The sequence below is a fragment of the Bufo bufo genome, chromosome 9 (assembly GCF_905171765.1).
Source record: "Bufo bufo chromosome 9, aBufBuf1.1, whole genome shotgun sequence".
NCBI classification, from domain to species: domain Eukaryota; kingdom Metazoa; phylum Chordata; class Amphibia; order Anura; family Bufonidae; genus Bufo; species Bufo bufo.
The window spans coordinates 228,903,680-228,975,768 of NC_053397.1; the positions used below are offsets into that span (position 1 = coordinate 228,903,680).

General features: G+C 52.4%; 1 protein-coding gene across 3 annotated transcripts; it reads right to left on the bottom strand.

The window, feature by feature from the left end:
- Positions 1-8,779: 8,779 nt before the first annotated feature.
- Positions 8,780-57,842, bottom strand: POMGNT1 (protein O-linked mannose N-acetylglucosaminyltransferase 1 (beta 1,2-)). Of its 3 annotated transcripts, XM_040407018.1 has the most exons (21): positions 57,545-57,842; positions 44,109-44,211; positions 43,917-44,032; positions 43,633-43,698; positions 42,548-42,661; positions 42,242-42,359; positions 39,575-39,673; positions 39,234-39,361; positions 38,720-38,790; positions 38,000-38,075; positions 37,156-37,239; positions 36,601-36,642; positions 20,251-20,309; positions 12,306-12,378; positions 12,097-12,225; positions 11,898-12,023; positions 10,227-10,291; positions 9,995-10,039; positions 9,793-9,928; positions 9,451-9,560; positions 8,780-9,133 (listed from the first exon to the last, which is right to left on the bottom strand). In XM_040407018.1, exons 1-21 carry the CDS (start codon positions 57,704-57,706, stop codon positions 9,052-9,054), a joined length of 2,004 nt encoding a protein of 667 aa, XP_040262952.1. In that variant the 5' UTR covers positions 57,707-57,842; the 3' UTR covers positions 8,780-9,051. The 3 variants fall into 3 exon arrangements, with proteins under 3 accessions (XP_040262952.1, XP_040262953.1, XP_040262954.1); XM_040407019.1 differs by lacking the exons at positions 43,633-43,698; positions 43,917-44,032; positions 44,109-44,211; positions 57,545-57,842 and adding exons at positions 42,923-42,955; positions 43,082-43,195; XM_040407020.1 differs by lacking the exons at positions 43,633-43,698; positions 43,917-44,032; positions 44,109-44,211; positions 57,545-57,842 and adding exons at positions 42,923-42,955; positions 43,119-43,163.
- Positions 57,843-72,089: the final 14,247 nt, after the last annotated feature.

Below are 72,089 nucleotides of genomic sequence, written 5' to 3' on the forward strand. Positions count from 1 at the left end.
AGAGGAGCAGCGAGCAGCCACACGGCATGAGGCACTTCTCAGCAGGCGGAGGAGGGAGCCGGAGCGAAGCGCTAGGCTCCGCCCCAGGACGCGTCATAGAAGCGCGAAAAGAGCTTGCGCTCCACTCCCTGTGCTATATGTAAAAATGTCCCCCAGCGCCGAACGCGGCGTAGTGGGGGTAAATGAATGGTACGGCACCCCCCTGCAGTGGTGTCGGAGGCCCCCGAAAGAAGCGGGGACCCGCCGCTGGTGTGTGCTGCGGGATGGTAGAAAGCGGCGAACAGACATGCCGCATAGAAGAAAACTTCAATGGGAGCCGAGAAGGCGGAGAGTCCCAGCAGGGAAGAGGTCCTTAGTAAAGTGTCTCCGGATGCCCCAGCACCCCAGACAGAAAAACACCCAATTCCCTAGGCGGCCCATAGGTATCAGGCAGGGGGAGAGGGGATTGCAGTATACTTATCTGCTCCTGCAGTCTTCTCCCTCTGTCCGTACCAGCAGGGCTCCCCTCTTCAGACATCGGACTCACCGGAGTTCAGTGCTCTGGATGGAGGGCAGCGGCAGGTGACCCGGGGGCTGGTGGGATGCTGGAGCTGACAGGTCGAGCCCGGATCCGCTTGTCTTCTTGGGGGAAAATGGAGGTGGCCAGGCAGCGTCCAAAAGACGGCGGTGGGCACTCCACGGGGGACCAGGAAGGCGCCATGCCGACCTGTATCCCCCTCTAGAAAGAAAATAACAAACCGGAGTAGAAAAAATAAGTGTCAACCTCCTTCACCAGACACTAAGCAAAGACTGAGCTCCTCCTGGTGGAGTCGGGGGGTATAGCCCGAGGAGGAGGAGCTCTCTTGTATTTGCATAGTGTCCCTCCTACTAATACCTCTAAGCTATACCCATGGTCTGTGTCCCCCAATGGAAAAAAGTACGAGAAAGGGGTCCGCCAGCACAGCTCGGTTGTAGAAGGGGGACCATGGAGTCGCTTGCATCGAGGGCAGAAGCTCCAGAACTGCCCCAGAAGAAGGAGCTGGAATATTCACCTCCATCGTGTCCCCCCTGCGCCCATGACACACACATCGAACATTTCTTCTAGGGGACAGAACACAGCACATCCTCTTCAACGCACCCACGGTTACGAAGATCGGTCGCTTTCAGTCCGTGATTTCCAGGAGTAAATCTCTCCACCGCACCGGATCTTTGTGGAGGCTCCAATCACAAATCAGACACTGAGGCCTCGTGCGCAGAACACGGACGCTGGCTGTACGTCCTACCATCTGTAAGAACTGGGGCCAAAACCACCGTCGTGTGTCCTGTGGGAGGCCCAATATAGTATTAGGAACGGGCTCTGTTATTACACATTTGGCGGTTTTATTGCTTCTATTTGTTTTATGACGCAGCAATTGTACAAGGAAATCCCACAGCAGAGAAGCAGACACGTGACGGGCCGTGACCTGGACACGAGACCCGTGTACCTTACAGGAGGCAAGGCTTTCAGGTCACACTGTGTGCAGCTGATTTCTTCCACCTCTGCCCCGCCACTCCTCATACAACAGGCGCCACCTGGTGGGGGATTGAGGTGAGTGCACAATACATCAGTCAGCTCCTCCACAGTCGGCGGATGAGCCCTAGCATATGCTGAACACTTTACAACCCTCCACTGTGCGCCAGGCTGCTGTATATGGGGCAACATCATGTGCCATGCAGACACCCACCGATCCCATCCTCCACGGGGTCAGTAAGAACCCAGGTCATGAGCTCACTACAGCGGGAAGTCATGTACCAGGGGAGCACAGTACAACCAGACCCCTCCAGTATAAGGAGCACCGCCTGCACAGGACCCTCAGCCTCTGGCCCCAGGGTTACAACTCCCCTCATGCTCAGAAGTAGATGTAAGTGCGCAGGAGGACTACGGGAGGCACGGAAACAGCAATAAGGCACCACAAGAGGTCATCAGCAAAGGGGAGCAGATGACACCAGTTTTCTGGACAGGACAGAGCTGCCCTCACCCCGTCATCACACACGAGAACGGACCACAGCCGCCCTCACACACAAGGACAGACCACAGCCGCCCTCACCTCGTCATCACACACACACACACACACACACGAGGACAGACCACAGCCGCCCTCACCTCGTCATCACACACACACACGAGGACAGACCACAGCCGCCCTCACCTCGTCATCACACACACGAGGACAGACCACAGCCGCCCTCACCTCATCATCACACACAAGGACAGACCACAGCCGCCCTCACCTCGTCATCATCACACGAGAACGGACCACAGCCGCCCTCACCTCGTCATCATCACACGAGAACGGACCACAGCCGCCCTCACCCCGTCATCACACACAAGGACGGACCACAGCCGCCCTCACCTCGTCATCACACACACACGAGGGCAGACCACAGCCGCCCTCACCTCGTCATCACACACAAGGACGGACCACAGCCGCCCTCACCTCGTCATCACACACACACAAGGACAGACCACAGCCGCCCTCACCTCGTCATCACACACGAGGACAGACCACAGCCGCCCTCACCTCGTCATCACACACAAGGACAGACCACAGCCGCCCTCACCTCGTCATCACACACAAGGACGGACCACAGCCGCCCTCACCTCGTCATCACACACGAGGACGGACCACAGCCGCCCTCACCTCGTCATCACACACAAGGACAGACCACAGCCGCCCTCACCTCGTCATCACACACAAGGACAGACCACAGCCGCCCTCACCTCGTCATCACACACAAGGACAGACCACAGCCGCCCTCACCTCGTCATCACACACAAGGACGGACCACAGCCGCCCTCACCTCGTCATCACACACACACACACGAGGGCAGACCACAGCCGCCCTCACCTCGTCATCATCACACGAGAACGGACCACAGCCGCCCTCACCTCGTCATCACACACGAGGACAGACCACAGCCGCCCTCACCTCGTCATCACACACACACACGAGGGCAGACCACAGCTGCCCTCACCTCGTCATCACACACAAGGACGGACCACAGCCGCCCTCACCTCGTCATCACACACACACACACGAGGACAGACCACAGCCGCCCTCACCTCGTCATCACACACGAGGACAAACCACAGCCGCCCTCACCTCGTCATCATCACACACACACACGAGGACAGACCACAGCCGCCCTCACCTCGTCATCACACACAAGGGCAGACCACAGCCGCCCTCACCTCGTCATCATCACACACACACACGAGGACAGACCACAGCCGCCCTCACCTCGTCATCACACACGAGGACAGACCACAGCCGCCCTCACCTCATCATCACACACGAGGACAGACCACAGCCGCCCTCACCTCGTCATCACACACGAGGACAGACCACAGCCGCCCTCACCTCGTCATCATCACACACAAGGACGGACCACAGCCGCCCTCACCTCGTCATCACACACAAGGACAGACCACAGCCGCCCTCACCTCGTCATCACACACACACAAGGACAGACCACAGCCGCCCTCACCTCGTCATCACACACGAGGACGGACCACAGCCGCCCTCACCTCGTCATCACACACAAGGACAGACCACAGCCGCCCTCACCTCGTCATCACACACAAGGACAGACCACAGCCGCCCTCACCTCGTCATCACACACAAGGACAGACCACAGCCGCCCTCACCTCGTCATCACACACAAGGACGGACCACAGCCGCCCTCACCTCGTCATCACACACACACACACGAGGGCAGACCACAGCCGCCCTCACCTCGTCATCATCACACGAGAACGGACCACAGCCGCCCTCACCTCGTCATCACACACGAGGACAGACCACAGCCGCCCTCACCTCGTCATCACACACACACACGAGGACGGACCACAGCTGCCCTCACCTCGTCATCACACACGAGGACAGACCACAGCCGCCCTCACCTCGTCATCACACACAAGGACGGACCACAGCCGCCCTCACCTCGTCATCATCACACACACACACGAGGACAGACCACAGCCGCCCTCACCTCGTCATCACACACGAGGACAGACCACAGCCGCCCTCACCTCATCATCACACACAAGGGCAGACCACAGCCGCCCTCACCTCGTCATCATCACACACACACACGAGGACAGACCACAGCCGCCCTCACCTCGTCATCACACACGAGGACAGACCACAGCCGCCCTCACCTCGTCATCACACACGAGGACAGACCACAGCCGCCCTCACCTCGTCATCATCACACACAAGGACAGACCACAGCCGCCCTCACCTCGTCATCACACACGAGGACAGACCACAGCCGCCCTCACCTCATCATCACACACGAGGACAGACCACAGCCGCCCTCACCTCGTCATCACACACAAGGACGGACCACAGCCGCCCTCACCTCGTCATCATCACACGAGAACGGACCACAGCCGCCCTCACACACAAGGACAGACCACAGCCGCCCTCACCTCGTCATCACACACGAGGACAGACCACAGCCGCCCTCACCTCGTCATCACACACGAGGACAGACCACAGCCGCCCTCACCTCGTCATCACACACAAGGACAGACCACAGCCGCCCTCACCTCGTCATCACACACGAGGACGGACCACAGCCGCCCTCACCTCGTCATCACACACAAGGACAGACCACAGCTGCCCTCACCTCGTCATCACACACACACACACACGAGGGCAGACCACAGCCGCCCTCACCTCGTCATCACACACAAGGACGGACCACAGCCGCCCTCACCTCGTCATCACACACACACACACACACGAGGACAGACCACAGCCGCCCTCACCTCATCATCACACACGAGGACAGACCACAGCCGCCCTCACCTCGTCATCATCACACGAGAACGGACCACAGCCGCCCTCACACACAAGGACGGACCACAGCCGCCCTCACCTCGTCATCACACACGAGGACAGACCACAGCCGCCCTCACCTCGTCATCACACACAAGGACAGACCACAGCCGCCCTCACCTCATCATCACACACGAGGACGGACCACAGCCGCCCTCACCTCGTCATCACACACGAGAACGGACCACAGCCGCCCTCACACACAAGGACGGACCACAGCCGCCCTCACCTCGTCATCACACACGAGGACAGACCACAGCCGCCCTCACCTCGTCATCACACACAAGGACAGACCACAGCCGCCCTCACCTCATCATCACACACGAGGACGGACCACAGCCGCCCTCACCTCGTCATCACACACAAGGACGGACCACAGCCGCCCTCACCTCGTCATCACACACAAGGACAGACCACAGCCGCCCTCACCTCATCATCACACACGAGGACAGACCACAGCCGCCCTCACCTCGTCATCATCACACGAGAACGGACCACAGCCGCCCTCACACACAAGGACAGACCACAGCCGCCCTCACCTCGTCATCACACACAAGGACAGACCACAGCCGCCCTCACCTCGTCATCACACACAAGGACGGACCACAGCCGCCCTCACCTCGTCATCACACACGAGGACAGACCACAGCCGCCCTCACCTCGTCATCACACACAAGGACGGACCACAGCCGCCCTCACCTCGTCATCACACACAAGGACGGACCACAGCCGCCCTCACCTCGTCATCACACACGAAGACAGACCACAGCCGCCCTCACCTCGTCATCACACACAAGGACGGACCACAGCCGCCCTCACCTCGTCATCACACACGAGGACAGACCACAGCCGCCCTCACCTCGTCATCACACACGAGGACAGACCACAGCCGCCCTCACCTCGTCATCACACACAAGGACGGACCACAGCCGCCCTCACCTCGTCATCACACACGAGGACAGACCACAGCCGCCCTCACCTCGTCATCACACACAAGGACAGACCACAGCCGCCCTCACCTCATCATCACACACGAGGACGGACCACAGCCGCCCTCACCTCGTCATCACACACGAGAACGGACCACAGCCGCCCTCACACACAAGGACGGACCACAGCCGCCCTCACCTCGTCATCACACACGAGGACAGACCACAGCCGCCCTCACCTCGTCATCACACACAAGGACAGACCACAGCCGCCCTCACCTCATCATCACACACGAGGACGGACCACAGCCGCCCTCACCTCGTCATCACACACAAGGACGGACCACAGCCGCCCTCACCTCGTCATCACACACGAGGACAGACCACAGCCGCCCTCACCTCATCATCACACACGAGGACAGACCACAGCCGCCCTCACCTCGTCATCATCACACGAGAACGGACCACAGCCGCCCTCACACACAAGGACAGACCACAGCCGCCCTCACCTCGTCATCACACACAAGGACAGACCACAGCCGCCCTCACCTCGTCATCACACACAAGGACGGACCACAGCCGCCCTCACCTCGTCATCACACACGAGGACAGACCACAGCCGCCCTCACCTCGTCATCACACACAAGGACGGACCACAGCCGCCCTCACCTCGTCATCACACACAAGGACGGACCACAGCCGCCCTCACCTCGTCATCACACACGAGGACAGACCACAGCCGCCCTCACCTCGTCATCACACACGAGGACAGACCACAGCCGCCCTCACCTCGTCATCACACACAAGGACAGACCACAGCCGCCCTCACCTCGTCATCACACACGAGGACAGACCACAGCCGCCCTCACCTCGTCATCACACACAAGGACGGACCACAGCCGCCCTCACCTCGTCATCACACACGAGGACAGACCACAGCCGCCCTCACCTCGTCATCACACACAAGGACGGACCACAGCCGCCCTCACCTCGTCATCACACACAAGGACAGACCACAGCCGCCCTCACCTTGTCATCACACACGAGGATGGTCTGCAGCCGCCCTCACCTCGTCATCACACACGAGGACGGACCACAGCCCTCACCTCGTCATCACACACGAGGACGGACCACAGCCCTCACCTCGTCATCACACACGAGGATGGTCTGCAGCCGCCCTCACCTCGTCATCACACACGAGGACAGACCACAGCCGCCCTCACCTCGTCATCACACACAAGGACAGACCACAGCCGCCCTCACCTCGTCATCACACACAAGGACGGACCACAGCCGCCCTCACCTCGTCATCACACACGAGGACGGACCACAGCCGCCCTCACCTCATCATCACACACGAGGACAGACCACAGCCGCCCTCACCTCGTCATCACACACGAGGACGGACCACAGCCCTCACCTCGTCATCACACACGAGGACGGACCACAGCCCTCACCTCGTCATCACACACGAGGACGGACCACAGCCGCCCTCACCTCGTCATCACACACGAGGACGGACCACAGCCGCCCTCACCTCGTCATCACACACAAGGACGGACCACAGCCGCCCTCACCTCGTCATCACACACAAGGGCAGACCACAGCCACCCTCACCTCGTCATCACACACAAGGACAGACCACAGCCGCCCTCACCTCGTCATCACACACAAGGACGGACCACAGCCGCCCTCACCTCGTCATCACACACGAGGACAGACCACAGCCGCCCTCACCTCGTCATCACACACAAGGACGGACCACAGCCGCCCTCACCTCGTCATCACACACGAGGACAGAACACAGCCGCCCTCACCTCGTCATCACACACAAGGACGGACCACAGCCGCCCTCACCTCGTCATCACACACGAGGACGGACCACAGCCGCCCTCACCTCGTCATCACACACGAGGACGGACCACAGCCGCCCTCACCTCGTCATCACACACGAGGACGGACCACAGCCGCCCTCACCTCGTCATCACACACGAGGATGGTCTGCAGCCGCCCTCACCTCGTCATCACACACGAGGACAGACCACAGCCGCCCTCACCTCGTCATCACACACGAGGACGGACCACAGCCGCCCTCACCTCGTCATCACACACAAGGACGGACCACAGCCGCCCTCACCTCGTCATCACACACAAGGACGGACCACAGCCGCCCTCACCCCGTCATCACACACGAGGACGGACCACAGCCGCCCTCACCTCGTCATCACACACAAGGACGGACCACAGCCGCCCTCACCTCATCATCACACACGAGGACAGACCACAGCCGCCCTCACCTTGTCATCACACACAAGGACGGACCACAGCCGCCCTCACCTCGTCATCACACACGAGGACGGACCACAGCCGCCCTCACCTCGTCATCACACACGAGGACAGACCACAGCCGCCCTCACCTCGTCATCACACACAAGGACGGACCACAGCCGCCCTCACCTCATCATCACACACAAAGACAGACCACAGCCGCCCTCACCTCGTCATCACACACGAGGACAGACCACAGCCGCCCTCACCTCGTCATCACACACGAGGACGGACCACAGCCGCCCTCACCTCGTCATCATCACACACACACACGAGGACAGACCACAGCCGCCCTCACCTCGTCATCACACACGAGGACGGACCACAGCCGCCCTCACCTCGTCATCACACACGAGGACAGACCACAGCCGCCCTCACCTCGTCATCACACACAAGGACGGACCACAGCCGCCCTCACCTCGTCATCACACACGAGGACGGACCACAGCCGCCCTCACCTCGACATCACACACGAGGACGGACCACAGCCGCCCTCACCTCGTCATCACACACGAGGACAGACCACAGCCGCCCTCACCTCGTCATCACACACGAGGACAGACCACAGCCGCCCTCAGGTCTCATCTTACTCACAATCACACAAGGACGGGATGTTCAGGCTGATCATCAATAAATAATTTCACAAATTAAAATTCAAAATAGCAAAAAAAATAAAAAGAACTTTAAACAGGAGGTTAGAAATTTCCTCTGATTCAGTCCAAACCAGTCACCCTTGATGACAGGGATCGCGGCGCGGTCATTCTCCGCTGAGGCTTCCAGTGGATAAACCCAAGTAGTCAATGTAGAAAATGCTACAAGCAGAACCGCTCGCTGGGGCGCCACGTGCAAATGTCACAGGACTTTCCTCAAGACCGGCGTCAGATATAGGCAACAGGACGGCTTGTTGGAAGACGGTGATGGCCGAGCGTCAGGACTGGTCAACCCCAGCAGCATCTTCTTTGGGTGGAGGCTCCAGGTAAATCGGGGTCACGGATGGGGGCTTCTTACTCCTACAACACAGGGGAGAGGATTGAGCTGCTGCCCCCCTGGCACCGGCGGACTGTGACGCAGAAGTCCTGACTGGAGGCCAACGTATGGAGTGAAGGAGCAACCTGACATTGAGCTCTCCACTATGAAGATGGCTGCCGCTGCCCTGGACGCCCACTGCTCGCATTCAAGCACTCGGCCAGGACAGGGGCACCAAAACACGGAGGCTGCAGCGGCCACTTACCTTAGGGGAACACTGTAGACTGACCTAATGGAAGGAAAAGGACCCACCCTGGACTTTGTAGACTGCGAAGGGGGGGGGGGGGGGAGCAATACTCACGAGTAAGGAGAAGATGGGAATCCAACCACCAAAAAATGGTTCCTCTTTCGGAAAAGGCGCCAGAGTCCCTTGTGGTTCCCTCTTACATCAAGGTCCCAAATGTGAAGACACTGAGAAGAGAAAAGAAACCAGGTGCTAGCAGTGCACCGGACACGCGCCATGAGGCCCACCTCTCCTGGAAGCGGCCATCACTCGTCCTGCACACGGATGAGGACCATGATGTGATGTCAGTACACTAGATGTTACAGAGTGGCCCTCAGAGGGCGTCTATCCCTGTGCAGCGGGCCCCACATCTCATGAGAAGTGGGATGGGGGTCAGTAAGTACACGGTGGATCGGGCACCTTTGCCAGCTGAGACCAGGTGGTGAAATCTGCTTTCTGCTCCATACGGATGTACATGACGTAGGTCTTCCCTTCTGTGTCTGGGATGAAGGAGTCCTCACAAGGGTCCTTGGAGTGATCCAGCACCTCGGCCTGACTGGAAGAAGCAGAGCCCAATGAGCACAGAGACAAACCAACCAGCGAGGCCACAGAAGCCACCAACCTGAGGAGCCGCTGCACCTCTGCCTCGTAGGCGTCCTTCCTCAGGCTGCAAACAAAGACAAAGCGTTACACGGCAGTCGCTACACGCACCCACCATGAGCCAGGACTCCGGGGGGCCCTGGAGGCACTCAACGTAGTGCAGCCCCGCGTTACGGTGCTTGGTGCACAAGAAGAGGCGATCCAAAACCCACCCGCCATCACATGTCCGAGGTACCGCAGAGCGCACAACCCACCTTTCCACATTCGTCAGCTGCACGTTCGGAACAGTGTTGAACTTGTGTTTTTTAAAATAAGCTTCCTGTAAAAGAAAAATCCAGGGGTCATCACAGGAGCGGCGCCCATCATCCAAACAGACCGAAGATGATAGGAATCACAGTCCAAGAAGTACAATAGAAAGTCAGGAGAGGAAGTGGGGTCAGCCTGAGGGGGAGGGGCAGAGCCTGAGGGGAGGAACCCTGGGGGGAGGGGCACAGCCTGAGGGGAGGAATCCTGGGGGGAGGGGCACAGCCTGAGGGGAGGAACCCTGGGGGGGAAGAGGGGCACAGCCTGAGGGGAGGAACCCTGGGGGGGAGGGGCAGAGCCGGAGGGGAGGAATCCTGGGGGGAGGGGCACAGCCTGAGGGGAGGAACCCTGGGGGGGAGGGGCACAGCCTGAGGGGGATAAACCCTGGGGGGAGGGGCACAGCCTGAGGGGAGGAACCCTGGGGGGGAGGGGCAGAGCCTGAGGGGAGGAATCCTGGGGGGAGGGGCACAGCCTGAGGGGAGGAACCCTGGGGGGGAGGGGCACAGCCTGAGGGGGATAAACCCTGGGGGGAGGGGCACAGCCTGAGGGGAGGAGCACAGCCTGAGGGGGGGAGGGGCACAGCCTGAGGGGAGGAACTCCACACCTGTAATGAGTCTGGGGGGAGGGGCACAGCCTGAGGGGAGGAACCCTGGGGGAGGGGCACAGCCTGAGGGGGATAAACCCTGGGGGGGAGGGGCAGAGCCTGAGGGGAGGAATCCTGGGGGGGAGGGGCAGAGCCTGAGGGGAGGAATCCTGGGGGGAGGGGCACAGCCTGAGGGGGATAAACCCTGGGGGGAGGGGCACAGCCTGAGGGGAGGAGCACAGCCTGAGGGGGGGAGGGGCACAGCCTGAGGGGAGGAACCCTGGGGGGAGGGGCACAGCCTGAGGGGAGGAACCCTGGGGGGGAGGGGCACAGCCTGAGGGGAGGAACCCTGGGGGGGAAGAGGGGCACAGCCTGAGGGGAGGAACCCTGCACCTGTAATAAGGGGTCTGAGGAGGGAGGGGCACAGCCTGAGGGGGAGGAACTCTGGGGGGGAGGGGCAGAGCCTGAGGGGGGGGAACCCTGGGGGGGAGGGGCACAGCCTGAGGGGAGGAACCCTGGGGGGGAGGGGCACAGCCTGAGGGGAGGAACTCCGCACCTGTAATGAGTCTGGGGGGAGGGGCACAGCCTGAGGGAAGGAACCCTGGGGGAGGGGCACAGCCTGGGGGGAGGAACCCCGCACCTGTAATAAGGGGTCTGAGGAGGGAGGGGCACAGCCTGAGGGGAGGAACCCTGGGGGGGAGGGGCACAGCCTGAGGGGAGGAACCCCGCACCTGTAATAAGGGGTCTGAGGAGGGAGGGGCACAGCCTGAGGGGGAGGAACTCTGGGGGGGAGGGGCAGAGCCTGAGGGGGGGGGGAACCCTGGGGGGGAGGGGCACAGCCTGAGGGGAGGAACCCTGGGGGGGAGGGGCACAGCCTGAGGGGAGGAACTCCGCACCTGTAATAAGGGGTCTGAGGAGGGAGGGGCACAGCCTGAGGGGAGGAACCCTGGGGGGGAGGGGCACAGCCTGAGGGGAGGAACCGTGGGGGGAGGGGCACAGCCGGAGGGGGGTGACCTTTACCCCGCACCCTGACACTCACATGGAAATACCCGTTCATGTTGAGCCCTACGATCCCGAAGTGATAGGACCTGGAGACATCGGGGATCAGGCACTCGCGCCCCTTCCTCTGCTCCGGCATCCGCATCCACATATCCCAGTCCCACAGCTGCGGGGGAGAAGACTCGGGTCACACTGTGCCGTCCCCCACACCGGTACCACAGGCCATTACTGCCCCCTACCTTCTCTGGAGTCGGCCATTTTGGCTCCAGTTCATCCTTGTATAGGCTCTTCCGCAGCACCCAGCCCAGACCCGGCATGGTTTCCACCCTATAAATGAGGGACGGGTCCTCTGCCGTATGCTCGTACCCCTGAAACACGGAGAGAAGCAGCGGGGGTCACCATCTGCAGCATAGCGCCTCCTGGAGTCTGCAGACGGAGCGGCACACACCTGATCGTTCCAGGCAGAGATGCAATACAGGGAGTCGTCCTCCTCCAGGAGGTGGATGGTCTGACTGAGGAAGCTGCGGAGCGACAAGACCCCCGAACAGTCAGCGCTGAATGACAGCATCACTACAGCAGGGAGGCTCCACCTGCGGCCCTCCAGCTGTTGCAGAACTACAACTCCCAGCATGCCTGGATAGCTTACAGCTATCAGCCTACAGCAGGGCATGGGGGGAGTTGTAGTTCTACAACAGCTGGAGGGCCGCAGGTTGTGCATCCCTGCACTACAGCATCACCGCGTACTACCGCATCACCGCGCAGAGCCGCTGCACACTACAGCATCACCGCGTACTACCGCATCACCGCGCAGAGCCGCTGCACACTACAGCATCACCGCGTACTACCGCATCACCGCGCAGAGCCGCTGCACACTACAGCATCACCGCGTACTACCGCATCACCGCGCACAGAGCCACCACACTACAGCATCATCACACACTACCGCATCACCGCGCACAGAGCCACCACACTACAGCATCATCACACACTACCGCATCACCGCGCACAGAGCCACCACACTACAGCATCAGCGCGTACTACCGCATCACCGCGCACAGAGCCACCACACTACAGCATCACCGCGCACAGAGCCACCACACTACAGCATCAGCGCGTACTACCGCATCACCGCGCACAGAGCCACCACACTACAGCATCAGCGCGCACAGAGCCACCACACTACAGCATCACCGCGTACAGAGCCACAGCACACTACAGCATCACCGCGCACAGAGCCACAGCACACTACAGCATCACCACACACTACCGCATCACCGCGCACAGAGCCACAGCACACTACAGCATCACCACACACTACCGCATCACCGCGCACAGAGCCACAGCACACTACCGCATCACCGCGCAGAGCCGCTGCACACTACAGCATCACCGCGCACAGAGCCACCACACTACAGCATCACCGCGCACAGAGCCACCACACTACAGCATCACCGCGCACAGAGCCACCACACTACAGCATCACCGCGTACAGAGCCACAGCACACTACCGCATCACCACACACTACCGCATCAGCGCGCAGAGCCGCTGCACACTACAGCATCACCGCATACTACCGCATCACCGCGCAGAGCCGCTGCACACTACAGCATCACCGCATACTACCGCATCACCGCGCAGAGCCGCTGCACACTACAGCATCACCGCGCACAGAGCCACCACACTACAGCATCACCGCGCACAGAGCCACCACACTACAGCATCACCGCGCACAGAGCCACCACACTACAGCATCACCGCGCACAGAGCCACCACACTACAGCATCACCGTGTACTACCGCATCAGCGCGCAGAGCCGCTGCACACTACAGCATCATCGCGCACAGAGCCACCACACTACAGCATCACCGCGCACAGAGCCACAGCACACTACAGCATCACCGCGCACAGAGCCACCACACTACAGCATCACCGCGCACAGAGCCACAGCACACTACAGCATCACCGCGCACAGAGCCACAGCACACTACAGCATCACCGCGCACAGAGCCACAGCACACTACAGCATCACCGCGCACAGAGCCACAGCACACTACAGCATCACCGCGTACTACCGCATCAGCGCGCAGAGCCGCTGCACACTACAGCATCATCGCGTACTACCGCATCACCGCGCACAGAGCCACCACACTACAGCATCACCGCGCACAGAGCCACAGCACACTACAGCATCACCGCGCACAGAGCCACAGCACACTACAGCATCACCGCGCACAGAGCCACCACACTACAGCATCACCGCGCACAGAGCCACAGCACACTACAGCATCACCGCGCACAGAGCCACAGCACACTACAGCATCACCGCGCACAGAGCCACCACACTACAGCATCACCGCGCACAGAGCCACCACACTACAGCATCACCGCGCACAGAGCCACCACACTACAGCATCATCGCGCACAGAGCCACCACACTACAGCATCACCGCGCACAGAGCCACCACACTACAGCATCACCGCGCACAGAGCCACCACACTACAGCATCACCGCGCACAGAGCCACCACACTACAGCATCACCGCGCACAGAGCCACCGCACTACAGCATCACCGCGCACAGAGCCACCACACTACAGCATCACCGCGCACAGAGCCACCACACTACAGCATCACCGTGCACAGAGCCACAGCACACTACAGCATCACCGCGTACAGAGCCACAGCACACTACCGCATCACCACACACTACCGCATCAGCGCGCAGAGCCGCTGCACACTACCGCATCACCACACACTACCGCATCACCGCGCACAGAGCCACAGCACACTACCGCATCACCACACACTACCGCATCACCGCGCAGAGCCGCTGCACACTACAGCATCACCGCGTACTACCGCATCACCGCGCACAGAGCCACAGCACACTACAGCATCACCGCATACTACCGCATCACCGCGCAGAGCCGCTGCACACTACAGCATCACCGCATACTACCGCATCACCGCGCACAGAGCCACCACACTACAGCATCATCACACACTACCGCATCACCGCGCACAGAGCCACCACACTACAGCATCATCACACACTACCGCATCACCGCGCACAGAGCCACCACACTACAGCATCAGCGCGTACTACCGCATCACCGCGCACAGAGCCACCACACTACAGCATCACCGCGCACAGAGCCACCACACTACAGCATCAGCGCGTACTACCGCATCACCGCTCACAGAGCCACCACACTACAGCATCACCGCGTACAGAGCCACAGCACACTACAGCATCACCGCGCACAGAGCCACAGCACACTACCGCATCACCACACACTACCGCATCACCGCGCACAGAGCCACAGCACACTACCGCATCACCGCGCAGAGCCGCTGCACACTACAGCATCACCGCGCACAGAGCCACCACACTACAGCATCACCGCGCACAGAGCCACCACACTACAGCATCACCGCGTACAGAGCCACAGCACACTACAGCATCACCGCGCACAGAGCCACAGCACACTACAGCATCACCGCGCACAGAGCCACAGCACACTACCGCATCACCACACACTACCGCATCAGCGCGCAGAGCCGCTGCACACTACCGCATCACCACACACTACCGCATCACCGCGCACAGAGCCACCACACTACAGCATCACCGCGCACAGAGCCACAGCACACTACAGCATCACCGCGCACAGAGCCACAGCACACTACAGCATCACCGCGCACAGAGCCACCACACTACAGCATCACCGCGTACTACCGCATCAGCGCGCAGAGCCGCTGCACACTACAGCATCATCGCGTACTACCGCATCACCGCGCACAGAGCCACCACACTACAGCATCATCGCGCACAGAGCCACCACACTACAGCATCATCGCGCACAGAGCCACCACACTACAGCATCACCGCGCACAGAGCCACCACACTACAGCATCACCGCGCACAGAGCCACCACACTACAGCATCACCGCGTACAGAGCCACAGCACACTACAGCATCACCGTGCACAGAGCCACAGCACACTACAGCATCACCGCGTACAGAGCCACAGCACACTACCGCATCACCACACACTACCGCATCAGCGCGCAGAGCCGCTGCACACTACCGCATCACCACACACTACCGCATCACCGCGCACAGAGCCACAGCACACTACCGCATCACCACACACTACCGCATCACCGCGCAGAGCCGCTGCACACTACAGCATCACCGCGTACTACCGCATCACCGCGCACAGAGCCACAGCACACTACAGCATCACCGCATACTACCGCATCACCGCGCAGAGCCGCTGCACACTACAGCATCACCGCATACTACCGCATCACCGCGCACAGAGCCACCACACTACAGCATCATCACACACTACCGCATCACCGCGCACAGAGCCACCACACTACAGCATCAGCGCGTACTACCGCATCACCGCGCACAGAGCCACCACACTACAGCATCACCGCGCACAGAGCCACCACACTACAGCATCAGCGCGTACTACCGCATCACCGCTCACAGAGCCACCACACTACAGCATCAGCGCGCACAGAGCCACCACACTACAGCATCACCGCGTACAGAGCCACAGCACACTACAGCATCACCGCGCACAGAGCCACAGCACACTACCGCATCACCACACACTACCGCATCACCGCGCACAGAGCCACAGCACACTACCGCATCACCGCGCAGAGCCGCTGCACACTACAGCATCACCGCGCACAGAGCCACCACACTACAGCATCACCGCGCACAGAGCCACCACACTACAGCATCACCGCGTACAGAGCCACAGCACACTACAGCATCACCGTGCACAGAGCCACAGCACACTACAGCATCACCGCGTACAGAGCCACAGCACACTACCGCATCACCACACACTACCGCATCAGCGCGCAGAGCCGCTGCACACTACCGCATCACCACACACTACCGCATCACCGCGCACAGAGCCACAGCACACTACCGCATCACCACACACTACCGCATCACCGCGCAGAGCCGCTGCACACTACAGCATCACCGCATACTACCGCATCACCGCGCAGAGCCGCTGCACACTACAGCATCACCGCATACTACCGCATCACCGCGCAGAGCCGCTGCACACTACAGCATCACCGCGCACAGAGCCACCACACTACAGCATCACCGCGCACAGAGCCACCACACTACAGCATCACCGCGCACAGAGACACCACACTACAGCATCACCGCGCACAGAGCCACCACACTACAGCATCACCGTGTACTACCGCATCAGCGCGCAGAGCCGCTGCACACTACAGCATCATCGCGTACTACCGCATCACCGCGCACAGAGCCACCACACTACAGCATCATCGCGCAGAGCCACCACACTACAGCATCACCGCGCACAGAGCCACAGCACACTACAGCATCACCGCGCACAGAGCCACAGCACACTACAGCATCACCGCGCACAGAGCCACAGCACACTACAGCATCACCGCGCACAGAGCCACCACACTACAGCATCACCGCGTACTACCGCATCAGCGCGCAGAGCCGCTGCACACTACAGCATCATCGCGTACTACCGCATCACCGCGCACAGAGCCACCACACTACAGCATCACCGCGCACAGAGCCACAGCACACTACAGCATCACCGCGCACAGAGCCACCACACTACAGCATCACCGCGCACAGAGCCACAGCACACTACAGCATCACCGCGCACAGAGCCACAGCACACTACAGCATCACCGCGCACAGAGCCACCACACTACAGCATCACCGCGTACTACCGCATCAGCGCGCAGAGCCGCTGCACACTACAGCATCATCGCGTACTACCGCATCACCGCGCACAGAGCCACCACACTACAGCATCATCGCGCACAGAGCCACCACACTACAGCATCATCGCGCACAGAGCCACCACACTACAGCATCACCGCGCACAGAGCCACCACACTACAGCATCACCGCGTACAGAGCCACAGCACACTACAGCATCACCGCGTACAGAGCCACCACACTACAGCATCATCGCGCACAGAGCCACCACACTACAGCATCATCGCGCACAGAGCCACCACACTACAGCATCACCGCGCACAGAGCCACAGCACACTACAGCATCACCGTGCACAGAGCCACAGCACACTACAGCATCACCGCGTACAGAGCCACAGCACACTACCGCATCACCACACACTACCGCATCAGCGCGCAGAGCCGCTGCACACTACCGCATCACCACACACTACCGCATCACCGCGCACAGAGCCACAGCACACTACCGCATCACCACACACTACCGCATCACCGCGCAGAGCCGCTGCACACTACAGCATCACCGCGTACTACCGCATCACCGCGCACAGAGCCACAGCACACTACAGCATCACCGCATACTACCGCATCACCGCGCAGAGCCGCTGCACACTACAGCATCACCGCATACTACCGCATCACCGCGCAGAGCCGCTGCACACTACAGCATCACCGCGCACAGAGCCACCACACTACAGCATCACCGCGCACAGAGCCACCACACTACAGCATCACCGCGCACAGAGCCACCACACTACAGCATCACCGCGCACAGAGCCACCACACTACAGCATCACCGTGTACTACCGCATCAGCGCGCAGAGCCGCTGCACACTACAGCATCATCGCGTACTACCGCATCACCGCGCACAGAGCCACCACACTACAGCATCATCGCGCACAGAGCCACCACACTACAGCATCACCGCGCACAGAGCCACAGCACACTACAGCATCACCGCGCACAGAGCCACCACACTACAGCATCACCGCGCACAGAGCCACAGCACACTACAGCATCACCGCGCACAGAGCCACAGCACACTACAGCATCATCGCGCACAGAGCCACCACACTACAGCATCATCGCGCACAGAGCCACCACACTACAGCATCACCGCGCACAGAGCCACCACACTACAGCATCACCGCGCACAGAGCCACAGCACACTACAGCATCACAGAGCCACAGCACACTACAGCATCACCGCGCACAGAGCCACCGCACTACAGCATCACCGCGTACTACCGCATCAGCGCGCAGAGCCGCTGCACACTACAGCATCATCGCGCACAGAGCCACCACACTACAGCATCACCGCATACTACCGCATCACCGCGCACAGAGCCACCACACTACAGCATCATCGCGCACAGAGCCACCACACTACAGCATCACCGCGCACAGAGCCACAGCACACTACAGCATCACAGAGCCACAGCACACTACAGCATCACCGCGCACAGAGCCACCGCACTACAGCATCACCGCGTACTACCGCATCAGCGCGCAGAGCCGCTGCACACTACAGCATCATCGCGCACAGAGCCACCACACTACAGCATCACCGCGCAGAGCCACCGCACTACAGCATCACCGCGCACAGAGCCACCGCACTACAGCATCACCGCGTACTACCGCATCAGCGCGCAGAGCCGCTGCACACTACAGCATCACCGCGCGCAGAGCCGCTGCACACTACAGCATCACCGCGTACTACCGCATCAGCGCGCAGAGCCGCTGCACACTACAGCATCACCGCGCGCAGAGCCGCTGCACACTACAGCATCACCGCGTACTACCGCATCACTGCGCACAGAGCCACAGCACACTACCGCATCACCGCGCACAGAGCCACAGCACACTACAGCATCACCGCGCACAGAGCCACCACACTACAGCATCACCACACACTACAGCATCACCGCGCACAGAGCCACCACACTACAGCATCACCGCGTACTACCGCATCAGCGCGCAGAGCCGCTGCACACTACAGCATCATCGCGTACTACCGCATCACCGCGCACAGACCCACCACACTACAGCATCATCGCGCACAGAGCCACCACACTACAGCATCACCGCGCACAGAGCCACCACACTACAGCACCACCACACTACCGCATCAACGCGCACAGAGCCACCACACTACCGCATCACCGCGCACAGAGCCACCACACTACAGCATCACCGCGCACAGAACCACCACACTACCGCATCACCGCGTACTACAGCATCACCGCGTACTACAGCATCACCGCGTACTACAGCATCACCGCGTACTACAGCATCACCGCGTACTACAGCATCACCGCGTACTACAGCATTACCGCATACTACAGCATCACCGCACACTACAGCATCACCGCGCAGAGCCGCAGCATCACCGCGCACAGAGCCACCACACTACAGCATCATCGCGCACAGAGCCACCACACTACAGCATCACCGCGCAGAGCCGCAGCATCACCGCGCAGAGCCACCGCACACTACAGCATCACCGCACACTACAGCATCACCGCGCACTACAGCATCACCGCGCACTACAGCATCACCGCGCACTACAGCATCACCGCGCAAAGCCGTTACATTTACCTGAAGAAATCCACAGAAACGTCCAAGTCTTCTTCAAGGACAACGACAAACTTGGCCTCCTAAGAAAAAGAAAGTGAACCCTGTGAGCTGCGCCGTGGCTCCACCTCGAGATTAGATGTTCACACATGGATTTCTCTGCATTTTTCACACCAAGATCCAACTCTCAGATCCGTGGCAATGTTTATGTGAAACAAAATTTTTCCAAACCGGGAAGGGCTCCACCTCCCAGGAGAGCTGCAGAGAAGAGCGCGGTCACCTCCACGTTCCATCCACCTTCTCCGTGAACCGTTCCTTCCGTCTCACTTCTAGGATGATTAACCTTTATTCTACCAACAGCATCATAACAGGGCGGGAATTAGAAGGGGTGTCATGGACTCCGGCGAGTGGAATTATCATTTTTCCCATCGTCCTATGACCGCACCAGGAGCAATCCCAGAGGGACGACCGCTTGTAATACTTTACACTGAAGGAAAGGTCAGAAGCAGCAGAGATCCAGTGCAGATCTCCAAGCAGCTGCTTCTACCTTCTCCACCAAGAAGTGGACGCTGCCCTGGTCAAACGAGCCGTCCATCCAGTGGGTGGACGGGACATAGTCACTGGTCAGACCAGACATGGAGGACCGTGTACTGGGCTCCTGTGAACAAGGCAGACATAGCAGAGCTGGAGAGGGTCCAGAGGAGGGCAACTAAAGTAATAACTGGAATGGGGCAACTACAGTACCCTGAAAGATTATCAACATTAGGGTAAAAAAGACGACTGAGGGGAGATCTAATTACTATGTATAAATATATCAGGGGTCAGTACAGAGATCTATCCCATCATCTATTTATCCCCAGGACTGTGACAAGGGGACATCCTCTGCGTCTGGAGGAAAGAAGGTTTGTACACAAACATAGAAGAGGATTCTTTACTGTAAGAGCAGTGAGACTATGGACTCCATACTGTAAGAGCAGTGAGACTATGGACTCTTTACTGTAAGAGCAGTGAGACTATGGACTCTATACTGTAAGAGCAGTGAGACTATGGACTCTTTACTGTAAGAGCAGTGAGACTATGGACTCTTTACTGTAAGAGCGGTGAGACTATGGACTCTTTACTGTAAGAGCAGTGAGACTATGGACTCTTTACTGAAAGAGCAGTGAGACTATGGACTCTTTACTGAAAGAGCAGTGAGACTATGGACTCTTTACTGAAAGAGCAGTGAGACTATGGACTCTTTACTGAAAGAGCAGTGAGACTATGGACTCTTTACTGAAAGAGCAGTGAGACTATGGACTCTTTACTGAAAGAGCAGTGAGACTATGGACTCTTTACTGAAAGAGCAGTGAGACTATGGACTCTTTACTGAAAGAGCAGTGAGACTATGGACTCTTTACTGAAAGAGCAGTGAGACTATGGACTCTTTACTGTAAGAGCAGTGAGACTATGGACTCTATACTGTAAGAGCAGTGAGACTATGGACTCTTTACTGTAAGAGCAGTGAGACTGTGGACTCTTTACTGTAAGAGCAGTGAGACTATGGACTCTTTACTGTAAGAGCAGTGAGACTATGGACTCTATACTGTAAGAGCAGTGAGACTATGGACTCTATACTGTAAGAGCAGTGAGACTATGGACTCTATACTGTAAGAGCAGTGAGACTATGGACTCTTTACTGTAAGAGCAGTGAGACTATGGACTCTTTACTGTAAGAGCAGTGAGACTATGGACTCTTTACTGTAAGAGCAGTGAGACTATGGACTCTTTACTGTAAGAGCACTGAGACTATGGACTCTACTGTAAGAGCAGTGAGACTATGGACTCTATACTGTAAGAGCGGTGAGACTATGGACTCTATACTGTAAGAGCAGTGAGACTATGGACTCTTTACGGTAAGAGCAGTGAGACTATGGACTCTTTACTGTAAGAACAGTGAGACTATGGACTCTATACTGTAAGAGCAGTGAGACTATGGACTCTTTACTGTAAGAGCAGTGAGACTATGGACTCTATACTGTAAGAGCGGTGAGACTATGGACTCTATACTGTAAGAGCAGTGAGACTATGGACTCTTTACGGTAAGAGCAGTGAGACTATGGACTCTTTACTGTAAGAACAGTGAGACTATGGACTCTATACTGTAAGAGCAGTGAGACTATGGACTCTTTACTGTAAGAGCAGTGAGACTATGGACTCTTTACTGTAAGAGCGGTGAGACTATGGACTCTTTACTGTAAGAGCAGTGAGACTATGGGCTCTTTACTGTAAGAGCAGTGAGACTATGGACTCTACTGTAAGAGCAGTGAGACTATGGACTCTTTACTGTAAGAGCAGTGAGACTATGGACTCTTTACTGTAAGAGCGGTGAGACTATGGACTCTTTACTGTAAGAGCAGTGAGACTACGGACTCTTTACTGTAAGAGCAGTGAGACTATAGACTCTTTACGGTAAGAGCAGTGAGACTATGGACTCTTTACTGAAAGAGCAGTGAGACTATGGACTCTTTACTGAAAGAGCAGTGAGACTATGGACTCTTTACTGTAAGAGCAGTGAGACTATGGACTCTTTACTGTAAGAGCAGTGAGACTATGGACTCTTTACTGTAAGAGCAGTGAGACTATGGACTCTTTACTGTAAGAGCAGTGAGACTATGGACTCTTTACTGTAAGAGCAGTGAGACTATGGACTCTTTACTGTAAGAGCAGTGAGACTATGGACTCTTTACTGTAAGAGCAGTGAGACTATGGACTCTTTACTGTAAGAGCAGTGAGACTATGGACTCTTTACTGTAAGAGCAGTGAGACTATGGACTCTTTACTGTAAGAGCAGTGAGACTATGGACTCTTTACTGTAAGAGCAGTGAGACTATGGACTCTACTGTAAGAGCAGTGAGACTATGGACTCTATACTGTAAGAGCAGTGAGACTGTGGACTCTTTACTGTAAGAGCAGTGAGACTATGGACTCTTTACTGTAAGAGCAGTGAGACTGTAGACTCTTTACTGTAAGAGCAGTGAGACTATGGACTCTATACTGTAAGAGCACTGAGACTATGGACTCTTTACTGTAAGAGCAGTGAGACTATGGACTCTTTACTGTAAGAGCGGTGAGTCTATGGACTCTTTACTGTAAGAGCGGTGAGACTATGGACTCTTTACTGTAAGAGCGGTGAGACTATGGACTCTTTACTGTAAGAGCAGTGAGACTATGGACTCTTTACTGTAAGAGCAGTGAGACTATGGACTCTTTACTGTAAGAGCAGTGAGACTATGGACTCTTTACGGTAAGAGCAGTGAGACTATGGACTCTTTACTGTAAGAGCAGTGAGACTATGGACTCTTTACTGTAAGAGCAGTGAGACTATGGACTCTATACTGTAAGAGCGGTGAGACTATGGACTCTATACTGTAAGAGCAGTGAGACTATGGACTCTTTACGGTAAGAGCAGTGAGACTATGGACTCTTTACTGTAAGAACAGTGAGACTATGGACTCTATACTGTAAGAGCAGTGAGACTATGGACTCTTTACTGTAAGAGCAGTGAGACTATGGACTCTATACTGTAAGAGCGGTGAGACTATGGACTCTATACTGTAAGAGCAGTGAGACTATGGACTCTTTACGGTAAGAGCAGTGAGACTATGGACTCTTTACTGTAAGAACAGTGAGACTATGGACTCTATACTGTAAGAGCAGTGAGACTATGGACTCTTTACTGTAAGAGCAGTGAGACTATGGACTCTTTACTGTAAGAGCGGTGAGACTATGGACTCTTTACTGTAAGAGCAGTGAGACTATGGGCTCTTTACTGTAAGAGCAGTGAGACTATGGACTCTACTGTAAGAGCAGTGAGACTATGGACTCTTTACTGTAAGAGCAGTGAGACTATGGACTCTTTACTGTAAGAGCGGTGAGACTATGGACTCTTTACTGTAAGAGCAGTGAGACTACGGACTCTTTACTGTAAGAGCAGTGAGACTATAGACTCTTTACGGTAAGAGCAGTGAGACTATGGTGGTGATGGTGAGTTCACTATAAGAGTTCAGGAGGGGCCTGGATGTATTTCTGGAGTGTAATAATATTACAGGCTATAGCTACTAGAGAGGGGTCGTTGATCCAGGGAGTTATTCTGATGCCTGATTGGAGTCGGGAAGGAATTTTTTCCCTAAAGTGAGGACCATTGGCTTCTACCTCACAGGGGTATTTTTTTCCTTCCTCTGGATCAACTTGCCGGATGATAGGCCGAACTGGACGGACGGAGGGATTTTCGGCCTTATAAACTGTGTTACTAGGAAACATCAGCTGAACCAATATCTACCTATTCCATCTAGCGAAGCATTTTCCTCCGTCTGGAAACTGTACAGAAAGAGGGGAAGACTTTCTCCACCGTCCTCCAAGACGGACGGACGGACGGACTACTTCCTGAGCTTTCTGAAAACTCACTTTGGGAAGAAAAGCCGGGCCTGGTCCAAGCGTAATTCTGTCTTCCTGCTTAGACGGACAAGGAGGACTGATGGACAATGCTTGAAGTCCTCCTAGCTGAAGAGACACTGGAACGTTACCATCTCAATGGAGAGATTATTCAATGGTTCAAAAGGACCTTTTACTCTGCAACATTGAGTCAAGGTCCAGGGAGGGACCCGCGAGATCTTTGCAGGAATCTCCCTAGATATGGCCCTGCAAAACCTAACAACCCAAGGACGCGAGGCCAGTCTAGTGTCCAAGAAAACATTCAAAGTGGAAATCTGCACGTTCAACCCTTTATCTGATCCTATCTGAAAGCTGACAAGAGTGTGACTGACTAATACCTAAAAACTAAAGAAAGCAGAGCAAACCCGAGCAGAAGAGTCAGTAGTTACTGGTTTTCTCCTCCGAGAGGGCAGAAATATCCGGCTCAGGCAGTCCCTTCTGTACTAATATAACACAGACAGGTGCCCTCTGCGGACTCACTAAACCCTCAAACTGATGATAAAATTGAGAGATCAGCCAACATATCCTGCTTGGAGGACATGTCTGAGCCCCAGCACCGCACCAAGGTTTCTCAAGTAGCCCGGTACCTAACACTCACCTACCTGCGCCATGTGGGCAATACCAGGGGCCAGTGGGCAAATTACAGGAGCGTGAGGCCGACTCACAGACAACTCACCAGTTACCTCCAGCATGTGACCATGCCAGCAATGGGAGGAGGGAGGAGTCTGCGAGTCCCACTCAGGACTGGCTGGTAGGGCCCAGGCCTCACAGGTGCACCTAGATGTGGCCGGGGGATGGAGAGCAGGCAGATTTACATCAGAGTTTATACACCTCCAGGCATCTCTATATATACAAAGGCGTGGTATTAACCAAGCAGGACGTGCTCAAACCCACATGCAGTATATATATATATATATATATATATATATATATATATATATATATAGGGGAGCAAATCCTGCACTTGTGGCCCGTTGCTAATGACGATCCCCAGCAAAAATGCATACGGTGGAGGATGCCTGCAGCGAACCACAAGTACCACAATAGACATCCTACACAAGATAGCAATTTTGTGGATGTGATAATCAATATAACAATATAACTAAATATCGGCAAAGACAGGTGCCCTTCTGTACTAGTAGCAACCATTCATAAGCCACGCCGTCTGGAGAAAGCCTCTCACAGGAGGGTGAACAATCGGACCCTGACTCAAGAGGGTCGGTACTTCTGGAAGACTCCAGGGATCTCTGGCCAAAAGGAGCTTCAGCCAAGTGAGCCATTACTCTTGCCCTGTCCTCCCTTATTTTCTTCCACACCCTGGAGATCAACTGAAGCGGAAGAAAAGCCTAGAGAAGGTCCCGGTCCCAAGGCATCTACTGCTGTAGGAGCTTCCCCCGGGTCAAGTGAAAAAAAACACGTCACTTTCCTGTTGGGTCTCGTAGCAAAGATCTATACGCGGCCCCCCAAACCTGTACTACATGGGAAAAAATGTTCTGGTTGAGGGACCACCCCCTCTGACGACTCAAAAAATAGTCTAAGCCCCTGATATGCCGGGCCGACCGGGATAACACTCCCCCTCTATCAGTGAAAGAATCTGAGCCGCCATCTCCAATTCTCTGGTTGGGTACCACCGTGATGGTCCAGACCACGGTCTGACAATATGTTTGAAGGTGGGTTCCTGGGCAGGGGTAGCTTCACATTTGAAGAACTGTCCCAAATCGATTATTCCCAAGAACCCTGAAGAATTGTGTCCCGCACATGAGCTCCCTAACCCGTCGGGCTGGCGTCGGTCCTAATCGCTTAAGGGTTTACAATTTTCCAAGGCAGTCCCTGAATCAAGTTTCTTGAGCATAGCCCCCATTCCAGCGCCCGACACGTCTCACTGGATATTAGAATCCTCTTGTCTAAATCCTTCACCTCTCCTACATACAGGGTGTTCCTGAGACAGACATCCCCTTCTTATCGAAACACAAGGTCTCTCCACCAGCCCCTGCACTACTGGCCTTACCTTCTGGACCTTGTCTGGGGTCAACGGATCTCCGAGATCGGGAGACAATGCCCAGGAACGGTTGTATCTTCTGAGGAGCGGGAGACCATGCCCAGGAACGGTTGTATCTTCTGAGGAGCGGGAGACAATGCCCAGGAACCGTTGTATCTTCTGAGGAGCGGGAGACAATGCCCAGGAACCGTTGTATCTTCTGAGGAGCGGGAGACAATGCCCAGGAACCTTTGTATCTTCTGAGGAGCGGGAGACAATGCCCAGGAACCGTTGTATCTTCTGAGGAGCGGGAGACAATGCCCAGGAACCTTTGTATCTTCTGAGGAGCGGGAGACAATGCCCAGGAACGGTTGTATCTTCTGAGAAGCGGGAGACAATGCCCAGGAACGGTTGTATCTTCTGAGAAGCGGGAGACAATGTCCAGGAACCGTTGTATCTTCTGAGGAGCGGGAGACAATGCCCAGGAACGGTTGTATCTTCTGAGGAGCTATTCTGGACCTGCACCACCTGTTCCACATGAGAGACAACTCTGCATGGACAGGGCTACAATTAGACGTCGTCAAGTACGGTACGATCAGAATATCCGCTCTCTTATGTGCGACACCAATCCCACTATCCGTTTTGTAAAGATGAGGGTTGCCATGGACACCCTGAAAAGTACCTGGAATGGAAAGCACCCAAGTTGTCCCTTGATCTGTAAAGCCGATGATAATGTGCACCCTTTATATGCAGACCTTTGTACAGGAGATCCACCGCTGACTTCATGGTCTCCACCTTGTGTGGACCTCTCAGCTTGAGAACGGTTCTGTATCCCCCACGTGGTTTTCTCACTAGAAAGAGTGTGGAATAGAATCCCATTCCTCTGACACCAGGCAGGGTAAGGGCTCCTGTATGAAGAAGCAAACTTACCTCCTTCTCTAGGGCCCCTTGACCTCCTTTTGGACTCTTTCTGGAGGAGATGTGAATTCTGGCCTGAAACCCTCCAGGTTTGTCACCAATTTGTGACGGGGGAGGGGGAAGGATTGGGTGCGGTTCGGGGCCATGGACTCTTCCTCCCACCCTGACGTCACTGGGAGCCATCTTTTTTGGTTGAAGCTGAGGTCCGATTATTGACAAGGAAGTGGAGAACTTCCATTTATTATCTTCACTCGGGCTTCTTTCCCACCAAACCTTCTGCCCTGATGAACAGAATTCTATTGCCTCCTACGGCTCGGGGGAGCGCTTCTTTCTATCCTCCGCCTGCTCTGAAATGTCCTTTAGCGCCGACACAAACATTTCCCTTCACACGGGATATTAAAGACGATTCTTTGACGCCACCTCCCCTGACCAATAAATCCCTATGGAAAATATCACAGACAATAACGCACTAACACAATAGATGCAGACATTATATACGGACTCCGCCCGCACTCGGATCGGATAAAATCTGAGACTCTCAGCCAATATATTCTGATCAAAACACACCTGAGCCCACCTACCCGCGCCAAGGTGGTCTCAGTCAGGCAGCTCCTACTCTATACCTACCTATGCCGTTGGGCATCTACATTCAGGAGAGCAAACCCTGCACATGTAGTGCTCCGCTCCTAGTCACCTCTATGTGCACCAAGCAACCAATCAGAGGAGCCGTGCGGCTATATGTACCACCTAATAAAGGGCGTCTATAGGAGCCCGCACAGCTATATGTACCACCTAATCAAGGGCGTCTATAGGAGCCCGCACAGCTATATGTACCACCTAATCAAGGGCGTCTATAGGAGCCCACACAGCTATATGCACCACCTAATCAAGGTCACCTGTGGAGCCGGCACAGCTATATGTACCACCTAATCAAGGTCACCTGTGGAGCCGGCACAGCTATATGTACCACCTAATCAAGGTCACCTGTGGAGCCGGCACAGCTATATGTACCACCTAATCATGGTCACCTGTGGAGCCGGCACAGCTATATGTACCACCTAATCAAGGTCACCTGTGGAGCCCGCACAGCTATATGTACCACCTAATCAAGGTCACCTGTGGAGCCGGCACAGCTATATGTACCACCTAATCGAGGTCACCTGTGGAGCCCGCACAGCTATATGTACCACCTAATCAAGGTCACCTGTGGAGCCGCACAGCTATATGTACCACCTAATCATGGTCACCTGTGGAGCCGGCACAGCTATATGTACCACCTCATCATGGTCACCTGTGGAGCCCGCACAGCTATATGTACCACCTAATCAAGGTCACCTGTGGAGCCGGCACAGCTATATGTACCCCCTAATCAAGGTCACCTGTGGAGCCCGCACAGCTATATGTACCACCTAATCATGGTCACCTGTGGAGCCGGCACAGCTATATGTACCACCTCATCATGGTCACCTGTGGAGCCCGCACAGCTATATGTACCACCTAATCAAGGTCACCTGTGGAGCCCGCACAGCTATATGTACCACCTAATCATGGTCACCTGTGGAGCCGGCACAGCTATATGTACCACCTAATAAAGGTCACCTGTGGAGCCCGCACAGCTATATGTACCACCTAATCAAGGTCACCTGTGGAGCCCGCACAGCTATATGTACCACCTAATCATGGTCACCTGTGGAAGCCGCACAGCTATATGTACCACCTAATCATGGTCACCTGTGGAGCCCGCACAGCTATATGTACCACCTAATCAAGGTCACCTGTGGAGCCGGCACAGCTATATGTACCACCTAATCAAGGTCACCTGTGGAGCCCGCACAGCTATATGTACCACCTAATCAAGGTCACCTGTGGAGCCCGCACAGCTATATGTACCACCTAATCAAGGTCACCTGTGGAGCCCGCACAGCTATATGTACCACCTAATCAAGGGCACCTGTGGAGCCGGCACAGCTATATGTACCACCTAATAAAGGTCACCTGTGGAGCCCACACAGCTATATGTACCACCTAATCAAGGTCACCTGTGGAGCCCGCACAGCTATATGTACCACCTAATAAAGGGCGTCTATAGGAGCCCGCACAGCTATATGTACCCCCTAATCAAGGTCACCTGTGGAGCCCGCACAGCTATATGTACCACCTAATCATGGTCACCTGTGGAGCCGGCACAGCTATATGTACCACCTAATCAATGTCACCTGTGGAGCCGGCACAGCTATATGTACCACCTAATCAAGGTCACCTGTGGAGCCGGCACAGCTATATGTACCACCTAATCAAGGTCACCTGTGGAGCCCGCACAGCTATATGTACCACCTAATCAAGGTCACCTGTGGAGCCCGCACAGCTATATGTACCACCTAATCAAGGTCACCTGTGGAGCCGGCACAGCTATATGTACCACCTAATCAAGGTCACCTGTGGAGCCCGCACAGCTATATGTACCACCTAATCAAGGTCACCTGTGGAGCCGGCACAGCTATATGTACCACCTAATCAAGGTCACCTGTGGAGCCCGCACAGCTATATGTACCCCCTAATCAAGGTCACCTGTGGAGCCCGCACAGCTATATGTACCCCCTAATCAAGGTCACCTGTGGAGCCGGCACAGCTATATGTACCACCTAATCAAGGTCACCTGTGGAGCCGGCACAGCTATATGTACCACCTAATCAAGGTCACCTGTGGAGCCGGCACAGCTATATGTACCACCTAATCAAGGTCACCTGTGGAGCCGGCACAGCTATATGTACCCCCTAATCAAGGTCACCTGTGGAGCCCGCACAGCTATATGTACCACCTAATCAAGGTCACCTGTGGAGCCGGCACAGCTATATGTACCACCTAATCAAGGTCACCTGTGGAGCCGGCACAGCTATATGTACCCCCTAATCAAGGTCACCTGTGGAGCCGGCACAGCTATATGTACCCCCTAATCAAGGTCACCTGTGGAGCCGGCACAGCTATATGTACCACCTAATCAAGGTCACCTGTGGAGCCGGCACAGCTATATGTACCACCTAATCATGGTCACCTGTGGATGCCGCACAGCTATATGTACCACCTAATCAAGGTCACCTGTGGAGCCCGCACAGCTATATGTACCACCTAATCATGGTCACCTGTGGAGCCCACACAGCTATATGTACCACCTAATCAAGGTCACCTGTGGAGCCGGCACAGCTATATGTACCACCTAATCAAGGTCACCTGTGGAGCCGGCACAGCTATATGTACCCCCTAATCAAGGTCACCTGTGGAGCCCGCACAGCTATATGTACCACCTAATCAAGGTCACCTGTGGAGCCGGCACAGCTATATGTACCACCTAATCAAGGTCACCTGTGGAGCCGGCACAGCTATATGTACCACCTAATCATGGTCACCTGTGGAGCCCGCACAGCTATATGTACCACCTAATCATGGTCACCTGTGGAGCCCACACAGCTATATGTACCACCTAATCAAGGTCACCTGTGGAGCCGGCACAGCTATATGTACCACCTAATCAAGGTCACCTGTGGAGCCGGCACAGCTATATGTACCACCTAATCATGGTCACCTGTGGAGCCCGCACAGCTATATGTACCACCTAATCATGGTCACCTGTGGAGCCCACACAGCTATATGTACCACCTAATCAAGGTCACCTGTGGAGCCCGCACAGCTATATGTACCACCTAATCAAGGTCACCTGTGGAGCCGGCACAGCTATATGTACCACCTAATCAAGGTCACCTGTGGAGCCCGCACAGCTATATGTACCCCCTAATCAAGGTCACCTGTGGAGCCCGCACAGCTATATGTACCATCTAATCAAGGTCACCTGTGGAGCCGGCACAGCTATATGTACCACCTAATCAAGGTCACCTGTGGAGCCGGCACAGCTATATGTACCACCTAATCAAGGTCACCTGTGGAGCCGCACAGCTATATGTACCATCTAATCATGGTCACCTGTGGAGCCCGCACAGCTATATGTACCACCTAATCATGGTCGCCTGTGGAGCCCGCACAGCTATATGTACCATCTAATCAAGGTCACCTGTGGAGCCGGCCCAGCTATATGTACCACCTTATCATGGTCACCTGCGGCAGTCTTCATAGCTATATGTACCACCTAATCATGGTCACCTGTGGAGCCGGCACAGCTATATGTACCACCTAATCAAGGTCACCTGTGGAGCCCGCACAGCTATATGTACCCCCTAATCAAGGTCACCTGTGGAGCCGGCACAGCTATATGTACCACCTAATCATGGTCACCTGCGGCAGTCTTCATAGCTATATGTACCACCTAATCATGGTCACCTGTGGAGCCCGCACAGCTATATGTACCTCCTAATCATGGTCACCTGTGGAGCCGGCACAGCTATACAGTGGCGGAAATAATTATTTGACCCCTCACTGATTTTGTAAGTTTGTCCAATGACAAAGAAATGAAAAGTCTCAGAACAGTATCATTTCAATGGTAGGTTTATTGTAACAGTGGCAGATAGCACATCAAAAGGAAAATCGAAAAAATAACTTTAAATAAAAGATAGCAACTGATTTGCATTTCATTGAGTGAAATAAGTATTTGAACCCTCTAACAAAAAAAGACTTAATACTTGGTGGAAAAACCCTTGTTTGCAAGCACAGAGGTCAAACGTTTCTTGTAATTGATGACCAAGTTTGCGCACATTTTAGGAGGAATGTTGGTCCACTCCTCTTTGCAGATCATCTCTAAATCCCTAAGGTTTCGAGGCTGTCTCTGTGCAACTCTGAGCTTGAGCTCCCTCCATAGGTTTTCGATTGGATTAAGGTCCGGAGACTGACTAGGCCACTCCATGACCTTAATGTGCTTCTTCTTGAGCCACTCCTTTGTTGCCTTTGCTGTATGTTTTGGGTCATTGTCGTGCTGGAACACCCATCCACGACCCATTTTCAGTTTCCTGGCAGAGGGAAGGAGGTTGTCGCTCAGGATTTCACGATACATGGCTCCGTCCATTTTCCCGTTTATGCGAATAAGTTGTCCTGTGCCCTTAGCAGAAAAACACCCCCAAAGCAAAATGTTTCCACCCCCATGCTTGACGGTGGGGACGGTGTTTTGGGGGTCATAGGCAGCATTTTTCTTCCTCCAAACACAGCGAGTTGAGTTAATGCCAAAGAGCTCTATTTTGGTCTCATCAGACCACAGCACCTTCTCCCAGTCACTCTCTGAATCATTCAGGTGTTCATTGGCAAACTTCAGACGGGCCTGCACATGTGCCTTCCTGAGCAGGGGGACCTTGCGAGCCCTGCAGGATTTTAATCCATTGCGGTGTAATGTGTTTCCAATGGTTTTCTTGGTGACTGTGGTCCCTGCTAATTTGAGGTCATTAACTAACTCCTCCCGTGTAGTTCTAGGATGCTTTTTCACCTTTCTCAGAACCATTGACACCCCACGAGGTGAGATCTTGCGTGGAGCCCCAGAGCGAGGTCGATTGATGGTCATTTTGTGCTCCTTCCATTTTCGAACAATCGCACCAACAGTTGTCACCTTCTCTCCCAGCTTCTTGCTAATGGTTTTGTAGCCCATTCCAGCCTTGTGCAGGTCTACAATTTTGTCTCTGACATCCTTGGACAGCTCTTTGGTCTTTCCCATGTTGGAGAGTTTGGAGTCTGCTTGATTGATTGATTCTGTGGACAGGTGTCTTTTATACAGGTGACTAGTTAAGACAGGTGTCCTTAATGAGGGTGACTAATTGAGTAGAAGTGTCTAACCACTCTGTGGGAGCCAGAACTCTTAATGGTTGGTAGGGGTTCAAATACTTATTTCACTCAATGAAATGCAAATCAGTTGCTATCTTTTATTTAAAGTTATTTTTTCGATTTTCCTTTTGATGTGCTATCTGCCACTGTTACAATAAACCTACCATTGAAATGATACTGTTCGGAGACTTTTCATTTCTTTGTCATTGGACAAACTTACAAAATCAGCGAGGGGTCAAATAATTATTTCCGCCACTGTATGTACCACCTAATCAAGGTCACCTGTTGGAGCCGGCACAGCTATATGTACCCCCTAATCATGGTCACCTGTGGAGCCCGCACAGCTATATGTACCACCTAATCAAGGTCACCTGTTGGAGCCGGCACAGCTATATGTACCCCCTAATCATGGTCACCTGTGGAGCCGGCACAGCTATATGTACCACCTAATCAAGGTCACCTGTGGAGCCGGCACAGCTATATGTACCACCTAATCGAGGTCACCTGTGGAGCCCGCACAGCTATATGTACCACCTAATCGAGGTCACCTGTGGAGCCCGCACAGCTATATGTACCCCCTAATCGAGGTCACCTGTGGAGCCCGCACAGCTATATGTACCACCTAATCAAGGCCGTCTGTGGAGCCGGCACAGCTATATGTACCACCTAATCAAGGTCACCTGTGGAGCCGGCACAGCTATATGTACCACCTAATCATGGTCACCTGTGGAGCCGGCACAGCTATATGTACCACCTAATCATGGTCACCTGTGGAGCCCGCACAGCTATATGTACCACCTAATCATGGTCACCTGTGGAGCCGGCACAGCTATATGTACCACCTAATCAAGGTCACCTGTGGAGCCCGCACAGCTATATGTACCACCTAATCAAGGTCGTCTGTGGAGCCCGCACAGCTATATGTACCACCTAATCAATGTCACCTGTGGAGCCCGCACAGCTATATGTACCCCCTAATCAAGGTCACCTGTGGAGCCCGCACAGCTATATGTACCCCCTAATCAAGGTCACCTGTGGAGCCCGCACAGCTATATGTACCACCTAATCATGGTCACCTGTGGAGCCGGCACAGCTATATGTACCACCTAATCAAGGTCACCTGTGGAGCCGGCACAGCTATATGTACCCCCTAATCAAGGTCACCTGTGGAGCCGGCACAGCTATATGTACCCCCTAATCAAGGTCACCTGTGGAGCCCGCACAGCTATATGTACCCCCTAATCAAGGTCACCTGTGGAGCCCGCACAGCTATATGTACCACCTAATCAAGGCCGTCTGTGGATCCGGCACAGCTATATGTACCACCTAATCAAGGTCACCTGTGGAGCCCGCACAGCTATATGTACCACCTAATCATGGTCACCTGTGGAGCCCGCACAGCTATATGTACCACCTAATCAAGGTCACCTGTGGAGCCGGCACAGCTATATGTACCCCCTAATCAAGGTCACCTGTGGAGCCGGCACAGCTATATGTACCCCCTAATCAAGGTCACCTGTGGAGCCCGCACAGCTATATGTACCCCCTAATCAAGGTCACCTGTGGAGCCCGCACAGCTATATGTACCACCTAATCAAGGCCGTCTGTGGATCCGGCACAGCTATATGTACCACCTAATCAAGGTCACCTGTGGAGCCCGCACAGCTATATGTACCACCTAATCAAGGTCACCTGTGGAGCCCGCACAGCTATATGTACCACCTAATCAAGGTCGTCTGTGGAGCCCGCACAGCTATATGTACCACCTAATCAATGTCACCTGTGGAGCCCGCACAGCTATATGTACCCCCTAATCAAGGTCACCTGTGGAGCCCGCACAGCTATATGTACCCCCTAATCAAGGTCACCTGTGGAGCCCGCACAGCTATATGTACCACCTAATCTCTCTCTCGCTTCTAGGAGGTGGACCTCCCCTCTCTCTTACTCCTAGGAGGTGGACCCCTCTCTCTCGCTCCTAGGAGGTGGACCCCCCTTCCCCTCTCTCTCGCTCCTAGGAGGTGGACCCCCCTTCCCCTCTCTCTCGCTCCTAGGAGGTGGACCCCCCTTCCCCTCTCTCTCGCTCCTAGGAGGTGGACCCCCCCCCCCCTCTCTCTCGCTCCTAGGAGGTGGACCCCCACCTCCCCTCTCTCTCGCTCCTGGGAGGTGGACCCCTCTCCCCTCTCTCTTGCTCCTGGGAGGTGGACCCCTCTCCCCTCTCTCTCGCTCCTAGGGAGGTGGACCCCCACCCCCCCCTAGGAGGTGGACCCCCACCCCCCCCCTAGGAGGTGGACCCCCACCCCCCCCCTAGGAGGTGGACCCCCACCTCCCCCTAGGAGGTGGACCCCCACCTCCCCCTAGGAGGTGGACCCCCACCTCCCCCTAGGAGGTGGACCCCCACCTCCCCCTAGGAGGTGGACCCCCACCTCCCCCCTCTCTCTCACTCCTAGGAGGTGGATTCCCCCCCCTCTCTCTTGCTCCTAGGAGGTGGATCCCCCCCCCCTCTCTCTTGCTCCTAGGAGGTGGATCCCCCCCCTCTCTCTTGCTCCTAGGAGGTGGATCCCCCCCCCCCTCCCCTCTCTCTCACTCCTAGGAGGTGGACCCCCACCCCCCCTCTTACTCCTAGGAGGTGGATCCCCCCCTCTCTCTTGCTCCTAGGAGGTGGATCCCCCCCCTCCTCTCTCTTGCTCCTAGGAGGTGGACCCCCCACCTCCCCTCTCTCTCACTCCTAGGAGGTGGACCCCCACCCCCCCTCTTACTCCTAGGAGGTGGATCCCCCCCTCTCTCTTGCTCCTAGGAGGTGGATCCCCCCCTCTCTCTTGCTCCTAGGAGGTGGATCCCCCCCTCTCTCTCGCTCCTAGGAGGTGGACCCCCACCCCTTTTTCCTGATGCTGTCATAGGACGATGGGTAAAGATGAAACGCACGCCCTTCCATTGCTCTGCGCAGTAACGGGACAGGCGCCTGCACTGAATGGAGCCAATCCGCAGTCAGATCCACGGCACAAGCTACAGGTTGGCAGCAGATTCTCTGATGTGTATCTTGCAGTGTGAACAATGGCCGACAGGTCTGGACATCGGCTGCTCACGTGAGGACTTTGGGGTAATTCTCAATCAGATAACGTGACGGTTAAGGCCAGGGGTCTGCGGTGCCCCCAGTGCCGGGACCCCACTAGACTGGACACATGTCGCCACATTCATAAACCAACCCAAGACAAGGACATCCCAGAAACGATAAGCGGCTTCTTCGGGTCACTCACCGGGTGCAGGTTGAAGGTGGCCGTCAGACTTGCTTTGTAATGCTAGAAGAGAGAGACAAGTAGATATCAATGGCGCGGTCACATGACCCGATACCAGTAGAGTTAGGGCCGATTCACACGGCTCCCCTGACCCAAACTGAGCACAGGCCTAATGGAGTCAGTGGAGCAGCGGCCGACACGTGGATGGTTCCCTGGACCGCGCCCTTGGGTCTCATTCACACATCCGCGTCACACAGATCCATCCGTGTCCACAACGAACCAGAGTCTATAGATGGACGCCAGACGGATCAACCATGAAAAAACCCACAAAAAGGCGTCCTAAATTCTTAATGGTTCCGGGTGTTGTGCCCACAAAATGGACACGAATGTGTGAATAAGGCCTAAGAGCAGGAGAGTGAAGGGGCAGCGCAGGCGCCACCCCTCTATGCGCTGTACACCGCCAGCACACACTGCCAGGCACTGGGCGGGGAGGTCTGGAACACTGGGCAGGATTCTGAGACCGTCCGCCGGCGTGCCGCAGTCACTGGAAGTGTGACCATCATCATGGGGCGTTACCTGTGCCACGCGGGCGTTCTTAATGCTGATCGGGGTGTGCTGGATTCCCTTCAGTCCAAACAAGTCCACCACGTCCATCGGCTCCTGAGCGACAAGACACAGAAAGTGAGGGTCCAGGACCAAGGTGGTCAAGACACGCCCCCGCAGAACCAAGGTGTCAAGACATGCCCCCGCAGGACCAAGTTACACCCCTACAGGACCAAGGTACACAAAACACGCCCCCGCAGGACCAAGGTGTCAAGACACGCCCCCGCAGGACCAAGTTACACCCCTACAGGACCAAGGTACACAAAACACGCCCCCACAGGACCAAGGTGTCAAGACACGCCCCCGCAGGACCAAGTTACACCCCTACAGGACCAAGGTACACAAAACACGCCCCCACAGGACCAAGGTGTCAAGACACGCCCCCGCAGGACCAAGTTACACCCCTACAGGACCAAGGTACACAAAACACGCCCCCACAGGACCAAGGTACACAAGACGCGCCCCACCCCCACAGGACCAAGGTACACAAGACGCGCCCCACCCCCACAGGACCAAGGTACACAAGACGCGCCCCACCCCCACAGGACCAAGGTACACAAGACGCGCCCCACCCCGACAGGACCAAGGTACACAAGACGCACCGCACCCCCACAGGACCAAGGTACACAAGACGCGCCCCACCCCCACAGGACTACCACTGAAACAGGGTACACTGTACACGTGCCCCACCCCCACAGGAACAAGGTACACACGAAGGAATACCTCCACCAACAAACAGCGCAGGTAATATGAAGGTAATGGTGGCGCACACGACTTATGAGGGGCAGAGACGCACAGGGTAAACAGCGACTCTTACCTCATAGTAACCATCGATGAAGACTGTGATCATCTGCGGATTGACACCTTGTGCTGAGAGAAGAGACCGCAGCATCCTGGAGGAAAGACGCGTCAGGTTATCATGGAGCCTCCCCCAACTCGTCCCCTCCCGTCAGTCATCGGGCAACGCAGCGACCCCCCCCCCCCCGCCCCGGTCACCGCAGCGCCCCCCGCCAGTCATCGGGCACCGCAGCGCCCCCCCCCCGCCAGTCATCGGGCACCGCAGCGCCCCCCCCCCCCGTCAGTCATCGGGCACCGCAGCGCCCCCCCCCCGTCAGTCATCGGGCACCGCAGCGCCCCCCCCCCCCCCCCCCCCCGCCAGTCATCGGGCACCGCAGCGCCCCCCCCGCCAGTCATCGGGCACCGCAGCCCCCCCCCCCCCCCCGCCAGTCATCGGGCACCGCAGCGCCCCTCCCCACCCCCCCCCCGTCAGTCATCGGGCACCGCAGCGCCCCCCCCCCCCCCCCGCCAGTCATCGGGCACCGCAGCGCCCCTCCCGCCAGTCATCGGGCACCGCAGCCCCCCCCCCCCCCCCGCCAGTCATCGGGCACCGCAGCGCCCCTCCCCACCCCCCCCCCCCCCCGTCAGTCATCGGGCACCGCAGCGCCCCTCCCCCCTCCCCACCCCCGTCAGTCATCGGGCACCGCAGCGCCCCCCCCGCGCCATCGGGCACCGCAGCGCCCCCAGTGATGGTGCTCACCTGTACAGGTAATTGGGGCGGTTCCCGGCGATCACCGCCACGGGCACACTGAAGACCTTGTTTTCTCGGAGCTGGAGGGAAGTAAGGCCACACAATGAGTGCGCAGGAACACATCTCTTTCCACGTCTGTTCTGTTTTTTTGCGGCCCCGTATGTGGAGCCATTCTGGGGCCAGAAATCAAAACTCAAATGGCTCTGTGTGCGTTCCGTGTCCGCATTAAGGACTGTTCTATTTGGGACCAGCTCTTCCGTTATACAAAACACGGAATATACAATATACCGATATCAGTGTTCTGCGGACCACAAAACATCCAGCGGTCATGTGCATGAGCCCTAGATTAGACTCTCCGTAACGGAGGCCGCAGTGGGGGGGGGGGTGGAAATACAGGAGACAATAAGGGTCTGTTCACACAAAGCAGATTTACAACTGTTCCTGCGGCGGATTCATCAGTCACAGCAGTGTGAACGTGGTCCAAGGTGGAAGACGGCAGTGACGTGTGGACAGACATACTCACAGCCATGGGGTTAAACTCAATCGGAGTGGGGTCCTTGCAGCTGCACACGCTGCCGTACCCCTCCACCTTGCTGCAGAAGCGTCTCCGCCGGCGGTTGTGCTCCGTGTCCGGCCAGTGACATTCTGCATCTGTGGACAGCAGAAACCCAGATCGGTCACTGCCCAGGACCCCGGCGCCCCCTTCATACTGCACCCCATTACTTAAAGGGGCTCCCCAGACAGATACACCGGGCCCCCTCCGCCCCCGATACACTCTGGCCCCCTCTATTCTAGCAGCCTGAAGTGGGACATAAAGGAAGGAGAGTCCAGAGGTGGGGGGGGGGGAATTTGATGAGATCTCACCTTCAGGAGGAACCAGCTGCACGTCCGTCTTCAGCAGGACCGGATCTCCCCATGTGGACAGCGCTGGAGACTTGGAGTGTTTTTCTCCAAAGATCTGACCTACAGCGGAGAAGAAAAAAGTCTGGTGCATCAGGGGCCCGGAGCCGCAGACATCCGGGGGGCGGGGGAGGGTGCATTACCTCCTTTCTTCACCACGAACATCCACAACGAACGTGTCACTCCCTCCTGAGTTACATCTTGTATTATACTCCAGAGCTGCACTCACTATTCTGCTTGTGTACATGCATTACGTCCTGTATTATACTCCAGAGCTGCACTCACTATTCTGCTGGTGCAGTCACTGTGTACATACATTACTTATCCTGTACTGATCCTCAGTTACATCCTGTATTATACTCCAGAGCTGCACTCACTATTCTGCTGGTGCAGTCACTGTGTACATACATTACTTATCCTGTACTGATCCTGAGTCAAATCCTGTATTGTACTCCAGAGCTGCACTCACTATTCTGCTGGTGCAGTCACTGTGTACATACATTACTTATCCTGTACTGATCCTGAGTTACATCCTGTATTATACTCCAGAGCTGCACTCACTATTCTGCTGGTGCAGTCACTGTGTACATACATTACTTATCCTGTACTGATCCTGAGTTACATCCTGTATTGTACTCCAGAGCTGCACTCACTATTCTGCTGGTGCAGTCACTGTGTACATACATTACTTATCCTGCATTACATCCTGTATTATACTCCAGAGCTGCACTCACTATTCTGTTGGTGCAGTCACTGTGTACATACATTACTTATCCTGTACTGATCCTGAGTTACATCCTGTATTATACTCCAGAGCTGCACTCACTATTCTGCTGGTGCAGTCACTGTGTACATACATTACTTATCCTGTACTGATCCTGAGTTACATCCTGTATTATACTCCAGAGCTGCACTCACTATTCTGCTGGTGCAGTCACTGTGTACATACATTACTTATCCTGTACTGATCCTGAGTTACATCCTGTATTATACTCCAGAGCTGCACTCACTATTCTGCTGGTGCAGTCACTGTGTACATACATTACTTATCCTGTACTGATCCTGAGTTACATCCTGTATTATACTCCAGAGCTGCACTCACTATTCTGCTGGTGCAGTCACTGTGTACATACATTACTTATCCTGTACTGATCCTGAGTTACATCCTGTATTATACCCCAGAGCTGCACTCACTATTCTGCTGGTGCAGTCACTGTGTACATACATTACTTATCCTGTGCTGATCCTGAGTTACATCCTGTATTATACTCCAGAGCTGCACTCACTATTCTGCTGGTGCAGTCACTGTGTACATACATTACTTATCCTGTACTGATCCTGAGTTACATCCTGTATTATACCCCAGAGCTGCACTCACTATTCTGCTGGTGCAGTCACTGTGTACATACATTACTTATCCTGTGCTGATCCTGAGTTACATCCTGTATTATACTCCAGAGCTGCACTCACTATTCTGCTTGTGCAGTCACTGTGTACATACATTACTGTACTGATCCTGAGTTACATCCTGTATTATACTCCAGAGCTGCACTCACTATTCTGCTGGTGCAGTCACTGTGTACATACATTACTTATCCTGTACTGATCCTGAGTTACATCCTGCATTATACTCCAGAGCTGCACTCACTATTCTGCTGGTGCAGTCACTGTGTACATACATTACTTATCCTGTACTGATCCTGAGTTACATCCTGTATTATACTCCAGAGCTGCACTCACTATTCTGCTTGTGCAGTCACTGTGTACATACATTACTGTACTGATCCTGAGTTACATCCTGTATTATACTCCAGAGCTGCACTCACTATTCTGCTGGTGCAGTCACTGTGTACATACATTACTTATCCTGTACTGATCCTGAGTTACATCCTGCATTATACTCCAGAGCTGCACTCACTATTCTGCTGGTGCAGTCACTGTATACATACATTACTTATCCTGTACTGATAATGAGTTACATCCTGTATTATACTCCAGAGCTGCACTCACTATTCTGCTGGTGGAGTCACTGTGTACATACAGTACTTATCCTGTACTGATCCTGAGTTACATCCTGTATTATACTCCAGAGCTGCACTCACTATTCTGCTTGTGTACATGCATTACGTCCTGTATTATACTCCAGAGCTGCACTCACTATTCTGCTGGTGCAGTCACTGTGTACATACAGTACTTATCCTGTACTGATCCTGAGTTACATCCTGTATTATACTCCAGAGCTGCACTCACTATTCTGCTGGTGCAGTCACTGTGTACATACATTACTTATCCTGTACTGATCCTGAGTTACATCCTGTATTATACTCCAGAGCTGCACTCACTATTCTGCTGGTGCAGTCACTGTGTACATACATTACTTATCCTGTACTGATCCTGAGTTACATCCTGTATTATACTCCAGAGCTGCACTCACTATTCTGCTGGTGCAGTCACTGTGTACATACATTACTTATCCTGTACTGATCCTGTATTACACTCCAGAGCTGCACTCACTATTCTGCTGGTGGAGTCACTGTGTACATACATTACTGTACTGATCCTGAGTTACACCCTGTATTATACTCCAGAGCTGCACTCACTATTCTGCTGGGGGTGGTGGGGGTGAGTTACCTCCTTTCTTCACCACGAAGGTCCACATGTCCCTCCAACCAAGGTTTGGCGCTATCTGGCTGCCCAGACTCTTCAGCAAGTTCTTGGCCGTGTCCTTGAGATGGAAGGAGCCTTCATCCTGCAGGAAAGACACACCGTCCTTCACTAACACATGGCATCTTAATGAGGCTGCACTACTGAGACATTCTATCCATGTCCACACACAGCTGTCCGTCAGTAGTGCAGCCTCAGGCATTGTGCTACAAATTCAAGGAATATATTGGCCCAAAAAATCATCATCAGGAGATGAGAAGCTCCCGGAGTCACCTTGACTGTGAAGATGAGAACACGACCTCGGGCGACCATGTTGAGGAACAGAACCATGGCCTCGTCCTCGTGCGGGGAGTACGTGTCGAACACCCTCTTCGCCATGACGTGGCCCTGCGGACAGAACGGTGCACAAATCACATGACCACGTCACAAGAACCGGGTCACTGAGGCCCAAACCGATCCTATCAGAGCGGATGAAAGCTGCTGGCGGCACCTGCACAGAACGGCGCACCTACCCCGGCTCCTGCCCCCGCTATGGCGTCTGCCACCTGCCCCGGCTCCTGCCCCCGCTATGGCGTCTGCCACCTGCCCCAGCTCTTACCACCGCTATGGCGTCTGCCACCTGCCACCGCTATGGCGTACGCCACCTGCCCCGGCTCCTGCCCCCGCTATGGCGTCCGCCACCTGCCACCGCTATGGCGTACGCCACCTGCCACCGCTATGGCGTACGCCACCTGCCACCGCTATGGCGTACGCCACCTGCCACGGCGCCCGCCACCTGCCACCGCTATGGCGCCCGCCACCTGCCACCGCTATGGCGTACGCCACCTGCCCCGGCTCCTACCACCGCTATGGCGTCCGCCACCTGCCCCGGCTCCTGCCACCGCTATGGCGTCCACCACCTGCCCCGGCTCTTGCCCCCACTATGGCGTCCGCCTCCTGCCACCGCTATGTCATGCGCCTCCTGCCACCGCTATGGCGTCCGCCACCTGCCCCGGCTCTTGCCCCCACTATGGCGTCCGCCTCCTGCCACCGCTATGTCATGCGCCTCCTGCCACCGCTATGGCGTCCGCCACCTGCCCTGGCTCCTACCACCGCTATGGCGTCCACCACCTGCCCCGGCTCTTGCCCCCACTATGGCGTCCACCACCTGCCCCGGCTCTTGCCCCCACTATGGCGTCCAACACCTGCCCCGGCTCTTGCAACCGCTACGGCGTCCGCCACCTGCCCGCTCCCTACATATGCATCCCATATACTGGAACGTGGATGGACACAAGCGTTCTCGATGGATCCAGTAACCAGGAAGCGACTGCAGCGACTAGGAGCCCCCGCCTCATGGTGCACAACCCCCTCCGGCCTACCGTTGCCTGGTTGAGGACGATGACATGGATGCCTCTTCCCTGCTCCCGGGCTTCATCCTCCAGGACCTGAGGTAATAAAGACGACAGGTTACACAGAGTCCACGGCGGCAGGTGGATCCCCGGAACACGTCATCACCCGCCGCATCCTGTGGACACCGACCCTGGGAGAAGTTCCTACAGAATTCAGGTCACAACCCTAATGGTGGCCAAGAGATCTAAAGAGCGAGACAACAGGCGAAGGACACGCCCTATGGAAATAACGGATCACCGGCGGCAGAACTCACCGCCGTCCCATCCACCGCAATGTAAACCTTCGAGCGGCTGGAGAAAACTTCTATGTCCAGAACTCTTTTCCCACCAGCGGCTCGATGAGGGAAGTCCACATTCTGCACGCCGTCATCTGCGGGACACAGGAATAAAACCGTCAACTGTAAGCGACGCAGGACAGAAAGAGCGCAGATCAGCGCTGCACTCACCATAATCCCGCTCCACCTCCTCCGCATTCACCGCTCGCCGAGTGTCCAGGATCAGCTTGATATTGACAATGACGGTGATAAGAAGGAAGAGAACAGCGGCCGCCTACAGAAGAGGAGACGTCACATTACATCCTGCATCATACTCCAGAGCTGCACTCACTATTCTGCTGGTGGAGTCACTGTGTACATACATTACTTATCCTGTACTGATCCTGAGTTACATCCTGTATTATACTCCAGAGCTGCACTCACTATTCTGCTGGTGCAGTCACTGTGTACATACATTACTTATCCTGTACTGATCCTGAGTCACATCCTGTATTATACTGCAGAGCTGCACTCACTATTCTGCTGGTGCAGTCACTGTGTACATACATTACTGATCCTGTACTGATCCTGAGTTACATCCTGTATTATACTCCAGAGCTGCACTCACTATTCAGCTGGTGCAGTCACTGTGTACATACATTACTGATCCTGTACTGATCCTGAGTTACATCCTGTATTATACTCCAGAGCTGCACTCACTATTCTGCTGGTGCAGTCACTGTGTACATACATTACTTATCCTGTACTGATCCTGAGTTACATCCTGTATTATACTCCAGAGCTGCACTCACTATTCTGCTGGTGCAGTCACTGTGTACATACATTACTTATCCTGTACTGATCCTGAGTTACATCCTGCATCATACTCCAGAGCTGCACTCACTATTCTGCTGGTGCAGTCACTGTGTACATACATTACTTATCCTGTATTATACTCCAGAGCTGCACTCACTATTCTGCTGGTGCAGTCACTGTGTACATACATTACTGATCCTGTACTGATCCTGAGTTACATCCTGTATTATACTCCAGAGCTGCACTCACTATTCTGCTGGTACAGTCACTGTGTACATACATTACTGATCCTGTACTGATCCTGAGTTACATCCTGCATCATACTCCAGAGCTGCACTCACTATTCTGCTGGTGCAGTCACTGTGTACATATATTACGTATCCTGTATTATACTCCAGAGCTGCACTCACTATTCTGCTGGTGCAGACACTGTGTACATACATTACTTATCCTGTACTGATCCTGAGTTACATCCTGTATTATACTCCAGAGCTGCACTCACTATTCTGCTAGTGCAGTCACTGTGTAGATACATTACTTATCCTGTACTGATCCTGAGTTACATCCTGTATTATACTCCAGAGCTGCACTCACTATTCTGCTGGTGCAGTCACTGTGTACATACATTACTTATCCTGTACTGATCCTGAGTTACATCCTGTATTATGCTCCAGAGCTGCACTCACTATTCTGCTGGTGCAGTCACTGTGTACATACATTACTTATCCTGTATTATACTCCAGAGCTGCACTCACTATTCTGCTGGTGCAGTCACTATGTACATACATTACTTATCCTGTACTTATCTTGAGTTACATCCTGTATTATACTCCAGAGCTGCACTCACTGTTCTGCTGGTGCAGTCACTGTGTACATACATTACTTATCCTGTACTGATCCTGAGTTACATCTTGTATTATACCCCAGAGCTGCACTCACTATTCTGCTGGTGCAGTCACTGTGTACATACATTACTTATCCTGTACTGATCCTGAGTTACATCCTGTATTATACTCCAGAGCTGCACTCACTATTCTGCTGGTGCAGTCACTGGGTACATACATTACTTATCCTGTACTGATCCTGAGTTACATCCTGTATTATACTCCAGAGCTGCACTCACTATTCTGCTGGTGCAGTCACTGGGTACATACATTACTTATCCTGTACTGATCCTGAGTTACATCCTGTATTATACTCCAGAGCTGCACTCACTATTCTGCTGGTGCAGTCACTGTGTACATACATTACTTATCCTGTACTGATCCTGAGTTACATCCTGTATTATACTCCAGAGCTGCACTTACTATTCTGCTGGTGCAGTCACTGTGTACATACATTACTTATCCTGTACTGATCCTGAGTTACATCCTGTATTATACTCCAGAGCTGCACTCACTATTCTGCTGGTGGAGTCACTGTGTACATACATTACTTATCCTGTACTGATCCTGAGTTACATCCTGTATTATACTCCAGAGCTGCACTCACTATTCTGCTGGTGCAGTCACTGGGTACATACATTACTTATCCTGTACTGATCCTGAGTTACATCCTGTATTATACTCCAGAGCTGCACTCACTATTCTGCTGGTGCAGTCACTGTGTACATACATTACTTATCCTGTACTGATCCTGAGTTACATCCTGTATTATACTCCAGAGCTGCACTTACTATTCTGCTGGTGCAGTCACTGTGTACATACATTACTTATCCTGTACTGATCCTGAGTTACATCCTGTATTATACCCCAGAGCTGCACTCACTATTCTGCTGGTGGAGTCACTGTGTACATACATTACTTATCCTGTACTGATCCTGAGTTACATCCTGTATTATACCCCAGAGCTGCACTCACTATTCTGCTGGGGCAGTCACTGTGTACATACATTACTTATCCTGTACTGATCCTGAGTTACATCCTGTATTATACTCCAGAGCTGCACTCACTATTCTGCTGGTGCAGTCACTGTGTACATACATTACTTATCATGTACTGATCCTCAGTTACATCCTGTATTATACTCCAGAGCTGCACTTACTATTCTGCTGGTGCAGTCACTGTGTACATACATTACTTATCCTGTACTGATCCTGAGTTACATCCTGTATTATACCCCAGAGCTGCACTCACTATTCTGCTGGTGCAGTCACTGTGTACATACATTACTTATCCTGTACTGATCCTGAGTTACATCCTGTATTATACTCCAGAGCTGCACTCACTATTCTGCTGGTGCAGTCACTGTGTACATACATTACTTATCCTGTACTGATCCTGAGTTACATCCTGTATTATACTCCAGAGCTGCACTCACTATTCTGCTGGTGCAGTCACTGTGTACATACATTACTTATCCTGTACAGATCCTGAGTTTTACAGCAAGACACGGAGGCTTCATATTGCTTTCTCCTTCTTTACTGAACCACCAATAGCAGCAAAGAGCAAAAATTTACATATAAGGAACCATAGCAACCAAGGTCCCTCCCCACTGGCCCCTATAATAGGCCGCTCTTCCTCTGTGACTTCCTCTTTCTTTGCTGCTGCCACCAAGTTAAGTACATCTTCTTCCTTGCTTATGTCATTGATGTTTGGTGTATATTGTGCGTTGTGTATCCCAGGGTGACTAACCCTGCTTGCCTGCAGCGCTCCTATTTGTTGTTTTTGTATGCCTGCCCCTGTTGGGGGCGACTACACTAGTCCCCTGCGCTTATCTCCGCGCTAATTGCTCCCAGGGACGCTTTCCCTCAGCTGCCCCCCCCTTTTGCTTATTCCTTCCAGGGACAGTTCGCTGCCACAATCAGTTAAGTTCTACCTTATTTGACCTTACAGCATGATAGCGCGGCTCCCGGTGCTCGGTGGGCGGGTCCTCCTTCCCCTTGTACCGCCGCACCATCCCTGACGCTCCCGGAGCGGTAGGGCCGCGAGTTCTCGCGAGATCTCGGCGGCCATCTTGCGTTTGGCTGCCGCGATTCGCTGGCTTTTGGGGGCGGAGCTACGGCACTTCCTGCTTCCTCCAGCATTCGGCCACTATACACGGCTCGGTCGGCGGCTCCTGCTCACCTGCTGCAGCGCTTCTCTCTCAGGTGACCTCTCCCACCCTCTGGGCCTAATATTAGTGCAGTGGTTGTTCCATCTGATCAGTTAGGGATGTCATCTAATACCCCCCCCTCAGACAGCCAATAGGCCCCCCTCCCCCTCTGAGGGACGTCTCTCCACTGAGGTGGATGCACAGGCGCTGGCCCTGCAGCGCTCTGTATCGGATACGATCATGGCAGCCATGGGCTCCATGTCATCCATTCTCTCACAGACCATTTCCCAGGCTCTGTCCGTCCCACCTCCCACTGTACCTTTGCAGGACCCCATTGATACTATGCAGCCTACCTCTAATGACCCTCCTGTGATTCAGGAGATTGTGACTGGTGCGCATCTTGCCACCCCAGAGACCGTGCTTAGCTCACGGAAAAGGGCCTATTCCCGCCAGGCAGAACGGGCGCGGACATGGAAATGCGCGAGAGCGCAATTATCGGAACTGTCTGACTCTGACAGAGCTTCAGACGAGGAGGCATATGCAGACATGGATTACGGGGCAGAGGAGGATGTCACCCCCCCCCGATTCAGGGCCCCTCTACTTCCGCTACTGCGGCCTCCTCTGCCAAGGAGGTGGCTTCCTCCAGTTATGCTAACCGTTCTGAGGTCGTGTTAGATGACTCAGGAGAACCCATGTTCGACCCTGAGTCCTTACATCACCCGCGTTCGGCGGAATGGCTCCCCTCTCCCCATGTGGGGGCTTACTTAGAGCATTGGGTCCGTCACTCGCTTACCCGCGAGTCACGCAATAAGCTCAGGGCAGAGTGTCCCAGACCAGTAGTACCCAATAAGGTGTGTGACACCCCAATTGTTGACCCCAAGATGGCGCAATTTCTGGCCAAGACTGGCTGGAACTCTAAGAAGGGCCTAGATTCAGCTCTCCGCAGCTGCCAGGACAAGATTCTAGATGTCCTTGGTCCACTGACCAAGATCTTGGAGATGGCCGAGAGGGCTAGGAATGAGGGATCCCAAATAGACCCCGAGGAATTACGGGGTTGGACCCAGCGGGCCATTTGCCTTACTGGTAACGCCAATACGGCTGTGGCGATTGAGAGGCGCAAGTCAATCTTGTTCAAGATAGACCCGAAGCTAGCTAATCTAGCGCTCACTGAAGCGGGAAAGGAAGCACAGGGCCTCCTTTTCGGAGAGTCTTTCATTAAGGACATGAGTCGGTTTGTGGGCACCTTTACCGCGCTTGACAAGGCCCAGAGCTCGATGCGCAGAGTTTTTCAGGGTCGGGTCTCTCATCGGGCCGGCAGTGGTAGGGGCCGCCTGTCCGGCCGTTCTAGTTTCCAGGCCCGCGGAGCAAATAGAGGCTTTGGCGGACATCGTCCGTCCTTCCAGGAGCAACGTAACCCGTCTCCTTTCTTCGCCTCCAGAGGAAACCAGTGGCGTTCTCGTTCCTTCCGGGGCAACCCCAACCATCGCAGACCCTTGGGTAAGTGCTCCCCTGACCGGGGATTCTATGGTTCCTTGTGTAGGGGGCAGACTCCAGCGTTTTTCCCACGCTTGGAGTGTCATTACCTCAGACCCGTGGGTCCTCACCACGGTCAAGGGATTTCACATAGAGCTCACGGGGTCCCCCTACCTTGTTCCCTCCCCGCCACTTGTCCCCCTGTCACACACAGCTTGCGCTCTGGTCGACGCGGAGTTGTGCTCCCTCAGACAGAAGCGGGCGATAGAACGAGCGTCCCCATCAGGTGGGGCGGTGATCAGCAATATCTTCCTTGTCCAGAAGAAGGGTGGACAGATGAGGCCAGTTATCAATCTGCGCGCGCTGAATGCGGTAGTTCGCTACCGGCATTTCAAAATGGAGGGGATCCATCTTCTTCGGGACTTGTTAGTTCCTGGGGACTGGATGGTAAAGCTGGACCTGAAGGATGCATACCTGACGGTCCCAGTGGCCACTCACTCCAGGGACCTGCTCCAGTTCTGGTGGAACGGCGAGGTCTGGAGGTTCACCTGTCTGCCATTCGGACTGTCGTCAGCTCCTTGGTGCTTCACCAAGTTGCTGCGTCCGATCGTGTCATGGTTGAGGACTCGGGGCGTCCGCCTAATCATTTACCTGGACGACATCCTCCTGATGCACGAATCCAGGGTGGGGTTACTGGAACATCTCCAGTGGACGTCGGATTTGCTTTCAGATCTCGGATTCCTCCTCAACATAGAGAAGTCCTGCCTCATCCCGGCTCAGAGGATGGAATTCTTAGGATTCACGGTGGATTCTCTCTCGGAGTCCCTCAGTCTGCCGACGGCAAAGTTGCGGGCGATCCGCAAAGAACTGAGACATGCGCTTCTCATACCCCATCTCTCATTGCGTCATCTGGCCCGCATCATCGGTCTGTTAGCCTCGTCCATCCAGGCGGTGTTTCCAGCTCCGTTACATTACCGTGCGCTCCAGCGTCTGAAGATCGCCCATCTTCGGACCGGTGCATCCTTTGCGGACGCGGTGGTCCTGGATTCGGAGGCCCGAGAGGAATTGAGTTGGTGGATAGCCAATCTGGTAGCGTGGAACGGCAGGGCGATTTTCGGCTCCCTGCCAGAAATGACCATAGAATCAGATGCGAGCCTCCAGGGTTGGGGCGCCCATTGCAATGGTGTATCTACGGGAGGCCCCTGGTCAGCAGAGGAGTCCCTCCTGCACATAAATGCTTTGGAGCTCCTGGCAGGATCTTTCGCGGTGAGGAGTTTTTCCAACGGGATCGCCAACGCTTGCATCAAGTTACGTATGGACAATATATCAGCAGTCCAGTATGTCAACCGTTTGGGGGGTACTCGCTCAGCGACGTTGGCTCGTCTGGCCAAGGACTTTTGGACATTTTGCCTATCCAGAGACATCATGGTCCAGGCGGAGTACCTACCGGGGCTGAACAACGTCCAGGCGGATTGGAACTCGCGCTACCTATCGGATGGCAGCGATTGGCAATTGGACCCTCTGGTCTTCTCAGCTATCTCGGAATTGTGGGGTCCGATGTCTATCGACCTGTTCGCTTCACGGCTGAACAGACAGCTCACCCGGTTTTACAGCTGGCGTCCGGACCCGGAAGCATTAGCAGTGGATGCGTTCCTCCAGGATTGGTCGGTATCCCGCCTGTACGCGTTTCCACCATTCTCGATGATTCCGAGGACACTCTTGCAGGTGATTCGTCAGCAGGCGGACCTAGTTCTTGTGGTACCGTTCTGGGGGTCTCAGGTCTGGTTCCCGTCGTTGCTGAGGATTCTAGTGGAGATTCCTGTACTTCTCCCGACCCGATCGGATCTCCTCCACAACCCTCTGGGACTACAACATCCCCTTCTACTCGACGGTTCCCTGCGGCTGCTGGCATGCCGGATCTCCGGACACCTGGATCGTTCGAGGGAGTTTCGGCAGCAACTCGACAGTTATTGGACAGTGCATGGGCTCCCGGCACTAGGAAGTCGTACCGGGCAGCCTGGAGAACTTGGGCTAACTGGTGCGTGGAACGGGACTTGGATCCCGTTTCGGCACCTGTAACCCATCTGCTAGAGTTTCTCACCTCTCTCTTCGAGGCGGGGAAGGCATATCGGACCATTAACCTTTTTAGGTCCGCTATCTCTTCTACCCATGCGGGCTTCGAGGGAGTCGCGGCTGGCCAACATCCGTCTGTTTCTCGCCTTTTAAGGGGGGCTCGTTTATCTCGTCCCCCGCGTCCTCGTTTTTCCACAACATGGGACGTGGCCCTGGTCCTTACCTTCTTGTCCTCCTGGCCCGGGAACTCTGACCTCACAATTAGGCAATTGTCAGCTAAGCTTTTGACGTTATTTTGCCTTATTTCGTGCAAGAGGGTCTCAGATGTGAGGGCTCTTGATCACGACGCGCGTTCCTTTACCCCTGAGGGGGTTACTTTCAACATCTCGCGTCGCACGAAGACCAACATACGTTTCGTGTCCTACCCCAGTTTTCCTGACTCTCCGATCTTATGTCCAGTGGCGTGCCTTAAAGAATACGAGTCCAGGACTCTGGCGCATCGGTCTCCGAACAGTTCTCAGCTGTTCATTTCTATTCGTCATCCTTTTGGACCGGTTTCTAGCCCCACGTTAGCACGCTGGCTTAAATGGGTCATGTCATTAGCGGGTGTGGACACGTCTGTCTTCACGGCCCATTCTGCGCGTGGGGCCTCTGCCACCGCCTTGGCGGTGTCGGGTGCCAGATTAGAGGATGTTATGCGCCTGGCTGATTGGTCCAATGTTACCACTTTCAGGGAGTTCTATTTCCGTCCTCCACCTAATTTATTTGCTTCAATCATTGACGGGCTTTGAACTTGCAATACGAAGCCTCCGTGTCTTGCTGTAAAACTTAATGATGTTCCTATTTCATGACGTAAAGTCATAGTTTTATTAAAGACACGGAGGCGAGTATTGCCCACCCTATTCCCTCCCTTGGGGTTTTTCTCGCAGTTTTTGTTACAGGGGTCATGTATCATTGCCTCTATGTATTATTAACCATTTAAGTTATTGTGTTTTAGGTGTTATTGTCCTAATGTTCTTGCATTGACATTGTATTTCATGTTATTTATTACAATTCTTATTGTGTTCGGTCACTTGTCACCTGTTTTTCCAGTGGCGAAGGTGGCTTCTGGACATTCTGTCTTGAGATGTTGTTTCACCTAGGCCTATGGTCTGTTTTATTTTCCAGGATGAAGTCTTTCCGTTACAGGATGCCGTGTTTTCCGGAGGATATGTTCTACAGTTTAGCCTGGTTGGCTAGTTGATTACGCTTCTGGGCGTTGGACTGTCTGTTCCAGTTGAAGTTTGGAGTCATCGTTGTGATGTTCGTGATGTCGGTTCGGTTCGGAGTTACAGTTGGGATGTTCGGGATGTCAGCACCAGATGTTCAAAGAAAGAGGAAGTCACAGAGGAAGAGAGGCCTATTATAGGGGCCAGTGGGGAGGGACCTTGGTTGCTATGGTTCCTTATATGTAAATTTTTGCTCTTTGCTGCTATTGGTGGTTCAGTAAAGAAGGAGAAAGCAATACTCGCCTCCGTGTCTTTAATAAAACTATGACTTTACGTCATGAAATAGGAAAATCATTAAGTTACATCCTGTATTATACTCCAGAGCTGCACTCACTATTCTGCTGGTGCAGTCACTGTGTACATACATTACTTATCCTGTACTGATCCGGAGTTACATCCTGTATTATACTCCAGAGCTGCACTCACTATTCTGCTGGTGCAGTCACTGTGTACATACATTACTTATCCTGTACTGATCCTGAGTTACATCCTGTATTATACTCCAGAGCTGCACTCACTATTCTGCTGGTGCAGTCACTGTGTACATACATTACTTATCCTGTACTGATCCTGAGTTACATCCTGTATTATACTCCAGAGCTGCACTCACTATTCTGCTGGTGCAGTCACTGTGTACATACATTACTTATCCTGTACTGATCCTGAGTTACATCCTGTATTATACTCCAGAGCTGCACTCACTATTCTGCTGGTGCAGTCACTGTGTACATACATTACTTATTCTGTACTGATCCTGAGTTACATCCTGTATTATACTCCAGAGCTGCACTCTCTATTCTGCTGGTGCAGTCACTGTGTACATACATCACTTATCCTGTACTGATCCTGAGTTACATCCTGTATTATACTCCAGAGCTGCACTCACTATTCTGCTGGTGCAGTCACTTTGTACATACATTACTTATCCTGTACTGATCCTGAGTTACATCCTGTATTATACTGCAGAGCTGCACTCACTATTCTGCTGGTGCAGTCACTGTGTACATACATTACTTATCCTGTACTGATCCGGAGTTACATCCTGTATTATACTCCAGAGCTGCACTCACTATTCTGCTGGTGCAGTCACTTTGTACATACATTACTTATCCTGTCCTGATCCTGAGTTACATCCTGTATTATACTCCAGAGCTGCACTCACTGTTCTGCTGGTGCAGTCACTGTGTACATACATTACTTATCCTGTACTGATCCTGAGTTACATCCTGTATTATACTCCAGAGCTGCACTCACTATTCTGCTGGTGCAGTCACTGTGTACATACATTACTTATCCTGTACTGATCCTGAGTTATATCCTGTATTATACTCCAGAGCTGCACTCACTATTCTAATGGTGCAGTCACTGTGTACATACATTACTTATCCTGTACTGATCCTGAGTTACATCCCGTATTATACTGCAGAGCTGCACTCACTATTCTGCTGGTGCAGTCACTGTGTACATACATTACTTATCCTGTACTAATCCTGAGTTACATCCCGTATTATACTCCAGAGCTGCACTCACTATTCTGCTGGTGCAGTCACTGTGTACATACATTACTTATCCTGTACTGATCCTGAGTTACATCCCGTATTATACTCCAGAGCTGCACTCACTATTCTGCTGGTGCAGTCACTGTGTACATACATTACTTATCCTGTACTGATCCTGAGTTACATCCCGTATTATACTCCAGAGCTGCACTCACTATTCTGCTGCTCAGTCACTGTGTACATAGTCCTCCGGAGCTGCACTCACTATTCTGCTGCTCAGTCACTGTGTACATAGTCCTCCGGAGCTGCACTCGCTGTTCTGCTGCTCAGTCACTGTGTACATAGTCCTCCGGAGCTGCACTCGCTGTTCTGCTGCTCAGTCACTGTGTACATAGTCCTCCGGAGCTGCACTCGCTGTTCTGCTGCTCAGTCACTGTGTACATAGTCTTCCGGAGCTGCACTCGCTGTTCTGCTGCTCAGTCACTGTGTACATAGTCTTCCGGAGCTGCACTCGCTGTTCTGCTGCTCAGTCACTATGTACATAGTCCTCCGGAGCTGCACTCACTATTCTGCTGGTGCAGTCACTGTGTACATAGTCCTCCGGAGCTGCACTCGCTGTTCTGCTGCTCAGTCACTGTGTACATAGTCCTCCGGAGCTGCACTCGCTGTTCTGCTGCTCAGTCACTGTGTACATAGTCCTCCGGAGCTGCACTCGCTGTTCTGCTGCTCGGTCACTGTGTACATAGTCCTCCGGAGCTGCACTCACTATTCTGCTGCTCAGTCACTGTGTACATAGTCCTCCGGAGCTGCACTCACTATTCTGCTGCTCAGTCACTGTGTACATAGTCCTCCGGAGCTGCACTCACTATTCTGCTGGTGCAGTCACTGTGTACATAGTCCTTCGGAGCTGCACTCGCTGTTCTGCTGCTCGGTCACTGTGTACATAGTCCTCCGGAGCTGCACTCGCTGTTCTGCTGCTCAGTCACTGTGTACATAGTCCTCCGGAGCTGCACTCACTATTCTGCTGCTCAGTCACTGTGTACATAGTCCTCCGGAGCTGCACTCACTATTCTGCTGGTGCAGTCACTGTGTACATAGTCCTCCGGAGCTGCACTCGCTGTTCTGCTGGTGCAGTCACTGTGTACATAGTCCTCCGGAGCTGCACTCACTATTCTGCTGGTGCAGTCACTGTGTACATACATAGCTTATCCTGTACTGATCCTGAGTTACATCCTGTATTATACTCCAGAGCTGCACTCACTATTCTGCTGGTGCAGTCACTGTGTACATACATTACTTATCCTGTACTGATCCTGAGTTACATCCTGTATTATACTCCAGAGCTGCACTCCCTATTCTGCTGGTGCAGTCACTGTGTACATACATTACTTATCCTGTACTGATCCTGAGTCACATCCTGTATTATACTGCAGAGCTGCACTCACTATTCTGCTGGTGCAGTCACTGTGTACATACATTACTGATCCTGTACTGATCCTGAGTTACATCCTGTATTACACTCCTGAGCTGCACTCACTATTCAGCTGGTGCAGTCACTGTGTACATACATTACTGATCCTGTACTGATCCTGAGTTACATCCTGTATTATACTCCAGAGCTGCACTCACTATTCTGCTGGTGCAGTCACTGTGTACATACATTACTTATCCTGTACTGATCCTGAGTTACATCCTGTATTATACTCCAGAGCTGCACTCACTATTCTGCTGGTGCAGTCACTGTGTACATACATTACTTATCCTGTACTGATCCTGAGTTACATCCTGTATTATACTGCAGAGCTGCACTCACCATTCTGCTGGTGCAGTCACTGTGTACATACATTACTTATCCTGTACTGATCCTGAGTTACATCCTGTATTATACCCCAGAGCTGCACTTACTATTCTGCTGGTGCAGTCACTGTGTACATACATTACTTATCCTGTACTGATCCTGAGTTACATCCTGTATTATACTCCAGAGCTGCACTCACTATTCTGCTGGTGCAGTCACTGTGTACATACATTACTTATCCTGTACTGATCCTGAGTTACATCCTGTATTATACTCCAGAGCTGCACTCACTATTCTGCTGGTGCAGTCACTGTGTACATACATTACTTATCCTGTACTGATCCTGAGTTACATCCTGTATTATACTCCAGAGCTGCACTCACTATTCTGCTGGTGCAGTCACTGTGTACATACATTACTTATCCTGTACTGATCCTGAGTTACATCCTGTATTATACTCCAGAGCTGCACTCACTATTCTGCTGGTGCAGTCACTGTGTACATACATTACTTATCCTGTACTGATCCTGAGTTACATCCTGTATGATACTCCAGAGCTGCACTCACTATTCTGCTGGTGCAGTCACTGTGTACATACATTACTTATCCTGTACTGATCCTGAGTTACATCCTGTATTATACTCCAGAGCTGCACTCACTATTCTGCTGGTGCAGTCACTGTGTACATACATTACTTATCCTGTACTGATCCTGAGTTACATCCTGTATTATACTCCAGAGCTGCACTCACTATTCTGCTGGTGCAGTCACTGTGTACATACATTACTTATCCTGTACTGATCCTGAGTTACATCCTGTATTATACTCCAGAGCTGCACTCACTATTCTGCTGGTGGAGTCACTGTGTACATACATTACTGATCCTGTACTGATCCTGAGTTACATCCTGTATTATACTCCAGAGCTGCACTCACTATTCTGCTGGTGCAGTCACTGTGTACATACATTACTTATCCTGTACTGACCCTGAGTTACATCCTGTATTATACTCCAGAGCTGCACTCACTATTCTGCCGGTGCAGTCACTGTGTACATACATTACTTATCCTGTACTGATCCTGAGTTACATCCTGTATTATACTCCAGAGCTGCACTCACTATTCTGCTGCTCAGTCACTGTGTACATAGTCCTCCGGAGCTGCACTCACTATTCTGCTGCTCAGTCACTGTGTACATAGTCCTCCGGAGCTGCACTCACTTTTCTGCTGGTGCAGTCACTGTGTACATAGTCCTCCGGAGCTGCACTCGCAGTTCTGCTGCTCGGTCACTGTGTACATAGTCCTCCGGAGCTGCACTCACTATTCTGCTGGTGCAGTCACTGTGTACATACATAGCTTATCCTGTACTGATCCTGAGTTACATCCTGTATTATACTCCAGAGCTGCACTCACTATTCTGCTGGTGCAGTCACTGTGTACATACATTACTTATTCTGTACTGATCCTGAGTTACATCCTGTATTATACTCCAGAGCTGCACTCACTATTCTGCTGGTGCAGTCACTGTGTACATACATTACTTATCCTGTACTGATCCCGAGTTACATCCTGTATTATACTCCAGAGCTGCACTCACTATTCTGCTGGTGCAGTCACTGTGTACATAGTCCTCCGGAGCTGCACTCGCGGTTCTGCTGCGGTCACTCACCTGGCACATCCGCCGCACGGTCCTCTGGTTGCTCAGCTTGTATTTCCAGGCCAGGTACCAGCTGCGCTTTTTCAGGGCTGCGGGGGGCTTCCTGTGGGCGCCGGGGCCCCAGTCATCCATGGCCTCCTGGGCACCTGGGGGCCCCTGCGGTACCGGCTGCATCAGTCTGCGTCCTCCTGTCAGGAGGTAACACGGAGGAGAGCGCCCGGTACACTCCCGCGCACGTTACCGGCTGGTGCCCTCATCTTCTGCCCCTATCATCAGCGGGAGGGGGAGGGGAGCACGGACACACGTGACACATGTCCGCACAGAAAGGGACCAATGAGGAGAGAGCGATGCCAGCCAATAGGAGGCGATCCCCTCCAGCATCTATTTATATTAACGCTTGTCCCGGCCAGGCTTCCGTACACCGCGCGTCACAGTAGGGCGGAGACGACAGTAACGAGAATCCACCCCCCCCCCCCCCCCCCCCCCCACTCTACAAGAGCCCTGATACCGGCCCCTAATACTAACCCCTGAGTATTAACCCCTAATAGTCACCACGGATACCGGCCCCTAATACTAACCCCTGAGTATTAACCCCTAATAGTCACCACGGATACCGGCCCCTAATACTAACCCCTGAGTATTAACCCCTAATAGTCACCACTGATACCGGCCCCTAATACTAACCCCTGAGTATTAACCCCTAATAGTCACCACGGATACCGGCCCCTAATACTAACCCCTGAGTATTAACCCCTAATAGTCACCACTGATACCGGCCCCTAATACTAACCCCTGAGTATTAACCCCTAATAGTCACCACGGATACCGGCCCCTAATACTAACCCCTGAGTATTAACCCCTAATAGTCACCACTGATACCGGCCCCTAATACTAACCCCTGAGTATTAACCCCTAATAGTCACCACTGATACCAGCCCCTAATACTAACCCCTGAGTATTAACCCCTAATAGTCACCACTGATACCAGCCCCTAATACTAACCCCTGAGTATTAACCCCTAATAGTCACCACTAATACCGGCCCCTAATACTAACCCTTGAGTATTAACCCCTAATAGTCACCACTGATACCAGCCCCTAATACTAACCCCTGAGTATTAACCCCTAATAGTCACCACTGATACCAGCCCCTAATACTAACCCCTGAGTATTAACCCCTAATAGTCACCACTGATACCAGCCCCTAATACTAACCCCTGAGTATTAACCCCTAATAGTCACCACTGATACCGGCCCCTAATACTAACCCCTGAGTATTAACCCCTAATAGTCACCACTGATACCAGCCCCTAATACTAACCCCTGAGTATTAACCCCTAATAGTCACCACTAATACCGGCCCCTAATACTAACCCCTGAGTATTAACCCCTAATAGTCACCACTGATACCAGCCCCTAATACTAACCCCTGAGTATTAACCCCTAATAGTCACCACGGATACCGGCCCCTAATATTAACCCCTAATGGTCACCACGGATACCGGCCCCTAATATTAACCCCTAATAGTCACCACGGATACCGGCCCCTAATACTAACCCCTGAGTATTAACCCCTAATAGTCACCACGGATACCGGCCCCTAATACTAACCCCTGAGTATTAACCCCTAATAGTCACCACTGATACCAGCCCCTAATACTAACCCCAGAGTATTAACCCTTAATAGTCACCACTGATACCAGCCCCTAATACTAACCCCTGAGTATTAACCCCTAATAGTCACCACTGATACCGGCCCCTAATATTAACCCCTAATAGTCACCACGGATACCGGCCCCTAATACTAACCCCTGAGTATTAACCCCTAATAGTCACCACGGATACCGGCCCCTAATATTAACCCCTAATAGTCACCACGGATACCGGCCCCTAATACTAACCCCTGAGTATTAACCCCTAATAGTCACCACGGATACCGGCCCCTAATACTAACCCCTGAGTATTAACCCCTAATAGTCACCACGGATACCGGCCCCTAATACTAACCCCTGAGTATTAACCCCTAATAGTCACCACTGATACCGGCCCCTAATACTAACCTCTGAGTATTAACCCCTAATAGTCACCACTGATACCGGCCCCTAATACTAACCCCTGAGTATTAACCCCTAATAGTCACCACTGATACCGGCCCCTAATACTAACCCCTGAGTATTAACCCCTAATAGTCATGACTGATACCAGCCCCTAATACTAACCCCTGAGTATTAACCCCTAATAGTCACCACTGATACCGGCCCCTAATACTAACCCCTGACTATTAACCCCTAATAGTCACCACTGATACCAGCCCCTAATACTAACCCCTGAGTATTAACCCCTAATAGTCACCACGGATACCGGCCCCTAATACTAACCCCTGAGTATTAATCCCTAATAGTCACCACGGATACCGGCCCCTAATACTAACCCCTGAGTATTAACCCCTAATAGTCACCACGGATACCGGCCCCTAATACTAACCCCTGAGTATTAACCCCTAATAGTCACCACGGATACCGGCCCCTAATACTAACCCCTGAGTATTAACCCCTAATAGTCACCACTGATACCGGCCCCTAATACTAACCCCTGAGTATTAACCCCTAATAGTCACCACTGATACCGGCCCCTAATACTAACCCCTGAATATTAACCCCTAATAGTCATCACTGAGACCGGCCCCTAATACTAACCCCTGACTATTAACCCCTAATAGTCACCACTGATACCAGCCCCTGATTATTAACCCCTAATAGTCACCACTGATACCGGCCCCTAATACTAACCCCTGAGTATTAACCCCTAATAGTCACCACTGATACCGGCCCCTAATACTAACCCCTGAGTATTAACCCCTAATAGTCACCACTGATACCGGCCCCTAATACTAACCCCTGAATATTAACCCCTAATAGTCATCACTGAGACCGGCCCCTAATACTAACCCCTGACTATTAACCCCTAATAGTCACCACTGATACCAGCCCCTGATTATTAACCCCTAATAGTCACCACTGATACCGGCCCCTAATACTAACCCCTGAGTATTAACCCCTAATAGTCACCACGGATACCGGCCCCTAATACTAACCCCTGAGTATTAACCCCTAATAGTCACCACTGATACCGGCCCCTAATACTAACCCCTGAGTATTAACCCCTAATAGTCACCACGGATACCGGCCCCTAATACTAACCCCTGAGTATTAACCCCTAATAGTCACCACTGATACCGGCCCCTAATACTAACCCCTGAGTATTAACCCCTAATAGTCACCACGGATACCGGCCCCTAATACTAACCCCTGAGTATTAACCCCTAATAGTCACCACTGATACCGGCCCCTAATACTAACCCCTGAGTATTAACCCCTAATAGTCACCACGGATACCGGCCCCTAATACTAACCCCTGAGTATTAACCCCTAATAGTCACCACTGATACCGGCCCCTAATACTAACCCCTGAGTATTAACCCCTAATAGTCACCACTGATACCAGCCCCTAATACTAACCCCTGAGTATTAACCCCTAATAGTCACCACTGATACCGGCCCCTAATACTAACCCCTGAGTATTAACCCCTAATAGTCACCACTAATACCGGCCCCTAATACTAACCCTTGAGTATTAACCCCTAATAGTCACCACTGATACCAGCCCCTAATACTAACCCCTGAGTATTAACCCCTAATAGTCACCACTGATACCAGCCCCTAATACTAACCCCTGAGTATTAACCCCTAATAGTCACCACTGATACCAGCCCCTAATACTAACCCCTGAGTATTAACCCCTAATAGTCACCACTGATACCGGCCCCTAATACTAACCCCTGAGTATTAACCCCTAATAGTCACCACTGATACCAGCCCCTAATACTAACCCCTGAGTATTAACCCCTAATAGTCACCACTAATACCGGCCCCTAATACTAACCCCTGAGTATTAACCCCTAATAGTCACCACTGATACCAGCCCCTAATACTAACCCCTGAGTATTAACCCCTAATAGTCACCACGGATACCGGCCCCTAATATTAACCCCTAATAGTCACCACGGATGCCGGCCCCTAATACTAACCCCTGAGTATTAACCCCTAATAGTCACCACGGATACCGGCCCCTAATACTAACCCCTGAGTATTAACCCCTAATAGTCACCACGGATACCGGCCCCTAATACTAACCCCTGAGTATTAACCCCTAATAGTCACCACTGATACCAGCCCCTAATACTAACCCCAGAGTATTAACCCTTAATAGTCACCACTGATACCAGCCCCTAATACTAACCCCTGAGTATTAACCCCTAATAGTCACCACTGATACCAGCCCCTAATACTAACCCCTGAGTATTAACCCCTAATAGTCACCACGGATACCGGCCCCTAATATTAACCCCTAATAGTCACCACGGATACCGGCCCCTAATACTAACCCCTGAGTATTAACCCCTAATAGTCACCACGGATACCGGCCCCTAATACTAACCCCTGAGTATTAACCCCTAATAGTCACCACGGATACCGGCCCCTAATACTAACCCCTGAGTATTAACCCCTAATAGTCACCACTGATACCGGCCCCTAATACTAACCTCTGAGTATTAACCCCTAATAGTCACCACTGATACCGGCCCCTAATACTAACCCCTGAGTATTAACCCCTAATAGTCATGACTGATACCAGCCCCTAATACTAACCCCTGAGTATTAACCCCTAATAGTCACCACTGATACCGGCCCCTAATACTAACCCCTGACTATTAACCCCTAATAGTCACCACTGATACCAGCCCCTAATACTAACCCCTGAGTATTAACCCCTAATAGTCACCACGGATACCGGCCCCTAATACTAACCCCTGAGTATTAATCCCTAATAGTCACCACGGATACCGGCCCCTAATACTAACCCCTGAGTATTAACCCCTAATAGTCATGACTGATACCAGCCCCTAATACTAACCCCTGAGTATTAACCCCTAATAGTCACCACTGATACCGGCCCCTAATACTAACCCCTGACTATTAACCCCTAATAGTCACCACTGATACCAGCCCCTAATACTAACCCCTGAGTATTAACCCCTAATAGTCACCACGGATACCGGCCCCTAATACTAACCCCTGAGTATTAATCCCTAATAGTCACCACGGATACCGGCCCCTAATACTAACCCCTGAGTATTAACCCCTAATAGTCACCACGGATACCGGCCCCTAATACTAACCCCTGAGTATTAACCCCTAATAGTCACCACGGATACCGGCCCCTAATACTAACCCCTGAGTATTAACCCCTAATAGTCACCACTGATACCGGCCCCTAATACTAACCCCTGAGTATTAACCCCTAATAGTCACCACTGATACCGGCCCCTAATACTAACCCCTGAATATTAACCCCTAATAGTCATCACTGAGACCGGCCCCTAATACTAACCCCTGACTATTAACCCCTAATAGTCACCACTGATACCAGCCCCTGATTATTAACCCCTAATAGTCACCACTGATACCGGCCCCTAATACTAACCCCTGAGTATTAACCCCTAATAGTCACCACTGATACCAGCCCCTAATACTAACCCCTGAGTATTAACCCCTAATAGTCACCACTGATACCGGCCCCTAATACTTACCCCTGAGTATTAACCCCTAATAGTCACCACTGATACCGGCCCCTAATACTAACCCCTGAGTATTAACCCCTAATAGTCACCACTGATACCAGCCCCTAATACTAACCCCTGAGTATTAACCCCTAATAGTCACCACTGATACCAGCCCCTAATACTAACCCCTGAGTATTAACCCCTAATAGTCACCACTGATACCAGCCCCTGATTATTAACCCCTAATAGTCACCACTAATACCGGCCCCTAATACTAACTTCTGAGTATTACCCCTAATAGTCACCACTGATACCAGCCCCTAATACTAACCCCTGAGTATTAACCCCTCATAGTCACCACTGATACCAGCCCCTGATTATTAACCCCTAATAGTCACTGTGGCGAAACCAACCTCACCACTGGGTTTTGGAGAGGACTGGCTGCTGGCCTCTTGCCCCTGGATTATGGGCCATATACTAACTTTTAAACCCCTGAACCGATTCAAGTGAATTTTGGATAGGTTTGTCACAAAGTTATACTGTTTGAATTAATGTAAGTTATATGTATGGCCAATGTAAACTCACAAAGTTGTAACAATTTATAATAAGTGTAACTTGTCAGCTTGGGAGGAATATGCGGGTGTGTTTCTATTGTGCCATTGTCCCATTGTGTGTTTAAAATGGTGATGTCTGTTCTGTTGTCTGCACATGTGTATTGGTGATCTCCCTTTGTCCTCAGAGATAATTGGATTGCTCTTCAGGTTGTCTCCGGGACAGAGAGGAGGGAACCATGATGCATTGTGGGGATATGTTGTCCTATGTTACAGTCTTCATTCTGGTCCTCTGGGGGCGTGAACAATTGGTTGCTGTAGTTACATTGTATGTGTTCTAAATTACTGATTGGTTGTATTTCAAACCCCTGTGGGCAGTACTATGTTTGTGGTTTATGAATAAAAGAGGCTGTACGTGAAGTACAGTCAGACCACTGCTTGACCCTCAACACGGAGCCTTGTCTCGTTATTGGGGGGATTCACTGTATGCTGTTAGAAGACCGATTGCCAGGATTGTATGCTTTTCCTGTTCGTCTGCTAGCAGCTATTCGTGAGGTTCCAGTTTGGAGTGCTACTTTGTATCCAGTTCGGGAGTTTGGTGTATCCTGCAGTAGCTGTGCCTGTCTCTCAGAAAGGGGCTTATCGCCTAAACGGATTTTAACCCCTTGTCTGCTGAAACGTTCCGTTACATTGGTGGCAAGCAGCGGGATCGTTCCTACAGCCAGAAGGACAGCTACAGGAGACACCATTTTTGTGGAGTCTACAATTTAAGGACAACGTATGTCCCAGTACAGCGACCCTAAAAGCACCAGGATGGAACCAGCAGTGTTATACGAGGAGGAGGACCTGGATGGCCGGGATGCATTAAGGAAAGGCATCTGGTACCAGGCCCTGGATAGTGTACAATACCAGCGGGGTGAGAGTCTCCCCAGTGAAGAGCAGCGGTTGCAGAAGCAAGTGGCCCTGCGGATGCCCTTCCTGGGAGGGCAGCCCCTGGAGGAATGGGTGAAGGAACTAGAGCACCGGGTATGGCAGGAGCTATGGCTGGAGGATGCCTACCAGGAGCTTTGGTGGTATATGGCACAGTATATACCCTGGACAGCCGAACATGACAAGCCAGAGGGAGAGGAGTTTTATGGTCCTGGCTTGTTATGGGAGTCCTTTGCAGAGCCTGACTTCGGGAGCCCTGTACAGTCCAGACTTCAGGACATTTTCTATGAGAGGGAGGCTAGGCATGAGTGGGATGACCCCATGAGGTAGAGCAAGACCTGGCTCACCTAGCAACCCTGGAGTGGGAACTGGAGCAGGACTACCGAGATCTCTTCCACTCTATTGAGAAGGCTCAGCAGGACGGTAAGGTGACAGACCCAGATCCAGACCCATTCAGCTGGGCAGATATTGTAGAGTGTTACTGGGAAGGACCCCAGGTGGCCGGTAGAGATGGGACCGAGGTCTCTCCACCGGTCCTGCAGGGAATTGGGAGCTCAGTCTCCATTCCCCAGCGGCAGTGTGAAGTGCAGGGAGAGGAGAGCAGCGTCCTCCCTCCCCAGCGGCAGGCTGAGGTACAGGGGGCAGAGGTAGTTGTTCCTGCCCCCCAGCAGCAGAGTGATATGCCGGGAAGGCAGTGTGAAGTGCAGGGAGAGGAGAGCAGCGTCCTCCCTCCCAGCGGCAGGCTGAGTTACAGGGGGCAGAGGTAGTTGTTCCTGCCCAGCAGCAGCATGATTTTTTGGGAATAGAGAGCCCAGTCTCCTTTCCCCAGCAGCAGGACACTGTATTGGGAGCAGAGACAGTCGGTCCTGTCCCCCAGCGGCAGAGTGTCCAGCAGGGAATAGAGAGCCCAGTCTCCTTTCCCCAGCAGCAGGACACTGTATTGGGAGCGGAGACGGTCGGTCGCCCTCCCCAGCGGCTGGAAGTATGTATGGGAGAGGAGCTCGTTATCCCCTCTCCCCAGCGGCAGCTTAACGCACCAGGGGGAGACAGTAAGCCCCACAACAGTGCAGATGGGACCGTGGTCTCTGCACTTACAGCACAGGGGGTAGAGACAGTCGGTCTCCCCTCCAACAACCAGGCTCCAACCAGGCTTCTTCCGTGGTAGCGCTGGCACCAGGGCAGAGTACCGCTGATACCTGCCCACAAAGCAACCTCCACTCCAAGCCAGGGAGCAACACAGAGACCGGGAGTACCAGCTACCAATATAATCTTGGTGGACTCACTGGACAGAGACAGGCTACTAAAGTCAACAGGTCCAGTATCTGGTTGTGGGTGGGCTGCCAGACTAACTCAGGTACCGACCGGCGTGAGGTCAGGTATCTGGTTAGTCTTCCCTGGGGGGGGGGAGATGTGTGGCGAAACCAACCTCGCCACTGGGTTTTGGAGAGGACTGGCTGCTGGCCTCTTGCCCCAGGATTATGGGCCATATACTAACTTTTAAACCCCTGAACCGATTCAAGTGAATTTTGGATAGGTTTGTCCCCAAGTTATACTGTTTAAATTAATGTAAGTTATATGTATGGCCAATGTAAACTCACAAAGTTGTAACAATCTATAATAATTGTAACTTGTCAGCTTGGGAGGAATATGCTGGGTGTGTTTCTATTGTGCCATTGTCCCATTGTGTGTTTAAATGGTGATGTCTGTTCTGTTGTCCTCACATGTGTATTGGTGATCTCCCTTTGTCCTCAGAGATAATTGGATTGCTCCTCAGGTTGTCTCCGGGACAGAGAGGAGGACACCATGATGCATTGTGGGGATATGTTGTCCTATGTCACAGTCTTCATTCTGGTCCTCTGGGGGCGTGAACGATTGGTTGCTGTAGTTACATTGTATGTGTTGTTAATTACTGATTGGTCATATTTCAAACCCCTGTGGGCAGTACTATGTTTGTGGTTTATGAATAAAAGAGGCTGTACGTGAAGTACAGTCAGACCACTGCTTGACCCTCAACACGGAGCCTTGTCTCGTTATTGGGGGGATTCACTGTATGCTGTTAGAGGACCGATTGCCAGAAGTGTAAGCTGATCCCTGTTCGTCTGCTAGCAGCTATTCGTGAGGTTCCAGTTTGGAGTGCTACTTTGTATCCAGTTCGGGACATTGGTGTTCTGCAGTAGCTGTGCCTGTCTCTCAGAAAGGGGCTTATCGCCTAAACGGATTTTAACCCCTTGTCTGCGGAAACGGTCCGTTACAGTCACCACTAATACCGGTCCCTAATACTAACCCCTGAGTATTAACCCCTAATAGTCTCCACTGATACCGGCCCCTAATACTAACCCCTGAGTATTAAGCCCTAATAGTCACCACTGATACCGGCCCCTAATACTAACCCCTGAGTATTAACCCCTAATAGTCACCACTGATACCGGCCCCTAATACTAACCCCTGAGTATTAACCCCTAATAGTCACCACTGATACCGGCCCCTAATACTAACCCCTGAGTATTAACCCCTAATAGTCACAACTGATACCGGCCCCTAATACTAACCCCCGAGTATTAACCCCTTATAGTCACCACTGATACTGGCCCCTAATACTGACCCCTGAGTATTAATCCCTAATAGTCACCACTGATACCGGCCCCTAATACTAACCCCTGAGCATTAACCCCTAATAGTCACCACTGATACCGGCCCCTAATACTAACCTCTAATAGTCACCACTGATACCAGCCCCTAATACTAACCCCTGAGTATTAACCCCTAATAGTCACCACTGATACCAGCCCCTAATACTAACCCCTGAGTATTAACCCCTAATAGTCACCACTGATACCAGCCCCTAATACTTACCCCTGAGTATTAACCCCTAATAGTCACCACTGATACCAGCCCATAATAGTAACCCCTTTGTATTAACCCCTAATAGTCACCACTGATACCGGCCCCTAATACTAACCCCTGAGTATTAACCCCTAATAGTCACCACTGATACCAGCCCCTAATACTAACCCCTGAGTATTAACCCCTAATAGTCACCACTGATACCGGCCCCTAATACTAACCCCTGAGTATTAACCCCTAATAGTCACCACTGATACCGGCCCCTAATACTGACCCCTGAGTATTAACCCCTAATAGTCACCACTGATACCGGCCCCTAATACTAACCCCTGAGTATTAACCCCTAATAGTCACCACTGATACCAGCCCCTAATACTAACCCCTGAGTATTAACCCCTAATAGTCACCACTGATACCAGCCCCTAATACTAACCCCTGAGTATTAACCCCTAATAGTCACCACTGATACCAGCCCCTAATACTAACCCCTGAGTATTAACCCCTAATAGTCACCACTGATACCAGCCCCTAATACTAACCCCTGAGTATTAACCCCTAATGGTCACCACTGATACCGGCCCCTAATACTAACCCCTGAGTATTAACCCCTTATAGTCACCACTGATACCAGCCCTTAATACTAGCCCCTGATTATTAACCCCTAATAGTCACCACTGATACCAGCCCCTGATTATTAACCCCTAATAGTCACCACTGATACCAGCCCCTGATTATTAACCCCTAATAGTCACCACTGATACCAGCCCCTAATACTAACCACTGATTATTAACCCCTAATACTAGCCCCTGATTATTAACCCCTAATAGTCACCACTGATACCAGCCCCTAATACCAACCCCTGAGTATTAAGCCTTAATAGTCACCACTGATACCAGCCCATAATCAGTCTTAGGGTACTTTCACACTATTGTTTTTGTTTTCCGATATTTAGTTCCGTCACAGGGGCTCTATACCGTAAAATAACCGATCAGTTTTATCCTCATGCATTCTGAATGGAGAGCGATCCGTTCAGGATGCATCTTACGTTTTTTGGCCAGAGAAAATACCGCAGTATGCTGCAATTTTCTCTCTGGCCAAAAATCCGGAACACTTGCCGGAATGCCGGATCTGGCATTAAAATTGCCGTATCCAGATCCGTCTACAAATGGTTTCCATACAGATTGATACTAACCTGTAATAGTAACTGCTAATACTGATACTAACCTGTAAGAGTAACCGCTAATAGTGATACTAACCTGTAAGAGTAACCGCTAATAGTGATACTAACCTGTAATAGTAACCACTAATACTGATACTAACCCGTAATAGTAACCACTAATACTGATACTAACCTGTAAGAGTAACCACTAATACTGATACTAACCCCTAATAGTAACCACTAATAGTAACCGCTAATAGTGATACTAACCCGTAATAGTAACCGCTAATAGTGATACTAACCCGTAATAGTAACCGCTAATAGTGATACTAACCCGTAATAGTAACCGCTAATAGTGATACTAACCCATAATAGTAACCGCTAATAGTGATACTAACCCATAATAGTAACCGCTAATAGTGATACTAACCCGTAATAGTAACCGCTAATCCTGATACTAACCCCTAATAGTAACCGCTAATACTGATACTAACCCGTAATAGTAACCCCTAATACTGATACTAACCCGTAATAGTAACCGCTAATACTGATACTAACCCGTAATAGTAACCGCTAATACTGATACTAACCTGTAAGAGTAACCGCTAATACTGATACTAACCCGTAATAGTAACCGCTAATCCTGATACTAACCCCTAATAGTAACCGCTAATACTGATACTAACCCGTAATAGTAACCCCTAATACTGATACTAACCCGTAATAGTAACCGCTAATACTGATACTAACCTGTAATAGTAACCCCTAATACTGATACTAACCCGTAATAGTAACCGCTAATACTGATACTAACCCGTAATAGTAACCGCTAATACTGATACTAACCTGTAATAGTAACCGCTAATACTGATACTAACCCGTAATAGTAACCGCTAATACTGATACTAACCCGTAATAGTAACCGCTAATACTGATACTAACTCGTAATAGTAACCGCTAATACTGATACTAACCTGTAAGAGTAACCGCTAATACTGATACTAACCTGTAATAGTAACCGCTAATACTGATACTAACCCGTAATAGTAACCGCTAATACTGATACTAACCTGTAATAGTAACCGCTAATACTGATACTAACCCGTAATAGTAACCGCTAATACTGATACTAACCTGTAAGAGTAACCGCTAATACTGATACTAACCTGTAATAGTAACCGCTAATACTGATACTAACCCGTAATAGTAACCGCTAATACTGATACTAACCCGTAATAGTAACCACTAATACTGATACTAACCCCTAATAGTAACCACTAATAGTAACCGCTAATAGTGATACTAACCCGTAATAGTAACCGCTAATAGTGATACTAACCCGTAATAGTAACCGCTAATAGTGATACTAACCCATAATAGTAACCGCTAATACTGATACTAACCCGTAATAGTAACCCCTAATACTGATACTAACCCGTAATAGTAACCGCTAATACTGATACTAACCCGTAATAGTAACCGCTAATACTGATACTAACCTGTAAGAGTAACCGCTAATACTGATACTAACCCGTAATAGTAACCGCTAATCCTGATACTAACCCCTAATAGTAACCGCTAATACTGATACTAACCCGTAATAGTAACCCCTAATACTGATACTAACCCGTAATAGTAACCGCTAATACTGATACTAACCTGTAATAGTAACCCCTAATACTGATACTAACCCGTAATAGTAACCGCTAATACTGATACTAACCCGTAATAGTAACCGCTAATACTGATACTAACCCGTAATAGTAACCGCTAATACTGATACTAACCCGTAATAGTAACCGCTAATACTGATACTAACCCGTAATAGTAACCGCTAATACTGATACTAACCCGTAATAGTAACCGCTAATACTGATACTAACTCGTAATAGTAACCGCTAATACTGATACTAACCTGTAATAGTAACCGCTAATACTGATACTAACCCGTAATAGTAACCGCTAATACTGATACTAACCTGTAATAGTAACCGCTAATACTTATACTAACCCGTAATAGTAACCGCTAATACTGATACTAACCTGTAATAGTAACCGCTAATACTGATACTAACCTGTAATAGTAACCGCTAATACTGATACTAACCCGTAATAGTAACCGCTAATACTGATACTAACCCGTAATAGTAACCGCTAATACTGATACTAACCCATAATAGTAACCGCTAATACTGATACTAACCCGTAATAGTAACCGCTAATACTGATACTAACCTGTAAGAGTAACCACTAATACTGATACTAACCCCTAATAGTAACCACTAATAGTAACCGCTAATAGTGATACTAACCCGTAATAGTAACCGCTAATAGTGATACTAACCCGTAATAGTAACCGCTAATAGTGATACTAACCCGTAATAGTAACCGCTAATAGTGATACTAACCCATAATAGTAACCGCTAATAGTGATACTAACCCATAATAGTAACCGCTAATAGTGATACTAACCCGTAATAGTAACCGCTAATCCTGATACTAACCCCTAATAGTAACCGCTAATACTGATACTAACCCGTAATAGTAACCCCTAATACTGATACTAACCCGTAATAGTAACCGCTAATACTGATACTAACCCGTAATAGTAACCGCTAATACTGATACTAACCTGTAAGAGTAACCGCTAATACTGATACTAACCCGTAATAGTAACCGCTAATCCTGATACTAACCCCTAATAGTAACCGCTAATACTGATACTAACCCGTAATAGTAACCCCTAATACTGATACTAACCCGTAATAGTAACCGCTAATACTGATACTAACCCGTAATAGTAACCCCTAATACTGATACTAACCCGTAATAGTAACCGCTAATACTGATACTAACCCGTAATAGTAACCGCTAATACTGATACTAACCCGTAATAGTAACCGCTAATACTGATACTAACCCGTAATAGTAACCGCTAATACTGATACTAACCCGTAATAGTAACCGCTAATACTGATACTAACTCGTAATAGTAACCGCTAATACTGATACTAACCTGTAAGAGTAACCGCTAATACTGATACTAACCCGTAATAGTAACCGCTAATACTGATACTAACCTGTAATAGTAACCGCTAATACTGATACTAACCCGTAATAGTAACCGCTAATACTGATACTAACCTGTAATAGTAACCGCTAATACTGATACTAACCCGTAATAGTAACCGCTAATACTGATACTAACCTGTAAGAGTAACCGCTAATACTGATACTAACCTGTAATAGTAACCGCTAATACTGATACTAACCCGTAATAGTAACCGCTAATACTGATACTAACCCGTAATAGTAACCACTAATACTGATACTAACCCCTAATAGTAACCACTAATAGTAACCGCTAATAGTGATACTAACCCGTAATAGTAACCGCTAATAGTGATACTAACCCGTAATAGTAACCGCTAATACTGATACTAACCCATA

Coding starts and splice junctions, on each gene's coding strand:
- POMGNT1 (XM_040407018.1), bottom strand. CDS start 57,706: ATGCAGCCGGTACCGCAGGGGCCCCCAGGTGCCCAGGAGGCCATGGAT. Junction 38,076..38,719: donor CGCCCCAATTACCTGTACAG/GTGAGCACCATC, acceptor TCTTTCCTCCAG/GATGCTGCGGTCTCTTCTCT. Junction 20,310..36,600: donor CCACCTTCAACCTGCACCCG/GTGAGTGACCCG, acceptor TCTTTTTCTTAG/GAGGCCAAGTTTGTCGTTGT.